Raw genomic sequence first — 72,089 nt, forward strand, 5'->3', positions numbered from 1 at the left:
ATCTGGATCGATACTCAATAGAGTTTAGAAGGATGAGGGGGAATCTCATTAAAACTTACAGAATGCTGAACAGTGTGTCCACTTTGGGTATTGGGAAGATGTTTCCGTTAGCAGGAGAAACTAGAACACAAGGGCACAGCCTCAGAATAATGGGAATACCCTTCAGAACTGAGATGAGGATAAACTTCTTTAGTCAGAGAGTTATGAGTCGATGGAATTCATTGCTGCAGATGGCTGTGGAGACCAGTTCTTTCAGTGTATTTAAGACAGAGATATATAGGTTCTTGATTGTCAAAGTGGGGTGAATGGGGTGGGAAGGTGATCAGCAATGATGAATGGCAGAGCAAACTCAATAGGTTGAATGCCCTAATTTCTATGTCTTTTCATCTGATGCTCTAAGTGCTGGCAGAAGGGAATGGTTTAGTTTGGGAAACTTGGTCAGCATAAACTGGTTTAACCAAAGAGACTCTTTCTGTGTTGTGTGACTCTATGATTCTATGACTATAATTCTTGATAGATTGGAAGTTATGGCCAGCTCAGTACATTTGGGGTTTGAAGACTGGCTGGTGTCTAAGCTCCCATTGCAATACAAACCACACAAGTTCTGTCTCCTCTCATTCTGCTTCTGGATACCAGAATGCAAAGGTGTTTGTAGGTGCATGAACCGTGAAAGCAAACATAACGAGTGATGTCATTCATCTCTTCTTTCTTTTCCCCTCTTTAGCTACACAAGCTGTTCTATACTCTCCAGTCAATTGGCATTTTTCTGCATGTTGTTCTGTTAAAATGAAAGGATTCTTTAATTTTAGAAATTGAGGTTTGTCTAAAATCAATATTTATACATGCATGCTGACATACTTTGTTACATTCGAAGTAATTCATAGGTTGTGGCCACCAACGTGATGCGACCCAGGAAGAGATCACCAAGTTATATTACAATCTGATTAGGGACCAGTAACAACCTTAAGAAATTGCTGGAGAGTCACTGCAGGTCTGGCAGCATGTGGAGGTAGGAGAATAGTGACACTTCATCAAAACCGTTAGTAACTCAGGAACAGTGGCATTTGTGCTGAAGCTGAAGTGGGGGAGGAGGTGGAGGGGAGAGGGGAGCGGATATGTGGAGACAGAGCTCAGACAGAGAGAGAAAAATGAATGGGGTAAGTAAGCAAGGAGATAATGGATGGCAGGCCAGGGCAGAAGACAACTGGAAGAAGTAATAACTAAACCGAAGAGTGAGAAAATGGGTTTGCAGTGCTGAATGTATTTGATGTAATAATGGGCCTCGGAGTGTGTGGGAATGGGGGACTGTGCTAACAGCAGCCCATGTCAGAATGGGGCAAGCCGTGGGTTGGGAAAATAAATCATGGATGGATGGAATCAGACACTAAAGTTGAAGAACTCGATATGACGTCTTTAGAGGCTGCCGGGTGTCAAAGCTAAAAATGACAGATTGTCCTTCAAACTTATGCCGGACCTCACTGGTATATGCCTGAGATCAGAATGTTGGCTAGGGATCACGGTGGTGTGCTGAAGAAGCAGGCAACTGGAAGCTCAGGGTCACTATTCAGCATCCCCAGTTCTTTGTTTCATTTTAGCGACAAGTAACTTTTATTTGTAAATTAAGCAGTGGACCTGCTGACAGAATAAAGTCACAAGATTCTGTGGTTTTGAATAAATGTAGCAGTGTACTATACAAGGTGAACACGAATGCAATCTACAATCCATGGACAACTTATTTCTGACATCCTGAACTGAAATCTGGTGCACATGGATAATTTACTGTGATTGATCACACCATAGCACACATCACGTAGAAAATGCTTCGAGGACCAATCCCATGGATATCACAGAATTTCCACTTAGATGTGAATGGCATGGTGGGTTATTGAATATCATTAAACTTCATAATGATTCACAACAGTTTTCTTTACTTCTGGCTATCCAGCTTTGAATCTTCCTCTCAAGGGCCTTTCTGCCATCGATGGGAACAACGACTGCTCCTGTCATTGACTGATCACCCTTTTGTCCTGGGTTCACGTTCCCCTTGTCTCTGAATCTACATTCCAGTCCTTACTCTCAGGGACAGCTCCAGCTTTTCACCTGCAGCTCACTGCATCAAATGCCTGGTTTCTCCCTCAGTTCTAACCTTCTCCATTTATGAAGCAATTACAGCTTAGTGGATTTTTCCACACCCCACTCTCACTGTGCTGAAATGTTAATGTTCTCAGGCTTCTTCTGAGCAATACCCCCTCCCCCAAGCAGCTTCCCACCAACACAACCCAGAAACTCCCCCTCCCACTTTATCAGCTCCTTGAGATTACTCCTGAGGCCTGACCTCACAGGGATAGCCAAGTGCTCTTGACTTCTTCCCTGCAGGTCAGCTAAAATTCCATGTTCCAAAGGCACAGTCTGCCCCTCTTTCTGTCCAGCTAAACTGTGACCTGGAACTGTTTCTCAGTGACCCCTTGAGTGTCCTTAGTGACCCATTGAAAACCTTGCAACGAGCCCCTCCACAATTGCATGACATGGAGATAGAGAGCCGAACCAAACCAACCTCTCCACCTCTGCAATCACAACACAGTGACATTAAAATCTTCAAAGACCCTTACCGTTAAGTGCAATGGTTCCTAACCAGACTTTTTAAATAACCAATCCCAGACTCTGCAAGTAATCAATTCTTGACACCGGGTTTCTAGCTTAAACAACTCTGAGCAATTCATTCACAATGCCATAGTGTTAGCAGAACAAAATTAAATAACAAAGTCATCTAATTGGTTGATGTGAGAGAGCTCTAAAATCTTTAAGAAGACACAAAGAGTCAATCTTGTGGCGTTCAGTTCCTTCCGCAGTTTTCCTTGTTGAGAAAGTCAAACAGAATGTCAACTTAGTCTTGTTTGGGAAATATCAACAATAGCTCTCGCCAATGGGATAAATATTTAAACAATACAGCCTTTGTTTTCATCCCCATTCATGCAAAAGGCAGACAGGCAAATAAACATAGTTATGGTATAAATAAAATAAAATATTTATGTTATAAAACTGGCTTGATTACTTAAGTGGTTTATACGATGCATTGTTCTACAGCCATAAACAATACTTTCTTGATTGATTTTCTGAAGATATCGATCAGAGTCACATTTACGGTTCACTCAGTTCGAGGCAGTATTACTAATGAGTTAGTTTTCTTTCTCTGAACCTCCAAGAGATGCTCCTGGGGGTTTTGTCAGGGAGCTTTCAAATCTTCATGCTGTAGCATCAACAGCCAGATTCATTCTATTACAGAAAACACAGTCCAAACCCAATTTACACTCTGCGGCCTCCCTAAAATGAAACAAAGGTGATGTTCTGGTACAGAGTCACCAGACTTGAAAAGTTGATGTTGCTTTCTTCCCACAAAGGCTGCCGGGCCTGGAGAGATTCACCAGCAATTTCAGATTTGTTTCTAACCATTCCCTGAGACTGACTGTCTCCTTCACCAGGTCCCAGTTGCCATTGAACATCTGCCATCTGCTGAGGATAACATATTTACCAGACTTGCTGAAACCAATGAACTGACCTCATGAATAACCAATGCCTGCTAAATTTTAAGTGTAATGCTCTTCCCCAGTAAGGAAGCATCTGCAGAAACTTTTGATCAGGAGCAAAATAAAATGCAATTAACTTCCAGGTCTAGCCTCACAAATAAACTAATTGTTTGATCAGTCTTCCTTTTAATGCAAACTGTAGCTCAAAATCCAAAAGTCAACTTTAGTTCACAGTTTGCAGTTCACTGCTCCAAACCAAAATTGATGAAGGAATAAAAATAATGACAAAGCTGAAGGGCTGTAGTATTATCAAGATGATAGAGAATGTCATTCTTCTGGCATTTTGTTACTTGGGAAAGTCAAAGAGAATGGCAACATAGTCTTCTTTGGGAAATAGACATAAATATTCTCGGGAATGCCGTAGTATTTGCATAAGCAATAACTGCATCCTAAGCAGAGTTTCTTGATCAGAGGCAAATGCCAAAAAGTACAAGTGTGACAGCAGTGAGACATGCAAACTATAATTTTATGAAGAAGGGTCCAATGTTTTCTGGTTGTGTCCAAATAGGATCAATTTTCCTTTAACGTCAGATCATTCTCTCTGGTCTGGAGAATTGCAAGTGAAAATATAGAGGTCTCAGAGGGTGGGAGCTGTAAGGCTTACAAATAATACAAACCGTTCCAATTCATCGGGTATAACTCAAAATGGTGCTGAAGTAAACCCAGTACATTCATTCCCAACTATGTCCAGTGCATTTTTTAACTGCTTTTTCCACCTGGGAAGTAGGTCACGCGAAGACTTGGATGTTTTATGATGCCAGAGAACATTCACAAAGGAATGTAGAGCTTGGAGCCACAAAGTTGAAGTGAAATGAAAGAAACACATTGAGGGGTCTCATTAAAATTCCATGAATTACAAGCTGGGTTATTGTCACTGCAAAGAAGGTTATCATTGGAAATCTACAAATATAGACCAAATATAATTACACACCTCTGGACTGTTTCAGAAGCCAACTTAAAATGGCCGAAGGAAGAAATTTCATTCAGAGCAAGATAGGAGCAGAATTGGAATTCTAGTCTCTCAAACAAGGTTTAGATTTATTTTGCTCATTTTTCAACATTCTTTCAATCAGTGCCCAGGGAAGTTTCAGCACCTTCTTAAACTCTTGCCTGAAATTCCTCTGGGTAGCTGCATAAATACATGTGTTTGTGCAGGAATTCAAATGTCTCAGCATTGCTCCGGACTCAGTGGCAATATATGCAGGTGATGTACGGTCTCCTCGATAGTAAGTTGTGTTTGTTAATTTTGTTGTTATAAAGGTCACATTTCCTGTCAGCCAAAACAATATAAAACTGCTTGATATCATGAAGAGTAAAATGATGGATTTCCTTCGGTTCTCCATCTCCGAATCTCTCTCATTCTCAGGTGTGTGACCCCGGAGAGCTCTACGGGCTCTAGTGGCCACTAGAACATATCTCACTGTCAAAGAATTTAACAAAATGATTAAGGTGAATGGGAGCCAAACACGCCAAATGCTGTGAAACCAGATGAACACGACACCAAAGGTTGAGGAGAAAAGCGTCAAACGTTCCCGACAGCCCCACAGCATTTTGTTAATTACGTGTTCATGTTCATATGCAAACCAAACAGTAATGTTCTTTATAAAGATCAAGATAGAGAATGTTGTTAATACCATAGATGCCGTTCTCTTGGTGCAGTATTTTGCTTTCAACCGCTGGTGGCAGATAATTATAAAACGGTCAAATGTGAAAGAGACAGTGAACCAAACCGTCAAATCAAGGCTGACAATGGCCATGTACAAAATGAAAGTGCACACAGGAGTGTGAGACAGGAATGAATGTGGAAAATGATAACTCAAAATATAATATACCATTGTGTTGTTGGTCAAGACCACTAGATTTGCTGTTGCCATGGCCACCATGTAGAGAGAGATACATGGGGAAAGACCACACTTTCCTTGGTATAGAATAATGATTGTTATTAGGTTCACTGTAAGAAAGAAAAAGGAGATATTATAAGTATCACTTGCTCCAAGATATTGTTGGAAATAGACAATAAGAAATACTTGAAGAATCAATTAACAATGTTCAACAAGAATATATTCCACTGAAAAGCGAAGCTCAACAAGTAAGCTTCATTCATGAATTACCGAGGACATTAAGGGCAGTCATTTTAATCATTCATTAGATACGGTGATCCCTAATGAAGCCAGCAAGTATCCCCCATTTCAAATTGGCAAGAGAACATTTCAAAATTGACTATCTTGCTGTGGGTGTGGATTAATCTCGGCCAGATGCAAAAATGCTGAAGCATTCCTTTTCTCAGGAAGATTAGTGAAATACCTTGAGTTATTATTTCAAAAAGACAACATTGCTTGTATGGTTAATATTAGGTTAGCTTTTTTTTAAAAAAATTCAGATATGTATTGCATTCCAATTTCCCCTCAAAGAAGCCTGAGGTTTTGGATATATAGTCTAATAATATTGCCATTATCCCATCACCTCCATGAAGCATAGCATGAGGTAATGCTAATATTACAATTATTTAAAGCACAATGGAGGATTGGAAATCTTTTAGATTAGGTGACAGAAGCCACCCAAGTTGATAAAAATGGAAAAAAAAAACTAAATACTTGAGTATACTGGCCTTGAAGGAATAACAAATGGTCATAACTTTCAAATGGATATAAAAAAGACAGTAGCTAAACTATATGCCAGTCACTTAGTGAAAGTCAGAGGGCAAACTATTATGGACACGAGCAAATAGCAGAGATATTGAACAAATATTTTTTGTCAGTTTATACAGAAAATCTTTTCTTCCCAAAATAATAAGTCACCTCAGGCTTTTTAACAGTATGGCAATTGCACAAAATAATACCAGGTGGAAAACTGAGAGGAAGTAAAATTCAGCTCATTAAGTCAAGGGTAACACTTTAACATGAAGAGATGAATAGGTATGAACAAGATGGGATACAAGGCCCCAGAAGAGCATTTTTACTTGGACAGATCATGACAAGTTGAGCTGTACAAAAATCTGTGCCTTATCCTCAGTGATGTACAGACTGCAGTAAAAAGAGTCAGAGAATAATGTATCTACATCTGTTGACAGTACAAGCCTGTGTGAGAAGGTAAGTTCCAAGGAGAAGTCAGAAAAGCTGCACAGAGACCAAGACAAATTAATTGAGGAGATAACGATAAGCAGGTGGAGTATTAAGCGTGAAAGTTTGAGGTTATTGACCTAAGTCATAACAATGGAAATTCTGAGTATTTGTTTAAAAGGCATGAAACCTGTAATGTTTAGAGAGACCTGTATGCACTTATATAAGAAACACAGAGAGTTGGAAAAGTGAAGTACTGTGGATACTGGAAAGACAAACTAAATTTAGTCTCCATCCCCACAAGGTTAGAAAAATAAGAGGCTATCTCTCAAAAAATTTGAGGTTAGATTTGATTCTCTACAGTTTGGAAACAGGCCATTTGGCCAAACCAACCCTCCAAAGAGTAACCCAGCCAGACCCATCCCCCCAACTATACTTAGCCCTGACTAATGCACCTAACACTACAGGCAATGTGGCATGGCCAATTCACCAGATCTGCATGCCTTTGGATTGTGTGAGGAAACCAGAGTATCTGGAGGGGGCTGACGCAAACACAGGGAAAATGTGCAAACTCCACACAGACAGTCACCTGAGGCAGGAGGTGAAACAGGGTCCTTGGTGCTGTGCGGTAGCAGTGCAAACCACTGAGTCACTGTGTCGACCACAGGCTTAACTGATAAATACTAATTTAAACATAAACAGCGAAACAGGCTGAGAGCTTCTTTTACTCAATTCCAAACAAATATCAACATTGTAATCTGAGACAAATTTACTCTTGAACGCATCAGATAGAAAATCTACTTGTACATTTATATTGTCGTGCTGTGTTCGGACCAAATGACCAAATGGTCCAAAAATCCTTGCATGAACTGAACTACACTAAAATCCTTTCACACAAACATGCAAAATGCAACATCCATAATATTATCAAATTAAAGAAATGTTAAAAACAAGAGCAAGCAGTTCATGAGTTGGTTCCAATTTTGTGACACAGTCCCACACAAAATGTATCACATTATTGAACAAGCCGGTACAACAGGGACTATATTTATACTGATTCATAACCAGCCGATTACAGCAACTCACCAGGAATACCAAGAGCAGAGAGAATTGGGTAAAAACTCTCTTTTACAAGTAGAATAATTTGTTCCATTCTGAATTGTGTCCAAGCTGCAAGTGTGTGACTAGTGCATGGCTGATACATGGGCAGGGAATTCTCTATTTATTCACACATCAATCCTCCAGTGAGTCAGACGGATTAGTGACATTAGCTACAGCCATTTAACAAATAAACTCAAATCTTTTCTCTCTTTGTCTAACATTTTAAAAGAAAAAAATGTTGGAAAATGCTATTTAGTAATACTACCAAACTCCTACAATGAACCAACTTTTCACAAGCACAGATTGGAATCTGTCAGTTCTGTGGTGGTACTGTCTCTATCCATACAGGATTGCTGGAGACTGATCCCCAACAGCTTTCACCCTGACTCTGCTCTTGATTCATCTGTAATGTCCCATTCCTCCACTACCAAAAGTGAGCATATTCTACCAGGATTAGTGGCATCATACATTTACACTAGAGTTCAATATGTTACAGTAATACACGTTCTAACTTATTTTGACAGTAACATTAAGCGTGTCAGTTCATTGCAAGTTGTATCTCACTTTGGCAAGACTGTACTATTCTGGGACTTGTGGCAACCTCCCTTGATACATGTGCTAACTGTGTTACTCTCATGACATCTGACATTGATGCTGGTGCTGAACATGTTACTTCAAGTACTAATGATACCCTACAGTAACTTGAGAATTAACCATGTTTCTATGTTTCTCCAGTACTAAAGGTAGCTTGCGTTTACACTAGAATTACTTGTGTTATTATGGGACTAATTTTACTTACACATTCTGGATTCAACCAAAGAACAGGTGAAACCAACATGGTACTGTATTACAAATTAGCATTAAGTAATGACTTCATAGGAGGGATAACATGAAGCAGCAGTGACCATATATTTTTGAATTTTACATTAGTTTGAGGGAGAGAATGTTTGGTCCAAGACTTGCATAAAAAATTTAAATAAGGATAACTAGAGATCCGACTCAGATCTTTGAGAATCAGAGTTGAGACACTTAGTTGAGGTTGTAAAGGACATTGGTGAGGGCACTTTTGGAGGGTTGTGTACAGTTCTGGTCAAACTGTCAGAAGGCTATTACTGAGGGGGTTCAGAAGAGATGTTTAGGATGTTACCCGGAATGGAAGGTTTGAGTCATAAGGAGAGCTGGGGAGGCTGAATTGGTTGGGATTGTTTTATGATGCAGTGTAGTATTTTGTGAGTTGACTTTATAGAGGTTAATAATATCATGAGGGGTATAGATAAGGTGAAGACAGATATCTTTTCACTAGGCTGGATGATTTCACGACAAGGGGGCATAGATTTTAGGGGAGAGGAGAAAGACTTAATAAGACATGAGGGGCAATTTTTTTACACAGAGCATGATTCGAATGTGGAGTGAACTTTCAGAGTAAGTGGTGGATGTGGTCCAGTTAAAAGGTTTAAAGATATTTAAGTAAGCATATGAATAAGAAATGTTTGAAGGGATATGGGCCAAATGCAGGCAGGAGAGAGTAGTTTAATTTGAGAAACTTGGTCAGCATGGATTAGTTGGACTAAACGGAGTGTTTCCCTGCTGGATGCCTCTATGATTCTCTCACTCTATGATTCTTGTTAGATTGGAAGCTACGGCCAGCTCAGTACAGTTGGGTATTCAATCGCGGCTGGTGTCTAAGCTTTCATTTCAATCCATGCCCCACAAGTCCCAGCTCCTATCGTCCTGGCTGTGGATGCAATGGAATTTATAGGTGTATGAACTGTGAAAGCAAACACAATAAGTGACATAATTCATCTATTCTTTCATTATAATATTATAAATTATAAACTGATCGAATATCTCAAGTTAATTGGTATGTCACTGAATTAAGATTAACTTTTCAGTTTAACAACATGTTAAGTCATGAGAACTGGAATGTCATTGCTGGTGACAATGTTGTTCTGTGAAGGAGAAGGATTCTTTAATTTTAGAAAGTAAGGTTTGTCTATAATCAATATTCCTGCGAAATGTAATTTGTTACATGTGAAGCAATTGGCATGTTATGCCTGAGCTGCCCACCAACATGATGGTACCAGGAAGAGATCACCAAGTTATATCACAATCTGATTAGAGATCAGTAACAAAAACAGAAATTGCTGGAAAGATTCAGCAGATCTAGCATCATGTGTCGGATGAAAGCTGAGCTAGTGTTTTGAGTCCAGTGACACTTCATCAGAATCACTGTTTAGTAACAAGGAAAAAGTGGCATTTGTGCTGAAGCTGAAGTGGAGGATGAGCTGAAGGGGAGAGGTGAGCGGATATGTGGAGACAGAGCTGAGAGAGAAAGAAATATGAACAGGGCAGGTTATCAAGGAGATAATGAATAGCAGACCAGAGCAGAAGAAAAGCAAACTAATTGATTATAAGAATAAGAAAATGGGCGAGCTTTGCGAAATGCATACAATGTGGTAAAAGGATCAATAGTACTAGAGAATGGGTGACAGTGTTGAAAGCAGGCCCATGTCATAACGGGACTGGATGTGGAGTGGGAACAGAAACATGAAAGACAGTGCTGAGCTTCACTGGAATCCTACAGCAAGCCTGGCCAGGGAACACCGGGGGGTTGTGTTGAATTGGCAGGCAACTAGAGGCTCAGTGTCAATACCCAGCATCCTCCAATCCTTGTTGCATGTTATAGACCAGTCACCTTTATTTCAAAAGTAAACAGTAGACTTGATTAGAGAATAAAGCTATAAGAGTCAATGGTTTTGAACAAATATAACACGTAAGTTTATAAAGTGAACACTAATGCAATCCAGACTTCATGCACAACTCATTTCCAACAGCTAGACTTAGCATGTGGTACACATGGGTAATGTATTGTAATTGAACACACCACACTGCACATCACACAGAAACTGTAACAGGGTAAATCCGACAGATATCTCAGCCTCTCCACTCATATGTGAATGACATGGTGGGTCATCGAATATCATTAAACTTCACAAAGAATCACAGTGTTTTCTTTTAATCTTTTGCCAATCCAGCCTTGAAACATGCTCTCAAGAGCTGCTCTCTCATTGATTGTCACAAAGATTGCTCCTCATATTAATGGACTGTTCTTCTGTCCTGGGTTCATGTTCCCCTTGTCTCTGAATCTACACTCCAGTCCTTACAGGGATAACTCCAGTTATTCATCTGCAGCTCGCTGTATTAAATACTTGGTTTCTCATGGAGTTCCAACTTTCTCCATTGTATGAAGCAATTACTGCTTACGGAATTTTTCAATGCTCCTTCTCTCAGTGTGTTGAAATGTTCATGTTTAGATTAGATTAAATTCCCTACAGTGTGGAAACAGGCCGTTTGGCCCAACAAGTCCATACCAACCCTCCGAAGAGTAACCCACCAAGACATATTTCCCTCTGACTAATACGCCTAACACTATGGGCAACTTAACATGGCCAATTCAACTGACGTGCACATCTCTGGACTATGGGAGGAAATGGGGCACCCAGAGGAAATCCACACAGACAAGGGTAGAATGTGCAAACTCCACATGGACAGTTGCCTGAGGCTGGAATCAAATCTGGGTCCCTGCCACTGTGAGGCAGCAGTGTTAACCACTGAGCCACCATGCCACCTCTGGTCTCAGGTTTCTTCTGAGCAATGCCACCTCCCCCACACAGCTTCCCATCAACACAATCCAGGAATCCCCTCCCACTTTGTCAGCTCCTCTCAATTCCTCCTGAGGCCTGACTTCACAGGGTTGGCCAAATGCTCTTGACTACTTCCCTGCAGGACAGCTAAAATTCCATGCTCCAAAGATGGATTCTGCCCCTCTTTCTGTACAACTAAACTGTGACCCCTGGACTATCCTTTGTGACCCTTTGAAACCTTGCAATAAGCCCCTCCACTATTGCATGACATGGGGACACAGAGCCCAACTAGACCAGACTTTCTACTTCTATATTCCCTCAAAATTGACTGCTATGGTACCTAACCAGACCTTTGAATAACAAATCCTAGTCTCTGTCAATAATTAATTCTTGACACCTGCTCTGGTACTTTAAACAATGTCTTAACAATTTATTTCCAATACCCTAACAGTAGTAGTGCAAAGTTAAAAAGAAAAAATCATTTAATTGGTCCATATTAGAGGGCTCTAACATTTTTAGGATGATACAAAAGATCAACCTTCAGGCATTCAGGTCCTTAGCAGTTTCAATACTTAAGGAAGTCAAAGAGAATAGCAAATTAGTTTTGGAAATATCAAAAACAGGTCAAGGGAACAGGATAAACATTTAAATAATACAGCCTTTGTTTTCAGCCCCAGTCACACAGAAGGCAGGCACACAAATACACACAGTTAAGGGATAAATAAAAGGAAAGAATAAACCTGGCCAGATTACTGAAGTGGTTTTCACAATGCATTGTTGGTCAGAGTCACATTTACAGTTTACTCAGTTAGAGGCAGTATTACTTATAAGTTAGTTTTCTTTCTCTGAACTTCCAAGAAATGCTCCTGGGGGCTTAGACAGGGAGCTTTCAAATCTTCATGCTGTCGCATCAACAGCCAGATTCCTTCTTTTACAGAAAACATAATCCAAAACATAATCTCCACTCCATAAAACAAAACAAATGTAATGTCCGAATAAACAGTCACTGTGGAATTCTACAAATAAAGACTAGATATAACCACACACCTCTGGATTGTTTCAGAAGCCAACTTAAAATGGCCAAAGGAGGGACGTTTAGCCTCAGCAAAGTCGGCATTGAAGTGGAAATCTCGTCTCTCTAACAAGGTCAAGATTAATTTTGTTTATTTTTCTATCTTTCTGTCAGTGCCCAAGGAAGTTTCAGAACCTTCTTAAACTCATGCTTGTATTTCCTTTCATTAGCTGCATAAATACATGTCTCTGAGCATGAAGTCAAGTGTTTTATCAATACTCCAGACTCAGTGGTATGTATACAGGGGATGAACGATCCCCTTGATAGTAAGTTGTGTTGGTTAGTTTTGTCATTACAAAGCTCACATTTCCTGTCAGCTGCAACATAGAAAACTGCCTGATATTGTCAAAAGTGAAATGGTGGATTTCCTTTGGCTCTCCATCTCTGAATCTCTCTCGTTCTCATGTGTGTGACCCCGGAGAGCTCTACGGGCTCTTGTGGCCTCCAAAACACATCTCAATGTCAAAGATTTTAACAAAATGATTAAGGTGAATGGGAGCCAAACACTCCAGATGCCGTGAAACCAGGCAGACACTATTCCGACACTCGAGGAGAAAAACACCAAATTTCCCTGACAGCCCCAACTCATTTTGTTAACTCCTTGTTCATGTTCATATGCAAACCAAATAGGAATATCCTTGATAAAGATCAGGGCAGAGAACATTGTTATCACCATGGATGCTGTTTGCTTGGTGCATTATTTTGTTTCCAACCTCAGGTGGCAGATCGCTACAAAATGATCAAAAGTAAAAGAGACAGTGAACCAAACAGTCACATCAAGGCTGACAACGTCCATGTACAAAATAAAAGTACACACAGGGATGTGAGACAGGAATGAATGTGGAAAATAATAACTCAAAATATAATGCACAATTATAATGATGATAAATAAAACCTGTACATTTGTTGCTGCCATGGCCACCATGTAGAGAGAGATACACTTGGAAAGATCATACGTTACTTGGGAGAGAATTACAATTGTTATTAGATTTGCTGTAAGAAAAAGAAAGGAGAACTTATAATTACCACTCCTTAAAACATATTGTTGTAAATAAATAATATTTACTCTTCAAATAACATTTAAATAATCAGTTGAATGTGTTCAACAAGAATACGTTCCATTGAAAATCAGTAACGAAGATCTACAGCCTACGCATGAAGTTCAGGACAGTGATAGTAACCATTTATCAGATGTGGGTATTTCTAGCTCAGCCAGCAAGTATTTCAAGTTGACCCATTTCAAGTTGACCAGAGAACATTTCAGAGTTCACTATTTTGCTGAGGGTGTGGGCCAATGTAGGCCAGATCCGATAATGATGTAAGATTTCCCTTAAAACGAGAGGTAGATGGGGTTTTATAAAGAACAACATTGATTACATGGTCACTATTAGGTGAGCTTTTTTTAAATGCCAGGTAACTATTGAATTGAAATCTCCCTGCTATGGTGTGATCAAGACCCATAACCCCAGAACAGTACCCCGAGAGTTCTTCCGATCATTCTTCTGAGAGGATTTTGAGCTGGAAATCCTGCCATTATTGCGAGATACATCAGTCATAGAGTCATAGAGATGTACAGCACAGAAACGGATCCTTTGGTCCACGTCATCCATGCCAACCAGATATCCCAACCCAATGTAGTTCTACCTGCCAGCATGCAGCCCACATCACTCCAAACCCCTCCTATTCATATATCCCTCCAGATGCCTGTTAAATATTGCCATTGTCCTTACCTCCATCACTTCCTCTGGCAGCCCTTTCCACAAATGCACCACCCTCTGTGTGAAAAAGTTGCCCCTTAGGTCTCTTTTATATCTTTCCCCTCTCACCCTAAACCTATACCCTCTAGTTCTGGACTTCCTCACCCACAGAAAATACTTTGTCTATTTACCCTATCCATGCCCCTCATGATTTTATAAAATGCTATAAGGTCACCCCTTAGCCTACGACACTCCAGGGAAAACAGCCCCAGCCTATTCAACCTCTCCCTATAGCTCAAATCCTCCAACCCTGGCAACATCCTTGTAAATCTTTTCTGAACCCTTTAAAGTTTCACAACACCCTTCCGATAGGTAGGAGACCAGAATTGCACGTAATATTCCAACAGTGGCCTAATCAATGTCCTGTGCAGCTGTAACATGACCTCCCAACTCCTGTACTCAATATTCTGACCAAAAAAGGAAAGCACATCAAATGCCTTCTTCACAATCCTATCTACCTGTGACTCTACTTTAAAGGACCTATGAATCTTTACTCCAAGGTCTCTTTGTTCAGCAACACTCCCTAGGACCTTACCAATAAGTATACAATTCCTGCTCAGATTTGCTTTCCCAAAATGCACCACCTCGTATTTATCTAAATTAACCTCCATCTGCTACTCCTCATCCCATTGGCTCATCTGATCAAGGTCCCATTGTAATCCGAGGTAACCTTCTTCACTGTGAACTACACCTCCAATTTTGGTGTCATCTGCAAACTTACTAACTATACCTCTTAAGCTCGCATCCAAATCATTTATATAAATGATGAAAAGTAGTGGACCCAGCCCTGATCCTCGTGGCATTCCACTGGTCACAGGCCCCCAATCTGAAAAACACCCCTCCACCACCACCTCCTGTCTTCTACCTTTGAACCAGTTCTTTATCCAAATGGCGAGTTCTCGCTATATTCCATGAGATCTAACGTAACTAACCAGTCTCCCATGAGGAACCTTGTCAAACGCCTTACTGAAGTCAATATAGATCACGTCTACCGCTCTGCCCTCATCAATCCTCTTTGTTACTTCTTCAAAAAACTCAATCAAATTTTAGACATGATTTCCCTCACACAAAGCCAAGTTGACTATTCCCAAACAGTCTTTGCTTTTCTAAGTCATTAATCTAAAGTTATACTTTTCATACTGATTCTGCATACATATCTAACATTGGACAATATCGATTTTATCTTATCTATACATTTTCTTTTAAGCTCGCGATAATACATTTGCCATAATATTTTTATAACTCGCAACATGCACAATTTGTAAATTAAAAGTCTGTAACAGAAGACCCCAATGAAATAGTCTCATATTTTTGCCCTTCAATCTTTGCAAACAATGTGAGTTGTCTGTGTACCCAAAACTGTCTCTGAAACATTAACATAAACATTAAAATGTTGTAAGATCAGTATCAAATGCAATACCTCTTTCTCCACAGTGGAGAATTTTCTCAGGTGGACAATGACTTTCTTTGAAAAATAATCAGTTGGCCTTTCAATTCTGCCACGATCTTCCTGCATCAGCACAGCTCCAACCCCTTTATGGCCGGCATCGGTCATGACTTTAAAGGTTTAAAAGAAATTTGATGTAGCTAAAACTGGTGCAGTGGTTAACACAGCTTGAAGTTCTCAAATGCCTCCTGGCAGTGTTCTAACCATTGAAATTTCATGTTCTCCTTTAGCAAATCCATCAGTGATGCCACCATGCTGGTGAAGTTTGGGAGAAATATCCAGTAGAATGCACTCAGTCACAAGAATTGAAGCACCGCTTTCTTCGAGGATGGTCTTAGAAATTCCTCGATGGCCTTCATCTTCACATTCTTCAGGGTCATCTTTCCATGTCCAATGTTATATCCCAAGAACGCCACGTCTGCCTTCGAATATTCAGATATTTCTATATTTAAGGCCAGTTTTTTTTTCTGTAGTCTTTCAAAGAATTCTGCCAAATGCACCATGTGGTCTTTCCATGAATGGTTAAAGATTACTAAATCATTGAGATAAACAGCACAATTAGTTAATCCTGCCACAATTCTGCTCGTGCGTTTTTGAAACATAGTGAGTGTGTTCTTCATTCCAATGGGCATTACTTTGAATTGATATATCCCATTTAGGGTTCCAAATGCAGAAATTCCTTTCGCTCCCTCCAACAAAGGTAGTTGCAAGTAAGCACAGAATAAATCCAACCTTCTGATGTAACTGACTTGTCCAACATTTTCGACTCAGTCCTCCAACTATGGAATCGGGCATGAGTCTGATTTAGTTACAGTGTTGACTTTCCGATAATTCATGCAGAACCATTGAGAACCATCAGGCTCCAGAACCAACACGATTGGTGAACTCCACCTGCTCTTACTCAACTTGATGATGTCTTCTTGGAACTGCGTTTCCAAATCCTTCTCTATCTGTGCTGCTTTGAGAGGATTAACTGTAGGGGTATTGTTTAATCAGAACAGCATTCCCTGCATCAATTTCATAGTATTAGTCGTCCCCACTCTACTCCTACATATGTCCTCATACTGCTGCAACAAACCTTTCAACTTAGTTTTCTGTTCAGGAGACAGATAGTTTACTATCTAATCCCATTCTTTCAGGACGTCCTCATTAGACAATTGACTCTGAGGCACATCAAACTTTGAATCATCTGGATTTGATTCCTCACTCTGAGGGGCAATAGCAAGTAAACTTTTGTCCAGTTCCGCCTAAATCCTTCCAAATCTATCCAGATCCCGAACCTGAACACACAATCTGTTACAACGCAGAGGTGGACATTCCTCTGATAATTCTGACCAAAACACCAAGAGAAGATTGCTTTGCCTCATAATCTGAAAGGAAGTGTAACAGGGGGTATAACCTGCCTCTCAACCCCCATCTATTATAAAGGAGTTGCAAAATGAAATGAAATCCTTTCACTCACTCTTAAATTAACAAGTAACAGTTTATGTATCTAACTCCAACAGTGAACAAATTAATAGAATTACTAACAAACAGAATAAATCTCTTCTAATTTCGATGTATTTCTTTGTGGATTAATAGGTATGTTGTTTCAATAATAAAGATCCCACTTGTACAAATCCAACTAATGATCCAACTAATCCAGTCTATGGCTTCTCCACTTTATCTCCAATCTTCCTTTTGCTGATGTCACATCACAAACACCTTTCTTCCGATTGTTCTGTGAGGATTTTGATCTGGAAATACTGTGGCAACTTGGGGTCTTTTTAGAGAGCTTAAAGATGTCTGTGAGAGGCTGATATTTAGTCTTCAGAAGACTGTCTGTTCACATGACAGTTGGCTCTCTCCTAACTTTCAAATAACTTCTCCTATCCAAATCCAACAGGTTATCTCGACTTAATGATGTTGTTCCAAAATACTTCCAACAGTCCCCATAAACAAACCCCTTAGCACAATGAGTAAAAATGACACAAAAGCTGACAGGTTACAAAGTCAGAAGGGCAGAAGGAGGATGAGAGCATCCAGTTTCAATTGTCACCCTGACTCAACTAACCCCCGAACTGAACTGACCTGCACAGCGAGAGAAGTGTCCACACACACTTGATTACACCATTTTCTTAAAAAGACTTGAAAGCTTTCTGCCTCAAGCATTATCTCTTAGGTATAAACAAAAAGGGCCCCAATAATCTACAAAGCCCAGTCTAGTAGGAGCCTAGCCAATTCGCCCCTCATTGAAAAAAACTCATAGACAGAGTAACTTTGAGAAAGGACCAGCTTTATGACAGCTTCCTCTTTAAAAAAAAGAGCTATCAATATCCAAAAATAGCTTTATTTTTCAAGACCCCAAGAAAAGCATTGGTTAGTACTCTACAACATACAAATTCACTGACTATAAATATGCGCAACTACATTCGGATTCAGTCTGTGGTTTTTCCACCACCAAATGCCTCTGTTTCTCATTCGAGTCTCCACAACGCATTTGCAATCACACTTTCTCATCCTGCCACAGGCACAATTTTCAAATTGATTGGCTGTAACAACAAGCTCCATATAAACAGTCTGCAATTGTTGTCCTTAAATTTCTCCACACACCTCAATGGGTTATGATCAGTGAACACAATTGTCTCAGTTGTGTTATTAGTAACATGAACACGGAAATGTTGAACAGCCAACACCAAGCTCAAAGTCTCCATCTCAACTGTCAAATTTTCTGCTGCTGAATGCTCAACTTCCTGGAGAAATACCTGATAGTTCTTTTTAACTTCTCATCAACTTCCTGCAGGAGCTCAGCAACGACACCCACATCATTCGCATAGTTAGCCACCTTGAAAGGCTTTGAGTAATCCAGTGTGGCTAATACAGGGGCAATGTCTAACACAGCTTTCAGCCTATCAAATGCCTTCTGACAATCTGCTGTCCACTGAAACTTCTTACCTTCCTTCAGCAATTCAGTGAATGGAACATCTGCACTTCGAAAATTCAGCACAAACTTTCCATAAAATCTAATCAATCCCAGGAAGCATCGTCCTGCTCTTTTTGTCGATGGTATGGGAAATTCCCCAGTGACCTTCATTTTTGCATCCAGTGGGGCCATTTGTCCATGTCCAATAACATGGCCCAGAAAGCTAAAAATCACACAACACCAGGTTATGATCCAACAGGTTTAATTGGAAGCACTAGCTTTCAGAGCGACGCTCCTTCATCAGGTGATATCACCTGATGAAGGAGCATCGCTCCGAAAGCTCGTGTGCTTCCAATTAAACCTGTTGGACTATAACCTGGTGTTGTGTGATTTTTAACTTTGTACACCCCAGTCCAACACCGGCATCTCCAAATCATGGCCCAGAAAGGTGACTTGGGCTTTGGCAAGGTTTTAGCAAGGTTTATCACCAAGTCTTACCATGATTTTATAAACCTCTATAAGGTCAGCCATCAGCCATCAGCCTCCAATGCTCCAAGGAAAACAGTGATGGTTGTGGGTACAGTTAGAGCATTTAAAGGATTCTGAGAAGAAAAATAAATATTTGGAGGGACACGGGCCAACTGTAAGCAGGTGGGACAATTTTAGTTTGGGAAGCTTGATTGGCAGGTTCTCCAAAGGATCTGCCTTTCAAACTCAATGGAACAAGTCCAATAAATGTTGCAAATGTTCCTTTCACGAATGACTAAAACTCACCAGGTCATCAAAGTACCCCACACAACTGGGTAATCCGGCAATGACCTTACTGGGTAGTCTTTGAAATGTGGCCGGCAGGCTTTTCATACCAAACGGCATGACTTTAAACTCATACAGTCCATCTGGCATTACAAAAGTCAAAATTGCCTTTGCTCTTTCTGACAAAGCTACCTACCAGTAGCATCTGAGCAAGTCCAACTCAGAAATGTCAGTTGCTTACCCTAACGTTTTGACACAGTCTTCCAACTACAGAATTGGGCATGCATCAGTCTTTGTAACTGCATTGACTTCGCAATAGTCCACACATAACCGTCAGCATCACGGACTGAGAGGATGCTGTGTCCCTTAATATTATAACCTCTTTACCTGCTCCTCCTGGCCAATGTGAATAAACTTTACCTTTGCAGGTATATTTTCTAAGTAGATCTGGCACTTCCTCCTTAACCAACCTCCGATCTGCTTGTACATTCTGATGCAGCTTTCGGGCTTCCACTGCGCTTTCTGTTACGATTCCAACAAAACTCCAAGGCTTGTCCTGTTTTCCTACATATGGCTTTCCAGTGCTTTACCTAGCCCACCAACACTGTGATTTCATGTGGTCTACTTTATTGCAATGAAAACACCGGAGTTTCCACCTTCGAGAGTTTCCTTTTTACTCTGTGGTAAATTATCCTTATGAACCTGACTGCGATCTACACTTTCATTTCCCGTGAGGATTTCTCTTTCCCCAAATTTCTATCCTCATGGACTGAAATTGGTTCTGGAAGCCAAATCATGTTTTATGGACCAGCTCATAATCATTAGCCACTTGAGCTGCTAACCTTGCTGTTTAACTCTCTGCTCTTTCACATGAGTTTGCACTACTTCATGCAGTGAATTTTTGAATTTCTCCAAAATAATTGTCTCTCTAAGAGCATCATAGGTTTGTTCTATTTTTAATGCCATTATCTACCTATCAAACTTACTTTGTTTGATCCTTTTGCTTGTTGTTTGTGTGGGGTCTTTCAAGTTAATTAGCTGCTGTTTTAGTATGCATCAGAACATTATTTCAATGAGCCAACACACACTACAGCACAGAGGAACTACGCAGAGCAGAGGAAAATCACCTATACCGTGTATTCAAAAAGAATGGATACCCAATGAACACAGTCCACCGATTTCTCAGCAACAAACCCAAGCAAGCAGACAAAACATGTCCAGAATCCTTAGCTGTTCTCCACTCCATCAAAGGCATCTCGGAAATGACTGCCAGACTACTCTGGCTCCTTGGCATCATGGTAGCTCACAAATCCACAAACACACTAAAACAGCAGCTAATGAACTTGAAAGACCCTATACAGACAACAAACAAAACTAATGTCATTTTCAAAATACCGTGCAAGAACTGAAACAAACACTACATTGGACAAACAGGCAGAAAATTAGCCACCAGGATACATGAACATCAACTAGCCACAAAACAATATGACTCTCTCTCACTAGCATCCTTACATGCAGATAAGGAAGGACACCACTTGGACTGGGACAACACATCCATCCTAGGACAAGCCAAACAGAGACATGCACGAGAATGCCCAGAAGGATGGCATTCCAATTAGAACTCTATCAACAAGCACATTGAGTTAGCCCCCATCTACCACCCCCTGAGAAAAAGAACTGGAAATGACATCACCAACTCAAAGAAACCCAAACATATCAAGACAAGGCAGGAATCATCAGCAGTGCTTCGCCCAGAGTCCCACTGAAGGTGTTACCTAGTGGGGTGATGAAACCTCTGGAAATGAACCTTCCAGTTCATCCAGAACTTCAACCAGAGCTACACAAATATCAAAACCCACGAATGTATCCTATTTGAACCCAACAGGTTCTCCCGACTTAATGATGCTTTTCCAAAATACTTCTAACAGTCCCAATAAAAAAAACCCTTAGCACAAAGAGTGAAAATGACACAAAAAGATCACAGGTTATGAAGTCAAAAAGGCAGGAGGAGGGGGAGAGTGTCCAGTTTCAACTGTGATCCTAACCCTCTAACTGAGCTGACCTGTGCAACTTGGGAGCTGGCCATCCCCCTTTGATTATACCAGTTTTTTATAAAAAACTTGAACGCTTCCTGCCTGAAGCATTATCTGTTAGGTACAAGCAAAATGTGCCCCATTAATCTATTCTAACCCAGTCTAGTTGGAGCCTGGCCAATTACCCACCACTAAAAAAACTCATGGCCACAGTAACTTTGAGAAAGGACCAGCAAACATAACATGTGATGTCATTCATCTATTATTTATTTTCCCCTGTTTAAAAATCCAAGCTGTTCTGTTTTCTCTAGTCAATTGGTGTTTCCCTGAATTAAGATTAATTTATAAGTTTTACAACCTGGTAATTTGTGAGAACTGGAAGTTTGGAGTCGGCCACAATGTTGTTATATTAAGAAGAAAGGATTCTTTAATTTGTTAAAGAAAGGTTTGTTTATAATCAATATTTATTTATTCATGTGTGTCAATGTAATTTGTTACGGGTGAAGCAATGCTCATATGATGCTAGAGGTGCCCACCATCATTATGTTACCCAGGAAGAGATCACCAAGTTACATTAGAAAGATGATTGGGGATCAATTACCAAAAAAACCCAGGAATTGCTGGAGTAACTGAACAGATCTGGCAATATGTGCAGGAAGAAAGCCACATTAACATTTCAAGTCCAGTGAGACTTCATTGGAACTGTTTATAGTTCGGAGAAAGTGGTGTTTATTGTGAAGCTGAAGTACGTGAGGAGGTGACGGGGAGATGTGAACAGATACATGGAGACAGAGCTCAGAGATGGAGAAATACAAACATAGGAGGTAAACACAGCGATAATGGCTCGCAAGCAAGCTCAGAAGAAAAGCTGAAGAAGTGATCATAAGGCAAAGAGTGAACATAATGGGTGAGCTGTGCTGAATATATGCAATCTGATAATGGGCCTAGGGGTACATGGGGATAGGCCACTGTGCTAAAAGTAGGGCATGTCACCACAAGACTGAATGTAGCGTGGGTACAAAATCCAGGGAAGGTGGAATCAGACACAAAAGATATTGAACTTGACATTAAGTCATTGGGCTGCAGAATCTCAAAATGAGAGATGTTCTTTGATTTTGTGCTGAGCTTCACTGAAATACTGCAGCAAGCCCAAGTTAGAAATATTGAACACAGGGGCAGGCAGCTGGGAGCTCAGGGTGAATATCCAGCACCCTCAGCTCTTTATTATAGCTTAGGGACCAATAACCTTTATTTGGAAAGTAAACAGTGGACATGCTGAGAGAATAAAGCCACAAGATTTGATGGTTTTGAATAAACATAACTCTTTACTATTGAAGGTGAACATGATTACAATCTACAGTCCATATACAACTCATTTCTAACATTCAGAATTGAAACAGGTACACCTGGGTAATATCCTGTGTTTGAACAGACCACAACGCACATCTCAGCAACTCCACTCAGATGTAAATAAGACGGTGGGTCATTACATACTGTAACGCTTCACAAGGAGTCACAGTTTATTGTTACTTTTTCTGATCCAGCCTTGAAACTTGCTCTCAAGAGCCTTTCTGTCATGGACTGTCACAGCGACTGCTCCTGTCATTGACCGATCATCCTTCTGTCCTGGGTTCACATTCCCCTTGTCTCTCAATCTACACTCCAGTCCTTACTCACAGGGACAGCTCCAGCTTTTCACCTGCAGTTCACTGTAGCAAATACCTAGTTTATCCCTCAGTTCTAACCTTCTCAGTTGTATAAAGATTTACTGCTTATGGGATTTTTCAATGCCCCCTCTCTCAGGTGTGCTGAAATGTTAATGTTCTCACGCTCATTCTAACCAAATCAGCCTTTATAGCTCTGCATTCATGACACAGTAAAATTAAAATTTTTACAGACCCTCAAAGTTAACTGCGATGGTTCCAAATCAAACATTTTGAATAACCAATCACAGACTCTGCAAGGAATCAATTCTTGACACTTGGTCTCCGGTCTAAACAAAAGCCGAAACAATGTATTCACTATATTGTAAAGTTAGCAGAGAAAAAATAATTAGAAAGACATCTGATTGGTCTATGTTAGATGGCTTGAACAATACAGAAAGTCAATCTTCTGACAGTCAGTTTAATAGTTTCAGTCATTGCAAAAGTCAAAGAGAAATATCAATACCAGCTCTGGTGAATGGGATAAGGGTTTGCCTCAGCAATAACAGCATCATAACCAGAGTGTTTTTGTATACAGGCAAATGCTGAAAGACATAAGAGTGACATTAGCTGAGAGTGTAAACTCATAATCATGATGAAGGTGGCAAGCTTGCATGGTTGTGTAAAAATAGGATCAGTTTTGTTTTAACTTCAGATCATTCAGAAATGACAGACTTCTTCTCAATGACAATAACTCTCCTTATGATGCAAAAAGATTTCTCAATATGGTTTCTGTTTCTCTCAAACGTTGTGGCATGGGGGTGGCATGGTGGCTCCGTGGTTAGCACTTCTGCCTCACAGCACCAGGGACCCGGGTTCAATTCCCACCTCTGGTGACTGTCCGTGTGGAGTTTGCACATTCTCCCCGTGTCTGCGTGGGTTTCCTCCGGTGCTCCAGTTTTCTCCCACAATCCAAAGATGTGCAGGTCAGGTGAATTGGCCATGCTAAATTGCCTGTAGTGTTAGGGTCATCAGTCAGAGGGTTATTCTTCAGAGGTTAAGTGTAGACTAGTTGGGCCAAATGGCCTGTTTCCACACTGAAGGGAATCGAATCAAATCATTCAATCTCGTCTGGGAATGGGAATGGGGAAGTGAAAGTATGTAGCTATCGGCGTGCGGGAATGATTAAGGCTTATGAATAATGCTTACTATTCCAACTCTTCAGGTACATTTCAAAATGGTTATCGCTTACAGACAATGCATTCACTCCCAACTGTCTCTCATTTCTTTTTACCAATATGATTCCTGCTAAGGAGCAGATCACTTGAGTACTTGAGATATTTTGTGACACCAGATGGCATTGTTGGAAGAAACATGGAGCTTGGAAAACACCATGTTTGAAAGAAACATAAACCATATTGAGAAATCTTCTTGAATCACAAGCAGAGTTGTTGACATTGCGAAGAAGGTTAGCATTTATGAATGCACAAATAAAGACCAAATGTAATCACACACTTCTGGATTGTATCAGAAGCCAATTCAAAACGGTCCAAAGAGGAAAGATCTGTGTCAGCAAAGTTGGAGCCCTGAACTGAATTTCAGTCTCTCAAAAACATCGAGATTGATTTTGATCATTTTTCAGCAATCTTTCAATCCATGCCCAGGGAAATTTCAGAACCTTCTTAAACTCTTCCCTGAAATTCTTCTGAGTAGCTGCATAAATATATGTGTTTGTGCAGAAATTCAAATATTTTATCATCGCTCCACACTCAGCGGCGATAAATGCAGGAAATGTACGGTCTCCTCGATAGTAAGCTGTGTTTGTTAGTTTTGACGTTACAAAAGTCACATTTCCTGTCAGCCATAACAATATAAAACTGCCTGATATAGTGAAGAGTAAAATGATGGATTTCCTTCTTTTCTCCATCTCTGAATCTCTCTCATTCTCAGGTGTGTGACCCCGGAGAGCTCCATGAGCTCTAGTGGCCACGACAACACATCGCACAGTCAAAGAATTTACCGAAATGATTAAGGTGAATGGGAGCCAAACACGCTAAACACTGTGAAACCAGGTGAACATGACACCAAATGTTGAGGAAAGAAAGGCAAAACTTCCCTCACAGCACCACCACATTTTGTTAATCACAAATCCATGTTCACATCCATATCAAACAGGAATATTCTTTATAAAGATCAAGATAGAGAATATTGTTATCACCATAGATGTTGTTCCCTTGGTGCAGTATTTTGCTTTCAACCTTGGTGGCAAATAATCATAAAGTGGTCAAATGTGAAAAAGACAGGGAGCCAAACAGACAAACAGGACTGACAACAGTCATGTAAACATTAAAGTGCACACAGAAGTGTGAGACAGGAACGAATATGGAAAATGATAACTCAAAATATAATACACCATCATATTGATGATCAAAACCAGTAGATTTGCTGTTGCCATGGCCATCATGTTGAGAGAGATACATTTTGAAAGACCACACTTTCCTTGGCAGAAAATTACTATTGTCATTAGGTTTGCTAAAGAAAAAGAAAGGAGAGATTATAAGTGCATCAATCTAAAATATTTTGTTGCAAGTAGACACCAATAAACATTCAAAGAATCAATTTATAATATTCAGCAAGAATGCATTTAATTGAAAATCAAAAACTCAGTGAGTTCACTCCATTCATGACTTACCAGGAAGTTACGGACAATAATTGGAATAATTCATTAGGAATGAGTATTTATAACTAGGCCAGCAAGTATTCCCCATTTCAAATTGAACAGCAAACATTTCAGAGTTCAATGCTTTTCTGAAGGTGTGGAATTAACTGTCAGCCAGACCTGATAATGATAAAAGATTTCCTTTTGTCAGGAAGATTAGTGAAATAGTTGGGATTTTTCTGAATAGAAAAATTACATTGGTTACATCATCAGTGTCCAGTTAGATTTCTTTATTCCATATATTTATTGAATTCAAATTTCCCCAGCTGCAATAGAGGGACTGAGACCCATGTTCCCAGACCAGTAGCCTAAAGTTTTAGTCTTCAAATCCAATGATATTGTCAGTATACCATCACCTCCAGTCACCATAGCATGAGGTAATGTTCATGTTGCAATGAATTAAAGCACAATGGGGGGTTGGGAATCTTTCAGAATCCAGCAGAGACCTCCAAATGTTGATAGAAATGAAAACAAAATGAGAACACTAAATTAACTGGCCATGATTATAATAACAGATGGTCTTCGACTTCCAAGAAATATCAAAGAAAGAGAGTAGCTAAACTATATGTTAACCACTCAGTACAAATCATAGCACAAATTATTATGGATACAGCAGAGATATTGAACAAATATTTTGCATTTGTCTTTAAAGTAGATATCACTGACTGGTTTCTCAAGCAATCCAAGGATTCCAGGAATGGGTGGGAAAGTGAAGCTGAAGCCAAAACTGTGGGTGGCATGGTGGCACAGTGGTTAGCACTGCTGCCTCACAGAGCCAGAAGTTTGGGTTCAATTCCTGCCTCAGTGTGGAGTTTGCACATTCTCCCCATATCTGCGTGGGTTTCCCCCGGGTGTTCTGGTTTCCTCCCACAGTCCAAAGATGTGCAGGTTAGGTGAATTGGCCATGCTAAATTGCCCGTAGTGTTAGGTGAAGGGGTAAATGTATGGGTAGGTGGCAGGTCAGTGTGGACTTGTTGGGCCGAAGGGCCTGTTTCTACACTGTAAGTGATCTAATCACTCTTGATTGTTTTGAGTGGCTGAATAGGCTCAAAGTGCAGTATTCCTGCTGCTATCTCTTATAATCTTATGAATCTAATATACATATTTATGGAGATAAAGTTTGAGAGCATTTTAACCAATTACATGCAAATATCAATGTCACAATATGAACAAAGTTATTATTGAAGCCTCATGTGGAACACCTATCTACACATTCATGTTACATCCCTATGTTGGCACCAAATGACAGTTTAGTCCAAAAATACTGTCATTTGCTAAACTAAACTAAAATCCTTGCTCATAAACTTGCGCATTATAATATCTAGAAGCTTAAAAGATTCAAGAAATGTGGAAATCAAGAGTAAGAGATTCATGAGTTGGTCCCAACGACTACCAAAGTTATGACACAGTCACACAAGAAACATATCTCATTGTTGTATCTGAAAACAGGGAGAATATCTACACTGATTCACAACAAGCAGATTACAATAACTCACCAGGGACACCAACAACTGAGAGAATTGTGTAGTAACTCTCTTTCACAAGCAGAATAATTTGAAGTTGTTCCATTCTGAATTGTGTCCAAGCTGAAATGTGTGACTAGTGCATGGCTGATACACGGTCAGGGAATTCTCTACTTATTCACACATCAATCCCCCAGTGAATCAGACAGATTACATCATTAGTGACATTAACTGCAGCAATTTAACAAATAAACCCAAACCCTGTTTCTGTTTGTCTAACATTTCAGCAAAACAAAACATTTGGAAATGTTATTGACCAATTTGACAGAATGCATGCAATGAAGCAGCTTTTCACAAATATAGATTGGAATCTGTCACTGTTGTAGTGGTGCTTCTCTATTCATACAGAGTTGCTGGAGATAGGTTCTCAATACCTGTTATCCTGACTCTGCTCTTAATTCATCTGGAATGTCCCTTTCCTCCACTACCAAAAATTAGCATATTTTACCAGGATTAGTGGGATCATATATTTGCACCAGAGTTCAGTATGTTACTGCAGTACTGGTTAGACCTTACTTTGGCAGTAGTATTAACTATGCTATTCCAGTCAAAGTTGTATCTTGCATTAGCAGATATGTGTTTTTGTGGTACTAGTGGCAATCTAGCTGGACACTTGAGTTAACTGTGTTACTGCAGTTCTGTGATATCCAACATTGATACAAGAGTTGATTGTATTACTTCCAGTACTAGTAATACTCTACAGCGGCTTGAAAGTTAACCATGTTACTCCAATAATCATAGTACCTTACATTTATGCTAGAATTACTCATGTAATTGTGGAATTAATTTTAATTACATATTCTGGATTCAACCAAAGAACGAGCTAAATCCAAAATGGTAACATACCACAAATCAAAATTAATTAATGACTTCATAGCAGGCTCACTCGGAAGGATCAGTAACCATGAAATGATTGAGATTTGCATTAGCTTGTCAGAGAGAATTGTGGGTCTATGACTAGTATTTTAAAATTCAATGAGGATAACTGGAGATTATTTCTGGACCGTTGAACACAGGAGTCAAGACATTATGTTGAAGTTAAACAGGATGTTAGTGGGGCCTCTTTTGTAGTTCTGTGTCAAGTTTTGCTTCCACTATTATTAGAAGGATATTATTAATCTGGAGAGGGTTCAGAAGAGATATACCTGGATGTTACCAGGAATGGAAGGTCTGAGTTATAAGGAGAGGCCGTATAAACTAGATGGGATCGGACTATTTTCAATGGAGTGTCATGGATTGAGAAATGACCTCATAGGATTTCATAAAATCATGAGGGGGATGGATAAAGTGAATGGCAGGTGTTATTTCCTTAGGGTGGGTGATTTCAAGACTAGGCAGCATTTTGTTTCAGTGCGTGGAGAAAGATGTAAATAAGGCTTGAGAGCCAATCTTTTTTTACACAGTGTGTGGTGCATGTGTAGAATGAACTTCCAAAGGAAGTGGTGGATGTGGGTACAGTGGCAATGTTTAAAAGACATTTAGATAAGGACATAAATAAAAAATGTTTGGAGGGATATGGACTAGGAGTAAAAGAGATTCAAAAGTGGGCACTGGGGCAACTGGAAAATGGCACTGGAGAAGAAGTAATGGAGAACATGGAAATGGCAGAGGAACTGAAAAAGTATTCTGTGTCATTCTTCACAGTGTAAAATGCAAGTAACATCCAAATATTCAAGAGAGGTGGGGGGCAGGGATGAATATGGTGGCCATCACCAAGCAGAATTTGCTAGAAAAACTGAAAGGTCTGAAGGTGGATAAATCATCTGGATCAGATGGACTACATCCCAGCATACTGAAGGAGATAGCTGAGCAGAAACTGGAGGCATAAGTGATGAACTTACAGGTATTACTGCAGTCAAGGAAGGCCCCAGAGGACTGGAAAATCACTAATGTTTCTCCCTGTTTTAGAAGGGCTGTGTGGCAGAAAGAAGAGAGTGGGGGGAAAAGGGTCTTTGTCAGGATGGCAGCCAGTGACTAGTGGTGTTCTGCAAGGCTCAGTGTTCAGTTAACAACTTTTCACTTGATACAATAATGACTTAGATGAAGGAGTTGAGGACATTCTGGCTGAGTTTGCATATGATACAAAGATAGGTGGAGGAACAGGTAGTATTGAGGTGGTGGGGAGGTTGCAGAAGGACTTAGAAGGATAGGAAAGTGGCAAAGATGCAGCAGATTGAATACAATGTGAGAAGCGTGAAATCGTGAACTTCAGCAGGAAGAATTGAGGCAGGGACTATTTTCTAAATGGGGAGAAAATTCAGTAATCTGGAGTGCAAAGGGACTTGTCTTAGTCCAAGATAAATTTAAGAGAAATTTGCAGGTTGAGTCAGTAGTTCGGAAGGCAAATAAAATGTTTTGAAAGAACTAGAATATAAAAGCAGGGATGTACTTCTGAGGATTTATAAGGCTCTGGTTAGACCACATTTAGATTATTGTGAGCGATTTTTATCCCCATATCTGAGGAAGGATACATTGGACCTGGAGTGGTTCCAGGGAATGTTCATGAGAATGATCCCAGGAAAGAAAGGTTGAACATATGAGGAACATTTGAGGAATCTGGATCTGTACTCGATGTAGTTCAGAAGGATGGGGGTGGCGGGTGGGGGGGGGGGGGGGGGGGGAGCGGGGGGAGTCTAATTTAAACTTACAGACACTGAATAGCCTGGACACAGTGGATGTTGGGAAGATATTTTCATTAGCAGGAGAGACTAGAAATGGAGGGAGCAACAGTAGAGTCATGGGAAGACCCTCCAGAACCGAGATGAGGAGAACACTCTTTAGCCAGAGAGTTATGAGTCCATGGAATTCATTACCCAGATCATTGAGTATATTTCAGGCAGAAACAAAATGGTTTTTGACTGTCAAGGAGATCAAAGATTTTGGGGAGAAGGGGTGTGAATGGGGTTGAGAAGCTTATCAGCAATGATTGAATGGCATAGCAGACCTGATCGGTTGATTTCTGCTCCGTTGTCTTCTCATCTAATGCTCTAAGTGCTGGGAGATGGGAATGCTTTAGTTTGGGAAACTTGGTCAGCATAGACTTGTTTAACCAAAGAGTCTGTTTCTGTGTTGTGTGACTTTATGATTCTATGAGTATATATTTTGAAGATTGAAAGTTACGGCCGACTCAAAACACTTGAGGTCTCAACCCTGGCTGGTGTCTAAACTCCCTTTGCAATACAAACCACACAAGTTCTGATTCCTCTCATTCTGCCTGTGGGTACTGGAAAGCAAAAGTGTTTGAAGGTGCACAAACCGTAAAAGCAAACATAACGAGTGATGCCATTCATCTATTTTTTCTTTTCCTCTCTTTAACTACGCAAGCTGTTCTGTATTCTCTAGTTAATTAGTATTTCCCTGCATATTGTTCTGTTAAGTTGAAATGATTCTTCCATTTTAGAAATTGAGGTCTGTCTAAAATCAATATTTATACATGTATGTAGCTGTACATCATTACATTTGAGGGAATTTATATGTTTTAGCAGAGCTGACCACCAATATGATGTTACCCAGGAAGAAATCACCAAGTCCTAATACAATCTGATTCGCGACCAATGGCAAAATTAAGAAATCGTTGGAGAGACACTGCAGGTCTAGCAGCATGTGGAGGTAGGAGGGTTAATGCAGCATTTCAGAGATTTTACTCCAACCAGTACCAGTCTGAAAGTTGGGCAGATGGGCAGGTTAAGATGGGGCCTTTTGTCAAGAATCTATATCTCTTAGGTGTAACACCCGAACAGGAGTCTCTCCTTAATGTCCCATTGTCAGTGCAAGAGTTGTAGGAGGCTGAGAAGCAGCTCCAAAGCCGAAAGGCGTCTGGTCCTGATGGACTTCCCAATGAATTTCACAAGGAATTTATAAACATACTGTCAGGACTGATGCTCAGTATGTTCAATGATTTGCCCATTCGACTGGGACAACATATTCCTCCCAGAACAAGCCAAACGGAGACACGCACGAGAATTCCTCGAAGCATGGCATTCCAACCGGAACCCTATTATCAGAAAGATGGACTTGGACCCCATTTATTATCCCTGAGAAAAGGAACAGGAAATGAAATTGCCATAGGAAATGAAATCACCATAGGAAATGACATCACCAACCCAAAGAAACCCAAACATATAAATAGAAAGCAGGAATCATCAGCAGTGCTGTGCCCGGAAGCTCACTGACGATGTTACCTGGTAGGGTGACGAAATGTCTCAAAAGGAACCTTTCAGCTCAGCGAGCAAACCTACATCCAAGACGATTGTGTATAATTAATCTAGCACCCAGAGAGGAAGAGTTATGGACATATGAATATGCATAAACTAATGCTCTCATTGTTTAAGAGCTATTGTTTTGTCTCACTAAGCCATATTATTACTATCATTTATTCATTAGTGTCTAGTTGTTCATTGTTATTTATTTATTTATATAAGTATATCCACAATTAATGCACTTTCTCTTTGTACTGTTTTGAATTGTCTTGTTTTGGATTTGTTGCAATTTTTAAAATTCTGTTTCAACCAAAATATATATTAAAAAAGTGAAACTTCTGGAATTCAATTCCTTTAACAGTTTGAGTCAATGAGAATGTCAATTTAGTCTTGTTTGGGAATTATTAACAACAGAATGTCTGGGGAGTGGCTAAGTGGGTCCCTCAAGGACTTGGGATGTTCTGTGACACCGGAGGACATTTGAGAAGAAATGTAGAGCTTGGAAAAGACAACATTTTAGAGAAATAAAAGCCACACATTGAGGCATCTCATTAGAATTCCATGAATCATAAGCTGAGTTATTGTTACATTAAGACAGTGATCACTTAGAAATCAGTGAATAAAAACCAAATGTAAGCACAAGCCTATGAATTTTCAAAGGTTGTGAAAAGATTTGTAGCTCGGGTGCTCGTTGTTGTGGTTCTGTTCGCCAAGCTGGGAATTTGTGTTGCAGACGTTTTGTCCCCTGTCTAGGTGACATCCTCAGTGCTTGGGAGCCTCCTGTGAAGCGCTTCTGTGATCTTTCCTTTGGCATTTGTAGTGGTTTGAATCTGCCGCTTCCGGTTGTCAGTTCCTGATGCACACGGAGGAAAAAAACCCACCATTTCAACTGGGACAACACATCTATCCTGGGACAGGCTAAACAAAGACATGCCAGAGAATTCCTAGAGGCCTGGCACTCCAACCACAATGCCATAAACAAACACATAGATCTGGATACCATCTATCAACCCGTCAGAAAACAATCAGGAAATGACATCACCACAAACCCCAGGAACTCCATCCAGGACAAACATATAAATAGAAAGCAAGAGACAACAGCTTCGCTTCACTTGGAGGTCACCACTGATGATGTTATCCAGCCAGGTAATGAAACGTCTGGATATCAAACCTACAGCTCAGCGAGCAAACCTACACCCTAATTCTAGTCTCTCAAACAAGGTCCAGGTTGATGCTGTTTCTTTTTCAACGATCGCTCAATCAATGCCCAGGGAAATTTCAGCACCCTTTTAACTCTTCCCCGAAATTCATCTGGGTAGCTGCATAAATACATGTGTTTGAGCAGGAATTCAAATGATTTATCATCGCTCCGCACTCAGTGGCAGTGTACGCAGGGGATGTACGGTTTCCTCAATAGTAAGTTGTGTTTGTTAGTTTTGTTGTTACAAAGCTCACATTTGCTGTCAGCCACAACAATATAAAACTGCCCGATATGGTGAAGAGTAAAATGATGGATTTCCTTCGGTTCTCCATCTCTGAATCTCTCTCATTCTCATGTGTGTGACCCCGGAGAGCTCTACGGGCTCTTGTGGCCATTACAACACATCTCACTGTCAAAGAATTTAACAAAATGATTAAGGTAAATGGAAGCCAAACATGCCAAATGCCGTGAAACCAGATGGACACTACACCAAAAGTTGAGGAAAAAAAACCAAACTTCCACCACAGCCCCAACCCATTTCGTTAATTACGTGATCATGTTCATATGCAAACCAAACAGTGATGTTTTTTACAAAGATCAGGATAGAGAATGTTGTTATAACCATAGATGCTGTTCTCGTGGTGCAGTATTTTGCTTTCAACTCCTGGTGGCAGATAATTTTAAAACGGTAAAATGTGAAAGAGACAGTGAACCAAATGGACAAATCAAGGCTGACAACAGTCATGTATAAAATGAAAGTGCACACAGGAGTGTGAGACAGGAATGAATGTGGAAAATGATAACTGAAAATATAATATACCATTACATTGTTGATCAAAACCAATATATTTGCGGCTGCCACGGCCATCATGTAGAGAGAGATGCACTTTGAAAAACCACATTTTCCCTGCAACAGAATTATAATTGTTATTAGGTTCACTGCAAGAAAGCAAAAGACGAGAGTATAAATACTGTGATCTAAAATAAACAATAATAAACAATAAGAATACAGTCCATTGAAAATCAAAACTCAGTATGTAACCTCTATCCACAACTTATCCAGGAAGTTACAGACAGTGATTTTATTCATTCATCAGGTTTGGGCCTTTCTAACTGGGCCAGTAAGTATTTCCCATTTTAAATTGACCAGAGAACATTTCAGAGTTCACCATTTTACTGTGAGGTGTGGAGTCAATGTCGGCTAGATCCAATAATGATGGACAATTTCCTTTTCTGTGGTGAGTTAGTGAAATAGATGGGAATTTTATTTTTTAAAAATGACATTGGTTATATGGTCACTATTAGGTTCACTTTTTAAATCAATGGTTATTTATTAAATTCAGATTTTCCCAGCTGCCATGGTGCCATAGAGAGCCATGACCCTGCAACATTAGCGTGAGATTTTGGATTACGAATTGAATCATATTGTCAGTGTACCATCACCACCATAAGTGTAGCATGAGGTTATGTCAGTGTTACAATGAACTAAAGCACAATATCGTATTGGGAATCTGTTAATATCCAGCTGAGCTCACCAAAAGTTGATAAGAATAGACAAAACCACCATATGCAAGTTAACAGACCATGAATATAAAACTAGATGCTCATGGCCTCTGCAAGAAAGCACCATTCAAACTAATATAGATATGACCAAATGACATAGATATTGAAAAAATATTTTGGTCTGTCTTTACAAGAAATTTTTCATACCATAAATAAGGAAGAATCTAGTGCCTATTAAGAGTAAGGAAATTAAACAAATTAATATTATCTGGGCAACCTTAAGGAAGTAGAATTAGGGCTTGCTGAGTCAAGGGTAAAAACATGGATAGAGGATTAGGTATGCACAGTGTCACCACTGGTTCACCTGTTTTAAATTCAGGTTATTTATTGAATTCAAATTTCTCCACCTGGGGAAGGAAGAGTAAGAAAAAATGGTGCATTTTTATGTTGGCAGATCACGACAAGTTGAGTGCTGCAAGAATCAGCGCCTTCACCTCAGGGATTTACAGACTACATTAAAAAGTGTTAGGGAGTAATGTATCTAAGTCTGTTGACAAATCAAAGTAGGGTGGTTATGTCAGTTACAAGAAGAATTCAGGGAAGCTGCAGAGAAACTAAGACAAGTCAATTGAGTGGACAACACCATTGCAGTTGGAGTATTAAGAGGGAAAGTTTGAGGTCACAAGAATAGAAATTCTGAATATTTGTTTAAAAGGCATGAAATTTTCAGAGAGACCTGTATGTATATGTACAAAAGAAAACACACAAAGTCAGTCAAAGTGAAATAGTTTTGATATTGGAAAGGTGGAGTGAATTTGGCCGATATCCCCCAAAGTTTAGTAGAATGGGCAGATTGTTTGATAAAACATTCAAGATTCTGAAGGGAGTTATCCGTGATCAATAGATATTGGAAGGTATTCCCATTGACTGGGCAATCTAGTATATATGAACACAATCTCAGATACGGAGCACAATAATTTCAGAACCAGGTGAAAAATAGCTTCATCAAAGGATTGACGATTTATGGAAGTTTGTATTCCACAAGAGTGTAGATATTCTATCACTGACTGAACAAGGTAGATTTTTGGTTTCTCAGGCAACCTAAGGATGTAGGGAATGATTGGAAAGTGGAATTGAAATGCAAGATCAGTTATGCTCACTTTGATTGGGTGAACAGGCTCAAAGGGCAGTATGGTAAGGTCCTGCTCCTATCTCTTGTGTTCTTATTAATCTAATTTCAACAAACTTTGAGCCATAGGTTACAAGCATTTTACCTGATTCCATGCAAACATCAACACAGCAGTGTGAGAAAAAATCTTTATTGTAGCCATCATGTGGAAAATCTGCCCACACATTCATCTTACAGCTCTATGTTGGCACTAAATGACAGGCTGGTCCAACAATCCCAGCATTCATTGACCTAAACTAAAATCTGTGTGCACAAACATGCCCATTATAACATCTATAAGATTATTAGATTAAAGAAACATGGAAAATGAGAGCAAGAGGTTCATGAGTTGGTTCCAATAACTATTAAAGGTGTAACACAATCACACAGAAAATGCATCACATCATTGAACATGGAGGGAGAACAGGGAGTATATTTATCCTGATTCACAACAAGCCAATTACAGCAACTCACCAGGGACACCAATAGCTGAGAGAAATGGGTAGTAACTCTCTTTTACAAGCAGAATAATTGGAGGCTGCTCCATTCTGAATAGTGTCCAAACTGAAAGTGTGTGACTAGAGCATGGCTGATACATGGGCAGGGAATTCTCTATTTATTCACACATCAACCCTCCAGTGAGTCAGACACATTACATCACATGGGGCATTAGCCTCAGTGGTTAAAAAAAACTCAAATTCCTTTCTATTTGTCAAATGTTGTAGCAGATAAAACATTTGAAAGTGCAATTCAGAAATATGACAGAGCACCTGCAAAGCAACAGCTTTTCACAAATATGAATTGGAATCTGGAATTATTGTGATGGTACCGTCTCTATTCATACAGGATTGCTGGAGACAGATCCCCAATGGCTGTCACCCTGACTCTGCTCTTGACTTATCTGTAATGTCCCAATCCTTCACTCCCACAATTGAGCATATTCTACCAGGATTAGTGGTAACATATATTTATACTGATTCACAACAAGCAGATTACAGCAACTCACCAGGGCACTACTAGAGGTCACTATATTACTGCAATATTAGTTATACCTTACTTTGGCAGTAATATTAACTGTATTACTTCAGTACAAATGATACCTTACATTTCCACTTGAATCGCTCATCAAGCAGCACATTGGTTGGCGCTCAGGCCAGGGACTTCAGTTCAATTCCACCCTCAGGCGACTGTCTGTGTGGAGTTTGTACGTTCTCCCTGTCTGCATGGGTTTCCTCCCACAGTCACAAAGGTGTGCAGGATAGGTAAATTGGCTGTGCTAAATTACCCATAGTGTGTTCGCCATGGGTGATGCTGGAATAGGGTGAGAGATGTGTCTGTGTGGGATGCTTTTTGGAGGGTTGGCGTTAAGTTGTTAGGCCAAATGGCCTGTTTGCACACTGGAGGAATTCTATGATGTTACTATGCAACTAATTTTACTGGATTCAATCAAAGAACAGGCTGAAACAGACATGGAATTATCCAACAAATTAGAATTAATTAATGACTTAATAGGAGGGATGATTTGAGGCAGCATTGGCCATAAAATGATTGAAATTTGCATTCAGTTGAGAGAGAGAATTGTGCAACCAAGACATGAATGAGGACAACATGAGATCATACTCAGACCTTTCAGTACAGCAGTTGGAACATTATGTTCAGGTTGTACAGGAAGTTGGTGAGGCCACTTTTGGAGTACTATGTCCTATTCCGTTTGCAATCTTATACAAAGGACATTGTTAAACTGGAGAGGGTTCAGAGCAGATGTGCAGGATGTTGCTGGGAATGGAATGTTATAAGGAGAGCATTGATGTGTGCAAGTTTGAATGGTGACCTTGCAGAGGTTCATAAAATCATGTGGGGTAGAGATAAGGTGAATGACAGACGTGTGTCCTGAGGGGCGGGGAATTCAAGATTGGGGGCATGATTTTTTTATGTGGAGGAGAAAGATTCGGATATGATGAGAGGCTATTATTATAGACAGAGGAAGTTTAGTCTGTCTAAAATAAATTCATGTATGGAATGAACATCCAGAGGAAGTGGTAGATGTGGGTACAGTTAAAGCTTTTACAAGACATTTAGATAAGTACACGAATAAGGTTGTGTGGAGGGATGTGTGTCAAGCCCAGACAGGTGGAACATGTTCAGTTTGGGAAATTTATTGGCTTTGACTGGTTGTACCCAAAGGATCTTTTTCCATGTTGTGTGACTCTCTGATTCTATGACTCTATGATTCTTACTAGATTGGAAGTTATGACCAGCTCAGCACACTGTGGAACACAACCTTGGCTACTGTCTGAGCTTCCATTGCAATTCAAAATACACAAGTTCTGATTTCTTTCATTCTTGCTGTGGACAGAAGAATGCAAAGGTGTTTGTAGCTGCATGAACTGTGAAAGCAAACACAACAAGTGAGGTAATTCATCAATTCATCATTTTCCCCTCATTAACACTGCAAGCAGTTCTGTTTTCTCCAATTAATTGTTATATCTTGAATTAAATTAACATTTAGGTTTAACAACCTGTTCAGTCATGACAACTGGAATGTCATTGGTGACCATACTGTTGCTACATAAACGAGAAGGGATTCTTTAATTTTAGGAAGTAACATTTTAATGTAATTAATATTTATTTATGTGTGTAGATGTAATTTGTTACATGTGAAGCAATTCACATATTACACCTGATCTGCCCACCAAGGAAGTTACCAAGGAAGAGATCACCAAGTTATATCACAATGTGATTAGGGACTAGTAACAAAAATAGAAATTGCTGAAAAGACTTAGCAGGTCTGGCAGCAAGCGTAGGAAGAAAGCCGAGTTAACTTTTCAAGTCCAGTGACACTTCATCAGAACTGTTAGTGGTTTTGAAAATGTGGCATTTATACTGAAGCTGATCTGGGAGGGCAGGTGAAGGGGAGAGGTGAGTGGATATGTGGAGACAGAGCTCAGAGGGAGAGAAATACAAACAGGGGTGGTAAATAAGGAGATCATGGATGGTAGGCCAGGGCAGAAGACAATCTGAATAAGTGATAACAAGAACCAACAGTGAGAAAATGGGTTAGCTGCACTGAAAGCACACAAAGAAATAATGGGCCTTGGAGAGTGTGGGATTGGTGGCTGTGCTAACAACAGTCCATTTCATAATAGGAAAAGAACCATGGAGGGATGGAATCAGACAGTAAAGATATGAACTCGACATCACGTCTAAGAGGCTGTGGGGTGTCATAGTGAATAATAAGAGATTGAGCTCCAAGCATGTGCTGAGCTTCACTGGATTACGAAACTCAGCCTGAGATGGAAGTGCTGGCCAGCAAACACGGTGGTGTGTTCAAGTGACAAGAAACTGGAAACACAGGGTCAATATCCAGCATCTTCAATTCTGTGTTTCATTTTATGGAACAGCAAACTTGACTTGTACAGTGAACACTGCATTTACTAAGAGAATAAAGTCATAAGGTACCATGGCCTTGAACAAATGTAGCAGTTCACTCTACAACATGAGCATGAATGCAGTCTACAGTCTATTACAACTTATTTCTAACATCCCAAATTGAAATGTGGTTCACATGGGTAATATCCTGCGATTGAACACATCACAACGCACATCACACAGAAACTGCTTCCAGGACAGATCCCATGGATATCACAGCAACTCCACTCAGTGGTGCACAACAAAGTGGGTCATCAAATATCATTAAACTTCACAATGATTCACAATGTTATTTTAAAAGCCTTTCTCTCATCGACAGTCACAACAACTGCCCCTTTCATTGACTGATCATCCTTCAGTCCTGGGTTCACATTCCCTTGTCTCTGAATCTACATTCCAGTCCTTACTCACAGAAAGACAGCTGCAGCTTTTCACCTGCAGCTCGCTGCATCAAATGCCTGGTTTCTCCCTCAGTTCTAATCTTCTCTGTTTATGAAGCAATTGGAGCTTAGGGGATTTTTCTATGCGCTCCCCCTCCCCCCCCAAACTCTCATTGTGCTGACATGTTAATGTTCTCAGGCTTCTTCACCTGAGCAACACCACCTCCCCCACACAGCTTCCCACCAACCCAATCCAGAAACTCCCCCTCCCAATTTGTCAGCTCCTCGAGACTCCTCCTGAGTCCTGACTTCACAGAGTTAGCCAATTGCTCTTGACTTCTTCCCTGCAGGACAGCTAAAACTCCACACTCCAAAGACAGAGTCTGCCCCTCTTTCTGTCCAACTAAACTGTGACCCTGGAACTGCTTCTCAGTGACCCCTGGAGTGTCCTTAGTGACCCATTGAAAACCTTGCAACGAGCCCCTCCACAATTGCATGACATGGAGATAGAGAGCCGAACCAAACCAACCTCTCCACCTCCGCATTCACAACACAGTGACATCAAAATCTTCAAAGATCCTTAAAGTTAAGTGCAATGGTTCCTAACCAGACTTTTTGAATAACTTATCCCATACTCTGCAAGTAATCAATTCTTGACACCAAGTTTTGAGCTTAAACAAGTCTGAGCAATTTATTCACAATATCATAATGTGAGCAGAACAAAATTAAATAACAAAGTCATCTAATTGATCGACGTGAGAGAGCTCTAACATTTTTGATTAGATACAAAGATTCAGTCTTGTGGCGTTCAATTCCTTCCGCAGTTTCAGTTGTCAAGAAAGTCAAACAGAGTGTCTACTTAGTCTTGTTTGGGAAATATTACCAACAACATACAGCCTTTGTTTTCAGCCCCATTCATGCAAAAGGCAGACAGACAAGTAAACATGGTCACGGTACAAAACAAAAACTTATGTTATAAAACTGGCCTGATTACTAAAGTGTTTTTTATGATGCATTGTTCTACAGGCATAGATAATACGTTCTTGATTGATTTTCTGAAGATATCGATCAGGGTCACATTTAGAGTTCACTCATTTAGAGGCAGTACTACTTATGAGTTAGTTTTCTTTCTCTGAACTTCCAAGAGATGCTCCAGGGGTTTAGACAGGGAGCTTTCAAACCTTCATGCTGTAGCATCAACAGCCAGATTCCTTCTATTACAGAAAACATCATCCAAAACCCAAGTTACACTCTGCAGACTCCCTAAAATGAAACAAAGATGACGTTCTGATGCAGAGTCACCAGACGTGAAATGTTGACTTTGCTTTCTTCCCACTCCGGCTGCCAGGCCTGGAGAGATTCACCCGCAATGTCTGTATTTATTCCTAACCATTCCCTGAGACTGACTGTTTCCCTCACCAGGTTCTCGTTGCCATTCAAATCTATCATCTGCTTCATCATGACATATTTTACCAGACTTGCTAGAATCAATTTCCAGGTACTGACCTCACGAATAAACAATGCCTGCTATCTGTTTTATCATAATGCTCTTCCCCAGTAAGGAAGCATCTGCAGAACATTTTGATCCGGAGCAAAACAGCTATGCAATTAACTTCCAAGCCTAGCCTCACAAGCAAACTAGAGTTGTTTGGTCAGTTTTCCTTTTGGTGCAAACTGTACCTCAAAGTCCAAAAGTCAACTTTAGTTCACAGTTTGCAGTTCACTGCTCCAAACCAAAATTGACGAAGGAATAAAAATAATGACAAAGCTGAAGGGCTGTAGAATTATCAAGATAATAGAGAATGTCATTCTTCTGGCATTTTGATCCTTTAACAGTTTCAGTAGTGTCAAAGAGAATAGTAACGTAGTCTTCTTTGGGAAATAGATATAACTATTCTCGGGAATGCTGTCGCATTTGTATAAGCAATAACTGCATCATAATCAGAGTTCCTTGGTCAGAGACAAATGCCAAAAGGTCTAAGTGTGACGGCAGTTAGACATGCAGACTATATTTTTATAAAGAAGGGTCCAATGTTTAATGGTTGTGTATGAATAGGATCAATTTTCCTTTAACGTCAGATCATTCTCTTCGGTCTGGAGGATTGCAAGTGAAAATATGGAGGTCTCAGAGGGTGGGAGCAGTAAGGCTTATCAAGTAAGGCACAGTCTTCCAATTCATCTGGTAGAACTCAAATGATGCTAAAGTAAACCCAGTACATTCATTCCCAACTATGCCCAGTACAGAGTTTCAACTGCTTTTTCCATCTGGGAAGTAGGTCACTCAAAGACTTGGATGTTTTATGACACTAGAGAACATTCACAAAGAAATGTAGAGCTTGGAGTCACAAAGTTGAAATGAAATGAAAGAAACACATTGAGGGGTCTCATTAGAATTCGATGAATCATAAGCTGGGTTATTGACACTGCTTAGAAGGTTATCATTAGAAATCTACAAACATAGACCAAATATAATCACACACCTCTGGATTGTTTCAGAAGCCAACTTAAAATGGCCGAAGGAAAAAAAAATTATCCTGAGCAAGGTGGGAGCAGAATCAGAATTCTAGTCTCTCAAACAAGGTTTAGATTTATTTTGCTCATTTTCAACAATCTTTCAATCAGTGCCCAGGGAAGTTTCAGCACCTTCTTAAACTCTTGCCTGAAATTCCTCTGGGTAGCTGCATAAATACATGTGTTTGTGCAGGAATTCAAATGTCGCAGCATTGCTCCGGACTCAATGGCAATATATGCAGGTGATGTACGGTCTCCTCGATAGTAAGTTGTGTTTGTTAATTTTGTTGTTATAAAGGTCACATTCCCTGTCAGCCAAAACAATATAAAACTGCCTGATATCGTGAAGAGTAAAATGATGGATTTCCTTCGGTTCTCCATCTCTGAATCTCTCTCATTCTCATGTGTGTGACCCCGGAGAGCTCTACGGGCTCTTGTGGCCACTAGAATATATCTCACTGTCAAAGAATTTAACAAAATGATTAAGGTGAATGGGAGCCAAACACGCCAAATGCTGTGAAACCAGATGAACGCGACACCAAAGGTTGAGGAGAAAAACTTCAAACTTCCCCGACAACCCCACCGCATTTTGTTAATTACGTGTTCATGTTCACGTGCAAACCAAACAGTAATGTTCTTTATAAAGATCAGGATAGAGAATGTTGTTAATACCACAGATGCTGTTCTCTTGGTGCAGTATTTTGCTTTCAACCGCTGGTGGCAGATAATTATAAAACGGTCAAATGTGAAAGAGACAGTGAACCAAACAGTCAAATCAAGGTTGACAATGGCCATGTACAAAATGAAAGTGCACACAGGAGTGTGAGACAGGAATGAATGTGGAAAATGATAACTCAAAATATAATATACCATTGTGTTGTTGGTCAAGACCAGTAGATTTGCTGTTGCCATGGCCACCATGTAGATAGAGATACATGGGGAAAGACCACACTTTCCTTGGTATAGAATAACCATTGTTATTAGGTTCACTGTAAGAAAGAGAAAGGAGATATTATAAGTATCGCTTGCTCCAAGATATTGTTGAAATAAACAATAAGAAATACTTGAAGAATCAATTAACAATGTTCAACAAGAAAATATTCCACTGAAAAGCAAAGCTCAGCAAGTAAGCTTCATTCATGAATTACCGAGGACATTAAGGGCAGTCATTTTAATCATTCATTTGATGCAGTGATTCCTAACGAAGCCAGCAAGTTTTCCCCATTTCAAATTGGCCAGAGAACATTTCAAAGTTTACTATTTTGCTGTGGGCATGGAGTAATGTCGGCCAGACGTAATAAAGCTGATGCATTCCTTTTCTCAGTAAGATTAGTGAAATAGATGGAGTTTTTATTTTTAAAAATGACATTGCTAAGATGGTTAACATTTGGTTCGCTTTTTAAAAAAAATCAGGTATGTATTAAATTTCCAATTTTTCCATCTGCCATGATGGAATCAAGAATAATGTCCCCTTAAAGCAGGTTTTGGATATGTAGTCTCATAATATTGCCATTATCTCATCACCTCCATGGAGCATAGCATGAGGTAATGTTCATGTTCCAATGAATTAAAGCACAATGGAGGATTGGGAATCTTTTAGATTAAGTGGCAGAGGCCACCCAAGTTGATAAAAATGGAAAAACACTAAATACGAAAGAAAACTGGCTATGGCGAAATAACAGATGGTCAGGACCACAAAGGGATATCAAAAAAAAGATTAGCTAAACTATATGCCATCCACTTAGTGAAAATCGCAGGACAAATTATTATGGACATGAGCAAATGCCGAAGTATTAAACAAATATTTTTTGTCTGTTTTTACAGAAAATGTTTTCTACCCAAATAATGAGTCACCTCAGGCTTATTAACAGTACGGAAATTGCACAAGGTAATATCAGGTGGAGAACTGTGAGGAAGTTAAACTCGGGCTCATTAAGTCAAGAATAACACTTTGACATGGACAGAGGAATGGGTCTGAACAGGAAGGGATACAAAGAGCGAATGGAGCATTTTTACATTGACAGACCATGACAAGTTGAGCTGTACAAACATCTGTGCCTTAGCCTCAGCTGTTAACCGACTCCAGTAAAAGAGTAATGTATCTAAGTCTGTTGACAATATAAACCTGTGTGGAAATGTAAGTTCCAAGGAAAAGTCAGAAAAGCTGCACAGAGACCAAGACAAATTCATTGAGAAGACAATGACATGGCAGGTGGAGTATTAAGCGTGGAAGTTTGAGGTTATTGATCTTAGTCATAACAATAGAAATTCTGAGTATTTGTTTAAAAGGCATGAAACCTGTAATGTTTAGAGAGACCTGAATGCACTTGTACAAGAAACACAGAGAGTTGGAAAAGTGAAGTACTGTGCATAATGGAAAGACGGACTAAATTTGGTCGACATCACCGCAAGGTTAGAAAAATGAGAGGTTATTTCTTGAAAATTTTGAGATTAGATTCGATTCCCTCCAGTATGGAAACAGGCCATTTGGCCAAACCAATCATCCAAAGAGTAACCCAGCCAGACTCATCCCCCCAACTTATACTTAGCCCTGACTAATGCACCTAACACTATGGACAATGTAGCATGGCCAATTCACCTGACCTGCACATCCTTGGATTGTGTGAGGAAACCAGAGTATGAGGAGGGGGCTGACGCAGACACGGGAAAAATGTGCCGACTCCACCCAGACTGTTGCCCGAGGCGGGAGTTGTAACTGGGTCCCTGGCACTGTGAGGCAGCAGTGCTCACCACTGAACTACCATGCTGCCCACAGTCTTAACCAATAGATACTAATGTAAACATAAAAAGAGATACAGGGTGACAGCTTTTTACTCAATCCCAAGCAAATATCAACATTGTAATGTGAGACAAAAGTATTCTTGAAGCCATCACATGGGAAATCTACCTGTGCATTTATACTATCATGCTATGTTCGCACTAAATGACCAAATAGTCTAAAAATGCTGGCATGAACTGAACTACACTAAAATTCTTTTACACAAACGTGCAAATTACAACATCCATAATATTATCAAATTAATGTTAAAAACAAGAGCAAACAGCTCATGAGTTGGTTCCAACAGCTGTCACTGTTGTGACACAGTCCCATGCAAAATGTATTACATTATTGACCAACCAGGAGGACAGGGTATAGAATAACCATTCGTAACCAGTAGATTACAATAACTCACCAGGAATACCAACAGCTGACAGAATCGGATAGAAACTCTCTTTTACAAGCAGAATAATTGGAGGTTGCTCCATTCTGAATTGTGTCCAAGCTGCAAGTGTGTGATAAATGCATGGCTGATACAGGGGCAGGGAATTCTCTATTTATTCACACATCAATCCTCCAATGAGTCAGATACATTACATCATTAGGGACATTAGCTACAGCCATTTAGCAAATAAACTCAAATCCTTAAAAATGCTCGGAAATGCTATTTAGTAATTCTACCAAACACCTGCAATTAAACAACTTTTCACAAGTACAGATTGGAATCTGTCAGTACTGTGGTGGTACTGTCTCTATCCATACAGGAGTGCTGGAGACTGATTCCCAACAGCTTTCACCCTGACTCTGCTCTTGATTCATCTGTAATGTCCCATTCCTCCACTACCAAAAGTGAGCATATTCGACCAGGATTAGTGGCATCATACATTTACACGAGAGTTCAATATGTTACAGTAATACGCGTTCTAACTTATTTTGACAGTAACATTAATCGTGTCAGTTCATTGTAAGTTGTATCTTACTTTGGCAAGACTGTACTATTCTGGGTCTTGTGGCAACCTCCCTTGATACATGTGCTAACTGTGTTACTCTCATGACATCTGACATTGATACTGGTGCTGAACATGTTACTTCAAGTACTAATGATACCCCACAGTAACTTGAGAATTAACGATGTTTCTATGTTTCTCCAGTACTAAAGGTACCTTACATTTACACGAGAATTACTTGTGTGATTAAGGGACTAATTTTACTTACACATTCTGGATTCAAACAAAGAAAAGGCAAAACCAAACATGGTACCGTATAGCAAATTAGCATTAAGTAATGACTTCATAGGAGGGACAGCATGAAGCAGCAGTGACCATAATATTTTTGTATTTTGCATTAGTTTGAGGGAGAGAAACTTTGATTCAAGACTTGCATGAAAAATTTCAATGATAACTAGAGATCATACTCAGACCTTTGAATATCAGAGTTGAGACATTCAGTTGAGGCTGTCTAGGACATTGATGAGTTGTGTACAGAGGGTTGTGTACAGTTCTGGTCAAACTGTCAGAAGGATATTACTGAGGGGGTTCAGAAGAGATTTACAGGATGTTACCTGGAATGGAAGGTTTGAATCATAAGGAGAGCTGGAGAGGCTGAATAGGTTGGGATTGTTTCATATTGCAGTGTAGTACTTTGTGAGTTGACTTTATAGAGGTTTATAATATCATGAGGGGTATAGATAAGGTGAAGGCAGATGTCTTTTCCCCAGGCTGGATGACTTCACGACTAGGGGGCATAGATTTTAGGTGAGAGGAGAAAGATTTAATAAGAAATTAGGGGCAATTTTTTTACACAGTGCGTGATGCATATGTGGAGTGAATTTCCAGAGTAAGTGGTGGATGTGGGTACAGTTAAAAAGTTCAAAGACATTTAAATACGCAAATGAGTAAGTAATGTTTGGAGGGATATGGGCCAAGCGCAGGCAGGAGAGAGTAGTTTAATTTGAGAAACTTGGTCAGCATGGACGGTTGAACTAAAATGAGTGTTTCCCTGCTGGATGCCTCTATGATTCTCTCACTCTATGATTCTTGTTAGATTGGTTACTACGGCCAGCTCAGTACAGTTGGGAATTCAATCGCGGCTGGTGTCTAAGCTTCCATTTCAATCCAAGCCACACAAGTCCCGACTCCTGTCGTCCTGGCTGTGGATGCAAAGGTATTTTTAGATGTGTGAACTGTAAAAGCAAACACAATAAGTGATATAATTCATTTGTTCTTACGTGTCCCCTCCTGACAATTATAAACTGATCTATTGTCTCTAGTTATTCGGTGTGTCACTGAAGTAAGATTAACTTTTCAGTTTAACAACATGTTAAGTCATGAGAACTGGAATGTCATTGCTGGTGACAATGTTGTTCTGTGAAGGAGAAGGATTCTTTAATTTTAGAAAGTAATGTTTGTCTATAATCAATATTCCTGCAAAATGTAATTTGTTACATGTAAAGCAATTGGCATGTTATGCCTGAACTGCCCACCAACATGGTGTTGCCAGGAAGCGATCACCAAGTTATATCACAATCTGTTTAGGGACCAGTAACAAAAACAGAAATTGCTGGAGAGACTCAGCAGATCTGGCAGCATGTGTCAGATGAAAGCTGAGGTAACATTTCGAGTCCAGTGACACTTCACCAGAATCACTATTTAGTAACAAGGAAAAAGTGGCATTTGTGCTGAAGCTGAAGTGGAGGATGAGCTGAAGGGGAGAGGTGAGCGGATATGTGGAGACAGAGCTCAGAGAGAAAGAAATATGAACAGAGCAGGTTATCAAGGAGATAATGGATAGCAGACCAAAAGCAAAATAATTGATTGTAAGAGCAAAGAATGAGAAAATGGGCTAGCTTTGTGAAATGCATACAATGTGGTAAAAGGATCAATAGTACCAGAGAATGGGTGAAGTGTTGAAAGCAGGCCCATGTCATAACGGGACTGGATGTGGAGTGGGAACAGAAACATGAAATACACAACAGTTATTGAGCTCGTGTTAACTCCGAGAGGCTGCTGGGTTTCAAGTAAAACAATGAGAGATTGTGCTTCGAGCTTGTGTTTAGTTTCACTGGAATACTACAGCAAGCCTGAGACAGAGCTACTGGCCAGGGAACACCGGGGGGGTTGTGTTGAATTGGCAGGCAACGAGAGGCTCAGCGTCAATATCCAGCATCCTCCAATCCTTGTTGCATGTTATAGACCAGTCACCTTTATTTCAAAAGTAAACAGCGGATTGCTTAGAGAATAAAGCTATAAGATTCCATGGATTTGAACAAATATAACACTTATAACAAATGTAATACTTGAAGTGAACACTAATGCCATCTAGTGTTCATGCAAAACTCATTTCCAACATCTGGAATTAACATATTACACACATGGGTAATGTACTGTAATTGAACACCCAACAGCGCACATCAGAGAGAAACTATTTACAGGGCATATCCCATGGATACCTCAGCAACTCCACTCAGATGTGAATGTCATGGTGGGTCATCGAATATCATTAAACTTCACAAGGAATAACAGTGTATTGTTTTAATCTTTTGCCAATCCAGCCTTGAAAAGTCCTCTCAGGAGCTGCTCTCTCATTGATTGTCACAACGATTGCTCCTCATATTAATGGATCATTTTTCTGTTCTGGATTCACATTCCCCTTGTCTCTGAATCTACACTCCAGTCCTTGCTCACAGGGATAACTCCAATTCTTTCACCTGCAGCTCGCTGTATCAAATAAATGGTTTCTCCCTGAGTTCCAACTTTCTCCTTTGCATGAAGCAATTACTGCTTAGGGGATTTTTCAATGCCCCCTCTCTCAGTGTGCTCAAATGTTCAGGTTTAGGTTCGATTAGATTCCCTACAGTGTGGAAAAAGGCCATTTGGCCCAACAAGTCCACACCAACACTCCGAAGAGTAACCCATCCAGACTCATTTCCCTCTGACTAATACACCGAACACTATGGGCAACTTAGCATGGCCAATTCATCTGACCTGCACATCTCTGGATTGTGGGAGGAAACGGAGCACCCAGATGAAACCCACGCAGACATGTTGCCCGAGGCTGAAATCAAACCTGGGTCCCTGCCGCTGTGAGGCAGCAGTGTTAACCACTGAGCCACCATGCCACCCCTGGTCTCAGGTTTCTTCTGAGCAATGCCACCTCCCCCACACAGCTTCCCATTAACACAATCCAGAAACTCCCCTTACCACTTTGTCAGCTCCTCTCAATTCCTCCTGAGACCTGACTTCACAGGTTTAGCCAAGTGCTCTTGACTTCTTCCCTGCAGGACAACTAAAATTCCATGCTCCAAAGACAGAGTCTTCCCCTCTTCCTGTACAATTAAACTGTGACCCCTGGACTATCCTTTGTGACCCTTTGAAAACCTTGCAATGAGCCCCTTCATTACTGCATGACATGGAGACCCAGAGCCCAACTAAACCAGCCTTTCTACTTCTATATTCACAGAAAAGTGAAATTAAAGTCTTCAAAGCCCCTCAAGATCGACTGCTATGGTTCCTCACCAGAATCTTGAATAACGAATCCCAGTCTCTGCAAATAATCAATTCTTGACACCTGCTCTGTTACTTTAAGCAATGTCTTAACAATTTATTTACAATAATGTAACTGTAACAGAGCAAAGTTAAACACAAAAATCATTTAATTGATTGATGTTGGAGGGTTCTAGCATTTTTAGAATGATACAAAAGATCACCCTTGAGGCATTCAGGTCCTTTGCAGTTTCAGTAGTTAAGAAAGTCAAAGAGAATGGCAAGTTAGTTTTGGACATATCAACAACATGTCTAGGGAATAGGATAAACATTTAAATAATATAGCCTTTGTTTTCAGCTCCAGTCACACAGAAGGCAGACACACAAATACACACAGTTAAGGGATAAATAAAAGGAAAGAATAAACCTGGCCAGATTACTGAAGTGATTTTCACAATGCATTATGAGTCACATTTACAGTTTACTCAGTTCGAGGCAGTAATAATTAGAAGTTACTTTTCTATCTCTGAACTTCTAAGAGATCCTCCTGTGGGTTTAGACAGGGAGCTTTCAAATCTTCATGCTGTAGCATCAACAGCCAGATTCCCTATTTTACAGAAAACATTGTCTGAAACCTAATCTACACTCCCTAAAATAAAACAAAGGTGATGTCCTAATAAACAGTCACCAGACTCAAAATGTTCACTTTGCTTTCTTGCCACAGAGGCCGCCAGATCTGCTGAGATTCTCCAGCTATTTCTGTTTACATTTCCGACCACTCCCTGGCAGACCATCTCCTTCACAAGGTCCCAGTTGTCATTAAACTTCGGCCAAATTCTTGAGCAGAAGGTCTTTTTCCAGACTTGCTGGAATCCATTCCCAGCTACTGCTCTCACTAATAACCAATGTCTGCTGTCTCTTTAATCATAATGCTCTTCCCCAGTGATAAGCATCTGCAGAACATTTCAGTCAGGAACCAACATGCAATTAACTTCCAGGCCTGGCTTCACAAATAAACAAAAATTGATTTGTCAGTTTTCTTTTTAACGCAAACAGTTGCTCACAGTCCAAAAGTCAACTTTAGTTTATGGCTTCCAGTTCACTCCTACAAAACAAAATTGATGCATTAATAAAAACAAGATTAATGAAAAGGCAGCAAGGGCTCTAACGTGTTTAAAATGATAGAAAAAGATAATGTTCTTGCATTCAATTCATTTTGCAGATTGAGGAGCTATGAAAGCCAAACAGTATGGTAACATAGTCTTGTTTGGGAAATATCAGGGATAGTTCCAGTGAATTGGAGAAATATTTGCTAAAGCAATAACTGCATCAAAGGCAAATGCTAAAAAGTACAATTGCAACCTCAGCTATACGCACAAACTACATATTCATGAAGAAGAGGTCAAGGTTGCATGGTTTTATAAAATATAATGAGTTTCCATTTAAATCCAGATCATTCTCTCTGGATTGGAGGACTGTGAGTGAAAATATGGTGGTCTTGGAGAGCGGGAGGCAGTAAGGTTTATGAATAGTGCATTGTGTTCCAATTCTTCCATCATATGTCAAAATGGTGCACCAGTACACCCAGTGCATTCATTCCCAACTATCTCCAGTATTTCTTTTACTGTTTTTTGTTTCCTTTGGGAAGCAGATCATTCAAGGATTGGGATGTTTGTGACACCAGAGAACATTCAAGGAAGAAACATGAAGCATTAAAAAGACAAGGTTTAAGGTAAATACAAACAACACATTGAGGCATCTCAATAAAATTCCATGAATCAAAACCAGAGTTATGGTTGCTATTATGAGGGTTATCGCCGTGGAATTCCACAAATAAAGACCAGATGTAAACACACACCTCTGGGTTGTTTCAGAAGCCAACTTAAAATGGCCAAAGGAGGGATGTTTAGTCTCAGCAAAGCAGGCGCTGAAATGGAATTCTATTCTCTCTAACAAGATCAAGATTAATTTTGTTTATTTTTCTATCTTTCAGTTCGTACCTGAGGAAGTTTCAGAACCTTCTTAAACTCTTCCTTGTAATTCCTTTCCATAGCTGCATAAACACATGTATTTGTGCAGGAATTCAAACATTTTATCGTTTCTCCAGATTCAGTGGCATGTATGCAGGGGATGAATTGTCCCCTCAATATTAAGTTGGGTTTGTTAGTTTGTCATTGCAAAGCTCACATTTCCTGACAACCACAACAATATAAAACTGCCCGATATCGTCAAAAGTGAAATGATGGATTTCCTTCAGTTCTCCATCTCTGAATCTCTCTCATTCTCATGTGTGTGACCCCGGAGAGCTCTCCGAGCTCTTGTGGCCATGAAAATACATCTCACTGTCAAAAAATTTATCAAAATGATTAAAGTGAATGGGAGCCAAACACTCCTGATGTCGTGAAATCAGGCGGACACTATGGCGACATTTGAGGACAAAAACGCCAAATTTCCCTGATAGCCCCACCACATTTTATTAATTACATGTTTGTGTTCATATCCGAACCAAATAGAAATATTCTTGATAAAGATCAAGGTAGAGAACATCATTATAATCACGGACGCTGTTCACTAGGTGCATTATTTTGCTTTTAATATCAAGTGGCAGATCATTACAAAATGATGAAAAGTAAAAGAGACAGTGAACCAAACAGTCACATCAAGGCTGACAAAAATCCTGTACAAAATGAAAGTACACACAAGAGTGTGAGACAGGAATGAATGTGGAAAATAAAAACTCAAAGTATAATACACCATTATATTCATGATGAGATCTGTCAATTTGCTCTTTCTATGGCCACCATGTAGCGAGAGATACATTTGGAAAGACCACACATTCCATCAGAGAGAATTGCAATTGTACTTCGAAGGAGAGATTAGAAGTACCACTATTTAAAACATTTTGCTGCAAATAAATAATATTTGCTCTTCAGATAATATTTAAAGGATCAGTTCAACATATTCAATAAGAATGCTTACCATTGAAAATCAAAAGCTCAGTTTGTAAGATCCACAGCTTATGCACCAAGTCCAGTACAGTGATAGTATTCATTTATCAGATGTAGATATTGCTAGCTATGCCAGCAAGTGTTTCCCATTTCAAATTGAACAGAGAACATTTCAGAGTTCATCATTTTGCTGTGGGTGTGGACTAATATAGGCCAGACCCGATAATGATGCAAGATTTCCCTTTTTAAGGGAGATTAGTGAAATAAACGCAGTTTTATAAAGAACAACATCGATTACGCAGTCACTATTAGGTAAGCATTTTTTAAAATGCCAGATATCTATTGAATTGAAATCTCTCCCTTGCCATGATGTGATCGAGACCCATATCCCCAGAACAGTACCCTGACGGTCTGAATTTCTAATCTTATGAAATTGCCATGTTACGAAATAAAGTTACACGCTCCCCTGATAATTAAAATTGAAACACCCAGACAAGATTGTTTCACTTCATAATCTGATAAAAAGTGTGACACAGGATAAAACCTACTCCTCAACAACCACCCTCCCCCCAGTCATTATAAAGGAGTGGTTGAATGAAATGAAATCCTTTCACTCACTCTCTAATTAACAAGTGACAATTTATTAATCCCATTCCAACAGTGAACAATTTAACAGAATTACTAACAAGCAGACTAAATCTCTTCTAAATTCTACCTATTCCCCGACTGAACTAAATTCCAATAGGTATGCTGTTTCAATGATACAGGCTCCACATACATAAATCCAATGAATAAGAATAATAAATTAAAATTTAATCTCTCCAAGTTCACACAGTTCATGTCTTCTCTGCTTTATCTGCAATCGTCCTTCTACTGATTTCACGTCACAAACGCTGTTCTTCCAATGATTCTTCTGTGATAATTTTGAGTTGGAAATCCTGTCATTATTGTGAGATACTTAAGTCATGAATCGAAAGTTATACTTTTTATACTGATTCTGCATACAAATCAAACATTGCACAATATCAGTTTTATCTTATCTGCATGTTTTCGTTCAGGCTCATGATAACGCATCTGAAATAATATTTTAAAACACGCAACATGTACAATTTGTAAATTAGAAGTCTGTAACAGAAGACCCCAATGAAATAGTCTCATACTTTTGTCATTAAATCTTTCCAAAAAAGTGAATGGGTTGTGGTGCATGTACACAAAACTGTCTCCAAAACATTGTTCATAACATAAGCATTAAAATGCTGTAGGACCAGTATCAAACGCAATACTTCTTTCTTGATGGCGGAGAATTTTCTCAGGTGAATAATGAGTTTCTTTGAAAAATAATCAATTGGCCTTTCAATTTTGCCATCATCTTCCTGCACCAGCACAGCGCCAATCCCTTTACTGCTGGAGTCGATCATGACTTTCAAGGTTTAAAAGAAATTTGGTGTAGCTCAAATTGGTGCAGTGATTAATACAGCTTTTAAGTTCTCAAATGCTTCCTGACTGTTCTGTCCATTGAAATTTCATGTTCTTCTTTAGCAAATCCATCAGCGATGCCACGATGCTGGTGAAGTTTAGTAGAAATATCCAGTAGAATACGCTCAGTCCCAAAAATTGAAGCATCTCTGTCTTTGAAGATGGTCGTGGAAATTTCTCAATAGCCATCACCTTCACATTCTTCAGGGTCATCCTTCCATGTCCGATGTTATATCCCTAGCACGTCACTTCTGCCTTCGAAACTTCAGATATTTCTCGATTTAATGCAAGTTTTTCTTTCTGTAGTCTTTCAAAGAGTTTTGTCAAATGTACCATGTAATCTTTCCAAGAATGGCTAAAGATCACAAAATCGTTGAGATAAACAGCACAGTTAGTTAATCCTGCCACAACTCTGTTCCTGAGTCTTTGAAGCGATGTGGGTGTGTTCTTCATTCCAATGGGCATTACTTTGAATTGACATATCCCATTGAGGGTTCCAAACACAGAAACTACTTTTGCTCCCTCCAACAAAGGTACTTGCCAGTAATCACAGAGTAAGTCCAACCTTATGATGTAAATGGCTTGTCCAACATTTTCTTCACAGTCCTCCAGCCATGGATTTGGATATGACGCTGATTGAGTTACAGTGTTGACTTTCCGATAATCCACGCAGATCCATTGAGAACCATCCGGCTCCAGAACCAACACAATTGATGAAATCCATTCACTCTGACTCGACTTGATGATGTCTTCTTGGAATAGCGTTTCCACTTCCTTCGCTACCTGTGCTGCTTTGAGAGAATTAACTCTGTAGGGGTGTTGATTAATCAGAACAGCATTCCCTACATCAATCTCATGCACAACAGTATTAGTCCTCCCCATTCTATTCCTACATGCATCCTCATACTGTTGCAACAACCTTTCAACTTAGTTTTCCATTCCAGAGACAGATAGTTTACTATCCAATCCCATTCTTGCAGGACTTCCTCATTTGACAATCTACTCTGAGGCACATTAAAATCTGAATCATCTGGATTTGACTTCTCACTCTGAGGGGAAGTAACTAATACATTTTTCTCCAGTTCTGTTTAAATCTGTCCAAATCTATCTGAATCCCTGACACAAACACCTAACCTGTTACTACACAGAGGTTGATACTCCACTGATGATTCATACCAAAACACCCAGAGAAGATCGCCTTTCCTCATAATCTGATAAGGAAGTGTGACAAAGGGAATAGCCTGCCTCTCAACCCCATCAACCCCCATCTAACTGACAAGAAGTTGTTAAATTACATTAATCCTTTCACTCACTCTTAAATTAACAAGTAACACTTTACATATCTAACTCCAACAGTGAACAAATTAACAGAATTACTAACAGACAGAATAAATCTCTTCTAATTTCTACCTATTCTCTTACTGAATTAAATTCTAATAGGTGTACAGTTTCAATAATACAGGTCCCACTTATATAAATCCAACTAATAATAATAATAAATTAAAATTTAATTTCCCCATGTTCACACAGTTTACATCTTCTCCATTTTATCTCCAATCTTCCTTTTGGTGATCTCACGTCACAAACACCTTTCTTCCGACGATTGGTCTGTAACAATTTTGAGCTGGAAATACTGTGGTACCTTTGATGGGTCTTTTTAGAGAGCTTAATGATTTTTGCGAGAGCCTGATATTTACTGGACAGAAAACAGCTGACTCTTTGTTCAGATGACAGTTGCCTCTCTCCTAACGTTCAAATATCCTAATTTTATATATATCCCCCTTGTTTTCTGGGTAAAAATGCTGCTTCGCTGTTTGATACAAAATGTTTCTTTTTGGGTGCCATCCCAATTTGGAACCACAAACAAATCCTGCGAAGAGCCCTCAATGTGTTATGGAACAGGCCCAACCTGTCAAAACATCCTTGAGCAGGTAACACAGACCATAACTCTGCTATTTATTTTAGATAAGGTTGTAGCGGATAGTCCCAGAGTGAATTGACTGATCAGACTGCAGAGTATTAAACAAACAGAATTCATTTACAAAATTACAGAATGAAACACAACAAACCAAAAATAGAATATCTGAATAACTTATCTGATCCAAACCCGACAGGCTATCCTGACTTAATAATGTTGTTCCAAAATACTTCCAACAGTCCCAATAAACAAACCCTTAGCACAAAGGGGAACACTGACACAAAAAAGCTGACAGGTTACGAAGTCAGAAGGGCAGAAGGAGAGGGAGTGCATCCAGTTTCAGCTGTGACCCTGACTCAACTAACCACCAAACTGACCTGACCTGCACAGCCAGAAAGCTGTCCATGTCCCCTTGATTATACCAGTTTTTTTTAAAGACTTGAAAGCTTCCTGAATGAAGCATTATCTCTTGGGTATAAAAAAGGGGCCCCCTAATCTATTCAAACCCAGTCTAGTAGGAGCCTGGCCAATTAGCCTCTCAATGAAAAAAACTCATGGACAGAGTAACTTTGAGAAAGGACCAGTTTTGTGACAGCTTCCCCTTCAAAAGAAAACTGAACTATCAATGTCCAAAAATGGCTATATTTCTTCAAAACACCCTAAAAGAATCAGTTAGTACTCTAAAACATACACATTCACTGACTCTGGATTAGAGTGGTGCTGGAAAAGCACAGCAGTTCAGACAGCATCCAAGAAGCAGGAACGTTGACGTTTCGGGCAAAAGCCCTTCATCAGGAATACATGCAGAGTGCCTGAAGTGTGGAGAGATAAATGAGAGGAGAGTGGAGATGGGGAGAAAGTAGTATAGAGTACAATAGGTGAATGGGGGTGGGGATGGAGGTGATAGGTCAAGGAGGAGGGTGGGAGAAGATAGCAAAGAGTACAATGGGTGAATGGGGGTGGGGATGAAGGTGATAGGTCAGAGAGGAGGGTGGAGTGGATAGGTGGAAGGAAGATAGGCAGGTAGGACAGGTCATGGGGGCAGTGCTGAACTGGAAGTTTGGAGCTGGAGTGAGATGGGGGGAGGGGAAATGAGGAAACTGGTGAAGTCCATATTGATGCCCTGGGGTTGAAGTGTTCCATAGCGGAAGATGAGGCGAGTTACCTCCAGGCGTCGGGTGGTGAGGGAGTGGCGGTGAAGGAGGCCCAGGACCTCCATGTCCTCGGCTGAATGGGAGGGGGAGTTGAAATGTTTGGCCACAGGGGCAGTGTAGTTGATTGGTGCGGGTGTCCCGGAGATGTTCCCTGAAGCGCTCTGCTAGGAGGCGCCCAGTCTCCCTAATGTAGAGGAGACCGCATCGGGAGCAATGGATACAATAAATGATATTGGTGGATGTGCAGGTAAAACTTTGATGGATGTGGAAGGCTCCTTTAGGGCCTTGGATGGAGGTGAGGGAGGAGGTGTGAGCACAGGTTTTATAATTCCTGTGGTGGCAGGGGAAGGTGCCAGGATGGAAGCATGGATTGTTTGGGGCGTGGACCTGACCAGGTAGTCACGGAGAGAACGGTCTTTGCGGAAGGTGGAAAGGCGGTCGGGAGGGAAATATATTCCTGGTGGTGGGGTCCGTTTGGAGGTGGCGGAAATGTCGGCGGATGATTTGGTTTATGCAAAGGTTGGTAGGGTGGAAGGTGAGCACCAGGGGGGTTCTGTCCTTGTTACGATTGGAGGGGTGGGGTCTGAGGGCGGAGGTGCTACTTTCTCCCCACCCCCACCTTCCTCTCATTTATCTCTACACCCTTCAGGCACTCTGCCTGTATTCCTGATGAAGGGCTTTTGCCCAAAATGTCGATTTTCCTGCTCCTTGGATGCTGTCCAGAATCTGGTTTCCAGCATCTGCAGTCATTGTTTTTACCTCCATTCACTGACTCTAATCATGCAAACATGCACAGCTACATTCAGATTCAATCTGTGGTTTTCCCACCACTGAATACCTGTTTCTCTTTCGGGTCTCAACATTGTGTTGGCAATCACATTTTCTCATCCTGCCACATTCACAATTTTCAAATTGATTGGCTGTAACAACAAGCTCCATATAAACAGTTTGCAATTTTCTTCCTTAAATTTCTCCACAAACTTCAATGGGTTATGATCAGTGTGTACTGTTGTCTCAGTTGCATTGTTAGTAACATAAAGACTGAAATGTTGTACACCCAACACCAAGCTCAAAGTCTCCTACTCAACTGTTGAATATTTCTGTTGATGAATCCTCAACTTCCTGGAGAAATACCCACTCAGTCTTTCTATCTTCTCATTGTCTTCCTGCAAGAGCACAGCACTGACAACCACATCACTTGCATCGAGAGACACCTTGAAAGGCTTTGCGTAATCCAGTTTGGCTAATACAGGGACAATGGTTAACACAGCTTTCAGGCTGTCAAACATCTTCTGACTATCCACTGTCCACTGAAACCTCTTGTCTTTCTTCAGCAATTCAGTGAGTGGAGCAGCCGCAGTGCTAAAATTCAGCACAAACTTTCAATAAAATCTACTCAATCCCCGGAACAATAGTAGTGCTCGTTTTGTCGATGGTATGGGAAATCCCCCAATGACCTTCATTTTCGCATCCAGTGGGGCCATTTATCCATGTCCAATAGTATGGCCCAGGAAGGTGACTTGGGCTTTGGCAAGGTTTTAACAAGGTTTATCACCAAGCCTGCCTTTCAAACTCAGTGGAAAAAGTCCAATAAATGTTGTAAATGTCCCTTCCCTGAGTGAATAAAAATAACCAGGTCATCGATGTACATCACACAGCTCGGCATCTGGCAATGACCTTATTGGGTAGTCTCTGAAATGTGGCTGGCACATTTTTCATACCAAACAACATAATTTTAAACTGGTACAGTCTGTTTGGCATTATGAAAGCCAAAACTGCCTTTGCTCTTTCTGACAAACGTACCTGCCAGTAGCCTCTGAGCAAGTCCAACTTCGAAATGTAAGTTGCTTGTCCCACCTTTTTAACTCAGTCTTCCAACCGCAGATTCAGGTGTGCATCAATCCTTGTTACTGCATTGACATTGCAATAGTCCACACATAACCACTGGGTACCAACTGGTTTTGGCACCATTAGTATGGGTGAGATCCAACTACGGAAATGGAAATGTGTTGCTGGAGAAGCGCAGCAGGTCAGGCAGCATCTAGGGAACACGAGAATCGACGTTTCGGGCATTAGCCCTTCTTCAGATCCAGCTACGGTAACTCACTTCAATTATGTCATCTCAGAGCAGGCGCTCTATCTTCTTCTGAACCTGTGCCAACTTTAAAGCATTCTGCCTATAAGGATGTCGCTTAATCAGAACAGCATCTCCTATATCTACATCATGCACAATTAGTTTAGTACTTCACAGTTTATTTCTGCATATCTCCCCATGTGATAATGTTGTGAAAGTGTAAGGGGTACTGTACCTTTAAGAGAGTTGAAGGTCTTAACAAGCACACAGAGTGCTGGAGAATTCTCAATGTAACATTTGGTCCAGCAGCTAGCAGTACCTGGGTTGGTATGAGGCAAAAAATCAAATTCAAAATTGGCCAATCAGTTTACATTATGCCCCGAGATACTAAACTTCAATCAAGTTTTGGGGTAGTTCTTTGCCTCTCAAATTTTAACAGATTACAGCACAATTTAAATCATTTCTGTGTTACAGGTTAAAATTAGTGAGGGGGGGGGGGGTTTACCCCACGTCATAGCAATAGGAATAACACTTTCAGGTCATTTCAATTTTTCTCAGGAAAGTAACTCAATAATTTATCCTAACTTTTGCACCTTCCTCATTGTCTAATTTAATTTGAGGAATATCCAATTCGTAATCCTCTGAATTTGATTCTTCCCTCTGTATTGTAATCATTAATACCTTCTCCTCTTGCTTTCCTTCCCCCTCAAAATACCTTTTGAGCATATTCATAGAGCACACTCTGTGAGATTTCTTCCTGTCTGGAGTTCCTATCAAGTTGTTCACCTCACTCAATTTCTTTTCAATTTGATAAGGTCCACTAAAACTTGCTTTTAAAGGTTCACCTATTACTGGAAATAACACGAATACCTTATCACCGAGAGCAAAATTGCAAATTTTTGATTTCATGTCCATTTCCTGTTTCATTGCATGCTGTGATACTTTTAAATGCTGTCTAACCAACTCTCCAACTCTATTTAATCATTCCCTAAACTTTGACACATAGTCCAATATGTGATCTCTACATTCTGACTCACTAATTTCTCCTTAATCAGTTTTAATGGTCCTCTCACTTCATGCCCAAAAACAAATTCAAATGGACTGAATTTGGTTGATTTATTTGGTGCTTCTCTGTTGGCAAAAAGCACAAACAGAATTCCCTAATCCCAATCGTGGGCGGCACGGTGGCACAGTGGTTAGCACTGCTGCCTCACAGCGCCAGAGACCCGGGTTCAGTTCCCGCCTCAGGCGACTGACTGTGTGGAGTTTGCACATTCTCCCCGTGTCTGCGTGGGTTTCCTCCGGGTGCTCCGGTTTCCTCCCACAGTTCCAAAGATGTGCAGGTCAGGTGAATTGGCCATGCTAAATTGTCCGTAGTGTTAGGTAAGGGGTAAATGTAGGGGTATGGGTGGTTTGCGCTTCGGCGGGTCGGTGTGGACTTGTTGGGCCGAAGGGCCTGTTTCCACACTGTAAAGTAATCTAATCTAATCTAATCTAATCAATTGTCTGGATAGTCCTGACAATAAGCCCTCAACCTTGTCTTTAATGTTTGATGCCACCTTTCTAGTGCTTGCTGTGATTCTGGACGGTACCCAATAGATTTGAATTGTTTTATTCCTAAGCTGTATGTAACTTCCTTGAGTAGTTTCAATGTGAAGCTTGACCCTTGATCTGACCGTATCTCTATTGGTAGTCGGTACGCAGTGAAAAATTCGAGTGATTCCTCTGCAATCTTTTTAGCTATGGTATTGTCTAATGGAACGGCCTCTGGAAATCCGGTCAAAACATCCATTATTGTTAACAAATACTGATTCCCACCTTTTGTTTGAGGTAGGGGAGCTCCGCAATCAACTAAGACTCTTGTAAAATGTTCCTCAAATGCTGGAATAGGTATTAAAGGTACAGATTTTATTACCACCTGTGGTTTTCCGAATGCCTGATATTTATGACACATCTGGCAAAATTCAAGTACACCCTTGTCTAGTTCAGGCCAGTAAAAATGTTTTTGTATTTTAGGCTGTGTTTTTCTCACCCCTAAATGACCTCCAAATGGTAGCTCATGTGCCACCTACAACACATCCTTTCCACACCCCACTGACAAGACAATTTGATAAATTTCTGCCCAATTGCCATCTGCCTGAATTTGTGATGATCTCAATTTCCACAATAAGACATAATTTTTCAGATAATAACAATCAAGGATACATTCAGATTCCATTTCTGTAAATGCCTTTTGATACAACTGCTTTAAATTTTCATCTTTCTGCTGTAACTCAATTAGTTTAGCTGAGCTAAAGATGTCTGCAGTGTCATCTATTTGCTCCTGTTTTGTCTCAATTATCTGATCAAACAAAGTCTCTGCTAATGCCATTTCAGCTACCTTAACTGTAGCTTTGATTTCTCCTGATTCAACTGGTGACTTTGTGACCTCGTTACCACACAATCAGGAAAGATTCCACAATATGACACCTGCATTGCTTCAATTTCCTGAGTCTCTACTAGCTTTTCAACCACAGTAGGCCGTGCTCCTACTGGTGAATCAGCTGTATCATTCACAAGGACAAATTGTATTCCTGGAGCTGAGAGTTTGTCCAGTACTCCTCCCACAAATTGTCCACTCTTTTCTGGACACTTGAATCTCACTTTACATAAATGAATGCTTTTTGTCTCACCATGAATTCACATTGCAGGTGCATTTTCTGGCAATAGTCCTTCAGAAGTACATATCTCATTACCTTTTAGCTTCACAGACTGAGAGGGTCCTGTGTCCCTTAATATTGTAACCTCTTTACCTGCTACTCCTGGCCAATATGAATCAACTTTACCTTTGCAGGTATATTTTCTAAGCAGATCTGGCATTTCCTCCTTAACCAACCTCCGATCAGCTTGTACATTCTGATGCAGCTTTCTTGCTTTCACTGCGCTTTCTGTTACCATTCCAACAAAGTTCCCAGGCTTATCTTGCTTTCCCACATCCAGCTTTCCAGTGCTTCACCTAGCCCACCAACACTGATTTCATGTGGCCTACTTTATTGCAATGTAAACACCAGAGCTTTTTAACTTCTTTTCCCTTCAAGGGTTTTTTTTTAACTTGTGGTAAGTTATCCTTCTGATCTTCACTGAGATCTACCTTTCCCTTTCCACGTGAGGATTTCTCTTTGCCCCAATTTCTATCCCTCATGGACTGAAATTGATTTTGGAAGCCAAACCATGCTTTATGGATCAGCTCATAACCATTAGCCACTTGAGCTGCTAACCTTGCTGTTTAACTCTCTGCTCTTCCACACGAGTTTGCACTACTTCAGGCAGTGAATTTTTGAATTCCTCCAAAATAATTGTCTCTATTTTTAACACCCTCATCCACCTATCAAAATTACTTTGTTTGATTATTTCAAACTCAATATAGGTTTGACCAGGATCCCTCCTTAGATTCCTGCAACATTGTCTGTGGGCTTCTGATACAAGCTTGTATGGACTTACAATGGCTTTATTCACCTCCTCATACTTCCCAGATCCCTCCTCTGACAGTGATGCAAGTACCTCACTAGCTCTACCTCCAAGTTCGTTTGGATCAATAAAATCCACATGGTGGCTGGCCACTGCATTGTTTAGTCACATTTTCAAATGAGATGAGAAAGGCTTCCACATCCCTATCATCAAATTTAGGCAATGCTTGAATATACTTAAACAGTTTCGCACCGGGCTTTTGAATACCATGGGTTTGCTCATCCTCACCTTTTCCTCACTAGACATAACTTCAGCTTTCATCTCCATCTTTCTAAGCTGATTGTCTTTTCTAAGTGTCATTTTCTGAAGTTCTGCTTTCATTCTTGACTCAAACTCTTTCATTTCTGCTGCCCTTTCCTTATCTCTCGCCTCTAACTCAAGCTGCTTCATTTGCCGATGAATTTTAGCGATGTCTCCAGATTCTGATGGTGTTTCCAGCAAATGTAATTGCTGAGCTATTGTTGTAATCATCTCATCTTTCCTCACGGTAGGAGGTCGCTTCAACTCCAGCTTTTCTGCTAGTTCCCACAGCTTGGCCTTACCTACCTTTTGTAAAAAACCCCCAAGATCACTTCTTCGACCCCCAGAAAACTCTTGGTGACTGAAGGAGCCATTGCTATCCCAAGCGCTGTTCAAACCAAACAAATCAACACCAGGAACAAAAACACTGACACAACCACTCGCTGCCTCCAAGTCCAAACAATTCAAATCACAAATCCCAGTTTGGAACTACAAACAAATCCTGCAAAGAGCCCACAAACTGTTATGGACCAGGCCCGACTCCTCCAAACATTTTTAAGCAGGTAGCCCAGACCGTAACTCCACTATTTGTTTCAGGTAAGTGTGGATTGGATATTCCCAGAGTGAATTCGCTGGTCAGACTGCAGAGTTTTAAACAAGCAGAATTTATTTATGAAATTGTGAAATGAAGCACAACAAACTGAAAATAGAATACACAAATAACTTATCCTATCTGAATCCCACAGGTTATCCCGACGTAATGATGCTGGTTCAAAACACTTCCAACAGTCCCAATAAACAAAACCCTTAGTGCATAGAGTAAAAATGACAGAAAAAGCTGATAGGTTATGAAGTCAGAAGGGCAGAAGGAGAGAGAGAGTGTCCAGTTTAAACTGTGATCCTAACCCTCAAACTGAACTGACCTGTGCAGGTCAGGAGCTGGCCATGCCCCCTTTATTATGCCAGTTTTTTTAAAGACTTGAAAGCTTCCTGCCTGAAGCATTATCTGTTAGGTGCAAACAAAAAGCACCCCAATAATCTATTCTAACCCAGTCTAGTTGGAGCCTGGCCAATTACCCTCCACTGAAAAAATCTCATGGGCACAGTAAGTTTGAGAAAGGACCAGCAAACATGACTTGTGAAAAAAGAATACAAGCATGGACTACTTTCTAAACGGTGAGAAAATTCGTAAAGCCAAAGTACAAAGGGATCTGGGAGTGCTAGTTGAGGATTCTCTAAAGGTAAACATGCAGGTTGAATCCGTGATTAAGAAAGCGAATGCAATGTTGTCATTTATCTCAAGAGGGTTGGAATATAAAAGCACCGTTGTGCTACTGAGACTTTATTAAGCTCTGGTTAGGCCCCATTTGGAGTACTGTGTCCAGCTTTGGTCCCCACACCTCAGGAAGGACATACTGGCACTGGAGCATGTCCAGTGGAGATTCACAAGGATGATCCCAGGATGGTAGGTCTAACATACGAGGAACGGCAAAGGATCCTGGGATTGTATTCATTGGAGTTTAGAAGACTAAGGGGAGATCTATTAGAAACTTACAAGATAATACATTGCTTGGAAAGAGTGGACGCTAGGAAATTCTTTCCGTTAGGCGAGGAGAGTAGGACCCATGGACACAGCCGTAGAATTAGAGGGGGTCAATTCAGAACAGAAATGCCGAGACGTTTCTTCAGCCAGAGAGTGGTGGGCCTGTGGAATTCATTGCCGCAGAGTGCAGTGGAGGCTGGGACGCTAAGTGTCTTCAAGGCAGAGATTGATAAATTCTTGATGTCACAAGGAATTAAGGGCTATGGGGAGAATGCGGGTAAGTGGAGTTCAAATGCCCATCAGCCATGATTGAATGGTGGAGTGGAATCGATGGGCCAAATGGCCTGACTTCCGCTCCTATGTCTTATGGTCTTATGGTTTTATGGTGATGTCATTCATCTATTCTTCCTGCTAAACAGTCCAAGCTGTTCTGTTTTCTCTTGTCAATTGATTTTTCCCTGAATTACGATTAACTTATAAGTTTTACAACCTGTTAATTTATGAGAACTGGAACTTCGGAATTGGCTACAATGTTATGTTAAGAAGAAAGGATTCTTTAATATTTGAAAGAAAGGTTTGTCTATTATCAATATTTATTTATTCATGTGTGTCAATGTAATTTACTACACGCGAAGCAATTCTCATGTGATGCCAGAGCTCACCACCAACATTATGTTCCCCAGGAAGAGATCAGCAAGCTCTGTTAGAAATATGATTCGGGATCAATAACAAAAACAGGAATTGCTGGAGTAATTCAGCCGGTCTGGCAGCCTGTGTAGAATGAAAACAACATTAACATTTCGAGTCCATTGAGACTTCATCAGAACTGTTAACAGCTCAGAGAAAGTGGTATCTACAGTGAAGCTTAAGTCCGTGAGGAGGTGAAGGGGAGATGTGAACAGATATGTCGTAACAGAACTCAGAATAGAGAAATACAAACATAGGAGCTAAACACAGAGATAATGGATAGCAGGCCAGGTCAGAAGAAAAACTGAAGAAGTGATCGTAAGGAAAAGAGTGAACACAACAGGTGAGCTGTGCTGAATATATGCAATCTGATAATGGGCATGGGGTGTGTGGGAATAGGCCACTGTGCTAAAATCAGACCATATCACAACAAGACCGATTCTTGTGGGAACAAAAACCAGGGAAGGGTGGAATCAGACACAAACATTATTGAACTTGACATTAAGTCATCGAGGCTGCAGGATCTCAAAGCAAAAGATTAGAGATGATTAGATTACTTACAGTGTGGAAACAGGCCCTTCGACCCAACAAGTCCACACCAACCCGCCCAACACTACTGGCAATTTAGCATGGCCAATTCACCTAACCTGCACATTTTTGGACTGTGAGAGGAAACCCACACAGACACAGGGGGAATGTGCAAACTCCATACAGTCAGTCGCCTGAGGTGGAAATTGACCCCGGTCTCTGGTGCTGTGAGGCAGCAGTGCTAACCACTGTGCCACCGTGCCACCAAATGTTCGTTGATTTTGTGCTGAGATTCACTGAAAAACTGCAGCAAGCACAAGTTGGAAATGCTGCCCTGGGAACGCAGGGGTAGGCAGCTGGGAGCTCATGGTGAGTGTGCAGCACCCTCACCTCTTTATTATAGTTTAGGGACCAGTAACATTTATTTATAAAGTAAACAATGGACTTGTTGAGAGAATAAAGCCACAAGATTTGATGGTTTTGAAGAAACCTAACTCTTTACTATAGAAGGCGAACACGATTGCAATGTACAGTCCATGTGCAACTCATTTCTAACATTCAGAATTGAAGCATGGTACACATGGGTAATATCCTGTGATGGAACACACCACAAGGCACATCACATCGAAAATAATGACATGACAGTTCCAATTGCTATCTCAGCTACTCCACTCAGATGTAAATAACATGATGCATCATTTCACATCATAACACTTCACAAGGAATCACAGTTTATTGTTACTTTTTCTGATCCAGCCTTGAAACTTGCTCTCAACAGCCTTTCTGTCATGGACTGACACAACTGCTCCTGTCATTGATCGATCATCCTACTGTCCTGGGTTCACATAATCCTTGTCTCTGAATCTACACTCCAGTCCTTACCCACAGGGACAGGTCCAGATTTTCATCTGCAGCTCATTGTAGCAAATACCTGGTTTCTCCCTCAGTTCTAACCATCTCAGTTGTACAAAGATTTACTGCTTATGGGGTTTGTCAATGCCCCCTCTCTCAGTGTGCTGAAATGTTAATGTTCTCACGCTCATTCTAACCAAATCAGCCTTTGTAGCTCTGCATTCATGACACAGTAAAATTAAAATCTTTAAAGACCCTCAAAGTTAACTGCTATGGTTCCAAATCAAACATTTTGAATAACCAATCACAAACTCTGCAAGTAATCAATTGGTCTCCAGTCTTAACAAAAGTCTAATCAGTGCACTCACTGTACAGTAAAGCTAGCAGAGAAAAAATAACTTAGCGAGTCATCTGATTGGTCTATGTTAGAGGGCTCTAACATTTGTAAATGATACAGAAAGTCAATCTTCTGGCATTCAGTTTCTTTAAGAGAAATTCAAAGAGAAATAGCAAAATCAGCTCTGGGGAATGGGGTAAAGGTTTGCCTCAGCAATAACTGCATCATAACCAGAGTGTTTTTGGACAGAGGCAAATGCTGAAAGACGTAAGAGTGACATTAGCTGTATGTGTAAACTCATAATCATGATGGAGATGGCAAGCTTGCATGGTTGTGTAAAAATAGGATCAGTTTTGTTTTAACTTCAGACCATTCAGAAATGATAACCTTCTTCACAATGACATTGAATCTCCTTATGATTCAAAAATTTTTCTCAATATGGTTTCTGTTTCTCTCAAATGTTGTGGCATGGGGTTTGCATGGTGGTTCATTGGTTAGCAAGCTCCCTGACAGTTTCAGGGACCTGGGTTCGATTCCGGCCTCTGACAATTGTCTGTGTGGAGTTTGCACATTCTCCTTGTGTCTGCATAGGTTTCCTCCGAATGCTAAGGATTCCTCCCACAATCCAAAGATGTGCAGGTCAGGTGAATTGGCAATGCTAAATTGCACATAGTGTTAGGTGCATAACTCAGAGGGAAACGTCTCTGGCTGGGTTACTCTTTGAAGGGTTGGTGTGGACTTATTGGGCCAAATGGCCTGTTTCCACAATGTAGGGAATCTAATCAAATCATTCTCTCTAGTCTGGGAATGGGAAAGTGAACGTGTGGAGCTATCACCATGCAGGAATGATTAAGGCTTATGGATAGTGCATACCATTCCAACTCGTCAGGTATATTTCAAAATGGTTATCACTTACAGACAATACATTCACTCCCAACAGTCTCTCATTTCTTCGTACCAATACGATTCCTGCTGGGAAGCAGATCACTTGAGGACTTGAGATGTTTTGTAACACCAGATGGCATTGTTGGAAGAAAATGGAGCTTGGAAAGCACGACGTTTGAGAGAAACAGAAACCATATTGAGAAATATTCTTGAATCAGAAGCAGAGTTGTTGTCAGTTTGAAGAAGGTAATTATTTATGAATGTACAAATAAAGATCAAATGTAATCACACACTTCTGGGTTGTTTCAAAACAATTCAAAATGGTCCAAAGATGAAAGATCAGTGTCAGCAAAGTTGGAGCCCTTAAACTGAATTTCAGTCTCTCAAACAAGAATTGGATAGATTTTCTTCATTTTTCAGCAATCTTTCAATCTGTGCCCAGGGAACTTTCAGAACCTTCTTAAACTCTTCCCTGAAATTCCTCTGGGTAGCTGCATAAATGCACGTGTTTGTGCAGGAATTCAAATGTTTTATCATCACTCCGCACTCAGTGGCAATATACGCAGAGGATGTACGGTCTCCTCAATAGTAAGTTGTGTTTGTTAGTTTTGTCGTTACAACAGTCACAATTGCTGGCAGCCACAACAATATAAAACTGCCTGATATTGTGAAGAGTAAAATGATGGATTTCATTCTTTTTTCCATCTCTGAACCTCTCTCATTCTCACTTGTGTGACCCCGGAGAGCTCTACAGACTTTTGTGGCCATGACAACATATTATACAGTCAAAGAATTTAACAAAATGAGTAAGATGAATGGGAGCCAAACACGCCAAACCTTGTGAAACCAGGTGAACACAACACCAAAAGTTGAGGAATGAAAGGCAAAACTTCCCTCACAGCACCACTGCATTTTCCTAATTCCATGTCCATGTTCACATCCATAACAAACAGGAATATCCTTTATAATGATCAAGATAGAGAATATTGTTATCACCATAGATGCTGTTCCCTTGGTGCAGTATTTTGCTTTAAACTTCTGGTGGAAGATAATTATAAAACAGTCAAAAGTGAACAAGACAGTGAACCAAACCGTCAAATCAGGGTTGACAATAGTCATATACAAAATGAAAGTGCACACAGGAGTGTGAGACAGAAATGAATGTGGAAAATGATAACTGAAAATATAATGCACCATTATATTGATGATCAAAACCAGTAGATTTGAGGTTGCCATAGCTATCATGTAGAGAAAGATACATTTTGAAAGACCGCATTTTCCTTGGGAGAGGATTGCAATTATCATTTTGTTCATTGTAAGAAAAAGAAAAGAGAGATTATAAGTGCCACAGTCTAAAATATTTTGTTGCAGGTAGACAACAAAACATTCAAAGAATCAATGTATAATATTCAGCAAGAATACATTTCATTGAAAATCAAAAACACAGTGAGTTTGCTCCATACCAGGAAGTTGCGGACAGTAATTGGAATCATTCATTAGGTGTGAGTATTTCTCACAAGGGCAGCAAATACTCCCCATTTCAAATTGAACAGAGAACATTTCAGAGTTCAATGATTTTCTGAGAGTGGTGGAGTTAACTGTCAGCCAGACCCAATAATGATGGAAGATTACCTTTTTCTCAGGAAGATTAGCGAAGTAGCTGGGATTTTACTGAATAAAAAATGATATTAGTTACATCATCAGTTTCAGGTTAGATTTCTTTATTTCAATTATTTATTGAATTGATATTTCCCCACCTGCAATGGAGGGACTGAGACCTATGTTCCCAGAGCAGTAGCCTGAGGTTTTGGACTTTAAATCTAATGATGTTGTCAGTATACCATCACCTCCATTGAGCATTGCATGAGGTAATGTTAATGTTGCAATTAATTAAAGCACAATGGATTGTTGGGAATCTTTTAGAATCCAGCAGAGACCTCCAAACATTGAGAAAAATGAAAACAAAACTAGAACACTAAATTAACTGGCCATGATTATAATAACAAGGGATATCAAACAAAGAGAGTAGCTAAACTATATGTTAGCCACTCAGTACAAATCATTGCATTATTATTATTATGGATATGGCAGAGATATTGAACAAATATTTTGCATTTGTCTGTAAAATAGATATCCCTGGCTGGTTTCTCAGGCAATCCAGGGATTCCAGGAATGGGTGGGAAAGTGAAGTTGAAGCCAAAACTCACTCTTGATTGTTTTGAGTGGCTGAACAGGCTCAAAGGGCAGTATAGTGCATTCCTGCTGCTATCTCTTATTATCTTTTGAATCTAATATACATATTTATGGAGATACAGTTTGAAAGCATTTTACCCAATTCCATGCAAATATCAATGTCACAATATGAGAAAAATTATTATCAAAGTCATCATGTGAAAGGCCTACCTACACATTCATGCTACATCGCTATGTTGGCACCAAATGACAGTTTGGTCCAAAAATACTGTCATTTGCTAAACTAAACTAAAATCCTTGCTCATAAACTTGCGCATTATAACATCTAGAAGCTTAAAAGATTCAAGAAATGTGGAAATCAAGAGCAAGAGATTCATGAGTTGGTCCCAACGACTACCAAAGTTATGACACAGTCACACAAGAAACATATCTCATTATTGTATCCGAAAACAGGGAGAATATCTACACTGATTCACAACAAGCAGATTACAATAACTCACCAGGGACACCAACAACTGAGAGAATTGTGTAGTAACTCTCTTTCACAAGCAGAATAATTTGAAGTTGTTCCATTCTGAATTGTGTCCAAGCTGAAAGTGTGTGACTGGTGCATGGCTGATACATGAGCAGGGAATTCTCTACTTATTCACACATCAATCCTCCAGTGAATCAGACAGATTACATCATTAGTGACATTAGTTACAGCCATATAACAAATAAACTCAAATCCTGTTTTTGTTTGTCTAAAATTTCACCAAAAAAAAGAGTTTGAAAATGTTATTGTCCAATTTGACAGAAGGCATGCAGTGAAACAACTTTTCACAATATAGATTGGAATCTGTCACTGTTGTGGTGGTACTGTCTCTATTCATACAGGATTGTGGGAGACAGATTCTCAATATCTGTTATCCTGACTGTGCTCTTGATTCATCCAAAATGTCCCTTTCCTCCACTACCAAAAATTAGCATATTTTACCAGGATTCATGATATCATACATATGCACCAGAGTTCACTCTGTTACTGTAGTAGTAGTTATACCTTACTCTGCCAGTAATATTAACACTGTTCTTCCAGTACAAGTTGTACCTTGCATTATCAGGAGCTTGTTATTCTGGTACCAGTGGCAACCTACCTAGACACTTGAGGTAACTGTGTTATTGCAGTTCTATTATATCCAACATTGATACGAGAGTTGATTATATTGCTTTCAGTACTAATAATACCCTACAGCGACTTGAGAGTGAACCATGTTGCTCCAATACTCATGGTACCTTACATTTACACGAGAATTACTCATATAATTACAGTATTAATTTTAATTACCTATTCTGGATTCAACCAAAGAATTAGTTAAATCCAAAATAGTAACGCATCACAAATTAAAATTAATTAATGATTTCTTAGCAGGGACAATCTGAAGAATTGGTAGCGATTATTTGATTGAGATTTACATTAGTTTGTCATAGAGAATAGTGAGTTCATGACTCATATTTTAAAATTCAATAAGGAGAACTAGAGATTATTTTCAGACCTTTAAGTACAGGAGTTAATATATTATGGTGCATTAAACAGGATGTTAGTGGGGCCTCTTTGGTAGTTCTGTGTTCAGTTCTGCTTCCACTATTATTGAAGCACCAGGGTCCCTGTTTCGATTCCAGACTTGGGCAATGGTCTGGATGGAGTTTGCACATTCTCTCCATGTCAGCGTGGGTTTCCTCTGGGTGCTCCGGTTTCCTCCCACAGGTCAACGGTGTGCAGGTCAGGTGAATTGGCCATGCTAAATTGCCCGTAGTGTTAGGTGCTTAGTCAGAGGGAAATGGGTCTGGGTGGGTTACTCTTTGGAGGGTCGGTGTGGACTTGTTGGGCCGAAGGGCCTGTTTCCACACTATAAGGAATCTAATCTAAAAAATGATGCTGGAGTAGAAGTAATGGAGAACATAGAAATGGCAGCGGAACTGAACAAGTATTCTATGTCATTCTTCACTGAGTAAGACGCAAGTAACATCCAAATATTCAAGAGTGGCGGGGGGCAGGGGTGAATATCATGGCCATCATCAAGGAGAATGTGCTAGAAAAAACTGAAAGGGCTGAAGGTGGATAAATCACCTGGACCAGATGGACTACACCCCAGTGTACTGAAGGAGATAGCTGAGCAGAAACTGGAGACATAAGTGGTGAACTTACAGGAATTACTGCAGTCAAGGAAGGCCCCAGAGGAGTGGAAAATCACAAAAATAAGTCAGCTGTTTTAGAAGGGCTGTGTGGCAGAAAGCAGAGAGTTGTTAAAAAAGAGTCTTTGTCAGGATAGCAGCCAGTGACTAGTGATGTTCTGCAAGGCTCAATGTTGAGTCCACATGTTTCCTTTGATATAATAATGACCTAGATGAAGGAATTGAGGACATCTGGCTGAGTTTGCAGATGATACAAAGAATTGGTGAGGGAACAGGTAGTATTGAGGGGATGGGGAGGTTGCAGAAGAACTTAGACAGGATAGGAAAGTGACAAGGAAGTGGCAGACGGAATACACTGTGGGAAGTATGATGTCATGAACTTCGGCAGGAAGAATAGAGGCATGCATTATATTCTAAATGGAAGAAAATTTAGAAATCTGGAGTGCAAAGGGAATGGGAGTCCATGTCCAAAGTTCTCTTAAGGTAAACTTGCAGGTTGAATCGGCAGTTAGGAAGGTAAATATGATGTTTTGAAAGGAATAGAATACAAGAGCAGGGAAATCCTTCTGAGGACTTATAAGTCTCTGGTCAGACCACATTTATATTATTGTGAGTTAATTGGCATTTCTCTGTGTTGTTCTGTTAAAAGGAAAGGATTCTTTAATTTTAGAAATTGGTGTCTGTCTA

At 40.1% G+C, this 72,089-nt stretch overlaps 2 protein-coding genes across 2 annotated transcripts; both read right to left on the reverse strand.

Moving 5' to 3' along the window:
• Window positions 1-4,597: 4,597 nt before the first annotated feature.
• On the reverse strand, window positions 4,598-7,796 carry LOC148150553 (putative G protein-coupled receptor 139). The gene is made up of 2 exons (XM_087975821.1): window positions 7,730-7,796; window positions 4,598-5,535 (listed from the first exon to the last, which is right to left on the reverse strand). The coding sequence occupies exons 1-2, from the start codon at window positions 7,794-7,796 to the stop codon at window positions 4,598-4,600; spliced, it is 1,005 nt and encodes a 334-aa protein (XP_087831947.1).
• Window positions 7,797-41,688: 33,892 nt separating this feature from the next.
• Window positions 41,689-44,895, reverse strand: LOC148150554 (putative G protein-coupled receptor 139). The gene is made up of 2 exons (XM_087975822.1): window positions 44,823-44,895; window positions 41,689-42,617 (listed from the first exon to the last, which is right to left on the reverse strand). Exons 1-2 carry the CDS (start codon window positions 44,893-44,895, stop codon window positions 41,689-41,691), a joined length of 1,002 nt encoding a protein of 333 aa, XP_087831948.1.
• Between the last annotated feature and the right edge of the window lie 27,194 nt (window positions 44,896-72,089).

The sequence above is a fragment of the Chiloscyllium plagiosum genome, unplaced genomic scaffold (genome assembly GCF_037043375.1).
Source record: "Chiloscyllium plagiosum isolate Xiang-an unplaced genomic scaffold, Cpla_swu_hap1 HiC_scaffold_3, whole genome shotgun sequence".
NCBI classification, from domain to species: Eukaryota; Metazoa; Chordata; class Chondrichthyes; order Orectolobiformes; family Hemiscylliidae; genus Chiloscyllium; species Chiloscyllium plagiosum.

What these genes read in the sequence shown, in the direction of transcription:
- LOC148150553 (XM_087975821.1), bottom strand. Translation starts at nt 7,796, where the DNA reads ATGGAACAAATTATTCTACTTGTAAAAGAGAGTTTTTACCCAATTCTC. An exon ending in CTCTGCTCTTGGTATTCCTG is followed by an intron (nt 5,536 to 7,729) that starts GTGAGTTGCTGT and finishes TCTTTCTTACAG; the next exon opens with TGAACCTAATAACAATCATT.
- LOC148150554 (XM_087975822.1), bottom strand. Translation starts at nt 44,895, where the DNA reads ATGGAGCAACCTCCAATTATTCTGCTTGTAAAAGAGAGTTTCTATCCG. An exon ending in GTCAGCTGTTGGTATTCCTG is followed by an intron (nt 42,618 to 44,822) that starts GTGAGTTATTGT and finishes TCTTTCTTACAG; the next exon opens with TGAACCTAATAACAATGGTT.